General features: G+C 28.3%; 2 protein-coding genes across 2 annotated transcripts; one reads left to right on the top strand and one right to left on the bottom strand.

Annotated features, from left to right (window-relative positions):
- Window positions 1–4329: 4329 nt before the first annotated feature.
- Window positions 4330–19565, top strand: LOC129981694 (uncharacterized). The gene is made up of 8 exons (XM_056092635.1): window positions 4330–4416; window positions 7845–8001; window positions 9485–9648; window positions 11213–11266; window positions 12795–12903; window positions 15846–15961; window positions 17610–17807; window positions 19416–19565. Exons 1-8 carry the CDS (start codon window positions 4395–4397, stop codon window positions 19472–19474), a joined length of 879 nt encoding a protein of 292 aa, XP_055948610.1. The 5' UTR covers window positions 4330–4394; the 3' UTR covers window positions 19475–19565.
- A 1887-nt stretch (window positions 19566–21452) lies between these two features.
- Window positions 21453–44148, bottom strand: LOC129972694 (homeobox protein MSX-3-like). Its single transcript, XM_056086921.1, has 4 exons — window positions 43665–44148; window positions 31304–31407; window positions 29140–29234; window positions 21453–21687 (listed from the first exon to the last, which is right to left on the bottom strand). The coding sequence occupies exons 1-4, from the start codon at window positions 44146–44148 to the stop codon at window positions 21453–21455; spliced, it is 918 nt and encodes a 305-aa protein (XP_055942896.1).
- Window positions 44149–60948: the final 16800 nt, after the last annotated feature.

The raw sequence follows: 60948 nt of genomic DNA, 5'->3' as shown, positions 1-60948 counted from the left end.
CGACTAGATTGTTCGCCGAGATTATTGACTTTTTAGGATGATAATTATTAATGTGGAATGCATATATTTTTTTAAAAAATTCACCTTGTTATTTGACAAGATCGAACAACATGAATTTAATTGAATAAACCAACATAAATTATAAAGTGTGCAAATTAAAGAACCTATATTATTAAGAAATAAAAACAGAAAATAAAATCCTACCTCGGAATTATTGTTTAATGAAATCTTTTTAAAATTCTTAATTTTAACATTAGCAAGACCACGCGAATAACTGTTTTGAATTTCGTAACATTAAAAATTAATTGCAACAAACTGTGTAATATATATGAAAAATTATTTAAAACATTGTATAAAAATGAAATATAATATTAAAAAGATAATTTTTAGGTTTAAAAATTTTTCAAAAACTATTTGGTGAGATAAAAGTTTTGGAAAACATGGAGATCAATTTCCATAGATAAATCATAGCTATTACCAATCTGACAATGATAAACCTATATTTCCCTTCGATTAAATTTTGCTTGACGGCTGTTTCTTGATATCTTTTACATCTTCCTCTTTTGAGTGACTCTTTTTGGCGAGTCCTAGAGAGAGTATTTCTAATAAAAATTTTAAACTTCATTAATTAGCAAAGCGTTGCAGCCATTGAAACGTTCCATGAAACAGTTTGAATCGTTCATTTGTTATATTTGTTTCATTTGACTGTTGGCATTCTGCAATACGTAATAAGAACAAAATACATTAGCTTATTATGTATATAGTTTGATCAATATACAAGTTATAAGAACAATAATAATTTTTATATCCATTTATAATACAAGAAAGTGTAGTAATATCCAAAAATGAAGATCTTCATTGGAGCTAAACCTTAATCGTCCTTAACCCACGCATTAAAATGAAACTTATTCATAGTAGGAAAAAGCCGTATTTTCATATCTTTAGCACCAGCATTAGAAGAAAAATTCAGCATGAAATATTCGCAGCAACAATGAAAACAATTTGATTTTTTTTTTTACATTAAAAAGATATATGGTTATGAAATAGGACCCATTTTTTAAAAATCTAATTAAAAATGAAAAAAAAAAAATGTATGGCAACCAAATTGCTATAACCAAAAAGATAATTTTTCTTGAATTTTAAATTGGTATGAAACTTATTTTTGTCACATTCTATCACCGGCAGCTTTAAAAAAAAGTGGCAAAATTTTGTTTAATTTTTAATTAACTAAAATTCTAATTAAAAGTCCAAAAAATTGCTCCAATGTGGACTCTTTCACCCTCTGAGACACATCTCTCAGTTCTAAGTATTTCCACACATTTTCCAAATGTTCTAAGTATGTCGAATATTCTACACAAAGTCAACATTCATACGTACACATGTCTTTCTTTATTTTTCGTAGCGATGGAGAAATTTCTTTTTTAGCATAAAAATAAAGATTTTTGAAAAAAAATTCGATATTTGCAGGCTCTATTACAAAGTGCTGATTATACGAAAGTCGAATAAGTAATGTTTGCACATTATCGTTTCTGAGAATTACATTTTCATTGAATTGAGGTTGGTAATCATGTTCTTTGAAAGATATTAACTTGAAAGATATTAACTAACAAAACTAGATAGATATTTGTTCAGTTCAGCATGCACTAGAATTATTAAGTGCTATTCTGTATGGCAAACTGAAGAAGAGAATTTTTGAAACCTAAATATTGAAATATTCAAAACCAGTTAAAGTGTCCCCCGCGCCCTCCGAAACTTTCTCGCAAATCTGTAATGAAGGAGTTATCTTCTTCCTCTTCCCGTATAAAAATGTGGATCTTGGGCAAAGCAGTGAATGTCACGAGTACTCAGGATTTTATTTTCGCTTAGGAGAGCTGTGTGCTTCATAATAAAATAAAGAAAAATGTCATTTGAGTATTAACTCCATGACACTGGCGAACAGTAATTGCAAAATATCGACATTTAAAGCGAATTCAGCATTTTTACTCAATTTTACATACTGTATTGGCTATTAATCTCTCACACAAGCGCCAAAAAATCGAATATGTAAACACATAAAAATCGAATATGTAAACACATAAAAATCGAATATGTAAGCGCATAATGTACTTCAATTATAAAAAGTATAGAACTATCAAAAGTTTAACTTTCATCTGAATTGGATGCACACCATAGAAAAAAAAAGATTTATTTTTAATAAATGATTTTTGTAGAGCATCTGTTAAATTAAATGCATAATATGTAATTATACTTCTAATTATAATAATTATAAATATGATTATCAAGATATACATTGCCTATTTATAGGAATTTTTTATAATAATTAGAAATTTGAATTGCAAACTAATGGAGAATTCTAGGAGAATCAAGAATTATTAAAATTAAAAATTCTTGTTAGAAAAATTTAATATTTTGACTATAATTTATTTTTATCATTTTGAATAAATATATTTAATAATTGAGTATAAATTTGTGAATTACTTTATGGAAAATATTTTAAGCCAAATGTTTTTCTATTAAGGTTTAGCTATTTTTTCCCTTTAAAAATGAAAACTTTGTATGTATTCTTACTTTTTTTTCTCCTTATCGGTTTAAAAGGAAAGACGATTTATTGCCTTTTTAACATTACATTTAAAGTGAGACAAAATACATTGAAGTTTATAATATTAAGTTAAAATAGTATCAAAAAATTCTCTATATCTCTCTCTTTTTTTACATTTTTTGTATGCTTCATACACGAGAAAAAAAAAAGTTGTAACTGCAAAAAAAAAAAAAAATCGTACTTGAAATTTTGATAAATATGCTTATTTTTAGCTTCTTCAGAAAAAGAAAACACTTTAGTGAAAATTTGTGATGATAACTCAATGTTTCTATTGTTTTGAATGATAACTCAAAAAACGCCATCAGTCATATGATCGAAATTTGATTAGTGTTTTTACGCAAAAAGTTTAGATTAGATCTACAAATCTGTCTAAAGAAATCTATCTATCCTTCCATGAGCATGGGAAGAAAATAAATCAAAAATGAAATAATCCGAATGAATGAATAATTTGTAGATCTGCAAAAAAGTTGTGGACCAAAGTCTCTAAAAGTTTGCCAGCTGTCAGTCTCCTAATTTAGATAATATGTAAACACGAAAACCCAAGACCTCAACAAGCAGTAATTCAAATTCGTAGCCTGCAGACGATAGTTGTTGGTCTTGTATAATTTTTATCGCATTTGGCGAAAGAGAGAGGGCACAAAATATGCACTCGATTTTCTTCATCAGGCTTAACTATTGAAAAGTAGTATAAAATATCTCACATCGTGTGTATGCACGATGTAAGAAACTCGATATGTAAGAAACGATAAAAACGATGTAAAAACGATATGTAAGAAACTCGAGAAATTCAAGAGAAAAGTATTTTTACTAACTGTTACTTAATGTCAGTTGGTTAAAGAATTCAATGATTAAAAGTGAGGGAAAGTCATATTACTGACTCCCGACCCTCCTCAAAGGCACACGGATTAAAAAAGCAACCCTTAAATGACCGAACTGCCGCTACAGTAATATTGGCGGGAACTGTGGTTGAGTCCTAAGGCTATCACCGGTCATGATAAAACCCTTTCCTAAGGAATAACGCCCTGTCATCCATGGGAGTAGCTAAACCCCTACTTTTTCGTGTACCCTTCAGGGTGGCGAGAACCAACCACCATTCCGGAAGATTCTCATCATTATTTCGAGGTGCCCCTCTGGGGAAAAAGTAAGGGAAAATTTTCGGAATTAAAGTACATATTATACATTTTAAGGCAAAAACAAACTAATTTTTTGTAAATCAAATATAAGACTCAAAGTGGTTGCTCATTTCAATACTTTTAATTTAAAATATGAGTATTTAAACAAATGATATTAAACTAATTTTTGCTCCAAATAAATAAAATATATTTTTTAAGAATTTCACTTTTATTATATTTAACGGCTGTTTCGAAACAAATAGTGTAGATATTTCCTTATAATTAGATATTTCCTTTTAATTCCAATGAAAGCACTGAAAATTGGTATAAATGTATTAAAATACTTGACCTAGAAATTAGAATTACCTAGAATTACACAGAAAATATTAATCAAATTCTTCTTTTGCAAAGTAAATTTTATCACTTTTCCATACTGGTGTAGAATTTTTGATTTTTCATATTCCTTAATTCTAGGAAAGTGCAATTAAACGTAGCCTATCTACTAGATTGCAAAATAGCAGCCTTTCACGGAAAACATTAATATTTTGAAATTGGTTTAAAATATAATTTATCCCTTATCCATCCATTTGGTAGATTTTAAATTTCTCACGTTAGTTTGTGGAATTTAGAATTCAGCATAGGTCTACTCATTTCTTGTACAAAACAAGTCATAGATAGCTAAAATGGTGGGACTTCAATTTATATGTGAGTATTTTCATAACAATTTTATTTTTCCTTATTAAGTGATTTGTGTTCTTTTAAAAATTGTTGATTCGCATAATTTTGTTAGAATTAGAATAAATGGTGATCTGAAGTATAATGAGAAAATTCTACTGGCATTTTCAATCAAGAAAAAAGTATCTAGGCTTTTCATTGACTACATATCCAATGTTTGGCTTTCGAGATATTTTCTTTTTATGAATATTTTTCCTTTCCGGATAACAAATTTTTTGAGGCTTCATTAGGGAAAGTAAATCAAATACGGTAGCTACACAAGTTAGGAAACGTTATGTAATCATAAACAAAATCATTCGCCTTATAGAATTATAAATCGAATTATGATTATATGTTAGAAAATATCACGTTTTGTTTTGAAAAAATGAACATATGAGAGCATCAGAACTCAAAACCATAAAGAGCCATATGGATGAAATTTTGTATATGGTTTCCTTTACAAAATTGTTTTTCCGAATCAAAGTTTAACCTCATCTGTTCTATCTGTGAGATGTGTGAATGTCCCCCCTGTAAAAAGGGGTTGTGCAAGCGAATGTGATGCGTGAGTAGCTAAGACGTACTCTTGGCCCTAGTTGGCGCTACTAAAACAAGAGACACTCCCTTGGCTTAAAATTGCTGACTTCGTCAACGCTGACAGCAACAACATGAATTAATCTGAGACAATCAGATCTTATATATTGTTAATAAAAAAAAGGCAGTTTAGACGAGCTGATTTCTAATTTCAACGATTTTATAGAACCATTAGTTGCATTAAATGAAAAAATGACCCTAACATGAACGAAGAAGGAAAGAAAAAGAAAAAAAAAAAGATCTTATCGCAATTAAATTGCAAAATTTTTAGAACATATGAAGTTTATCTGTTAAAGAAATAAATGTCTGTTTTTTTAAAAATACAAATATATAGTTTCGTCGAATTTCGACAAATTTGATCCACGTGCTCTTCAGAGCAAGGAAAGGTCACTGTCAATTTTTAAAAAGTATAACAGTTGCCAAAGATTCAGTAAGAATTTGATGTTTTCCAGCTCTGGTGGACGCCGCATAATGTGATCGCGGTTAATGTTATCATTCGTTATATTATATCAAATTCCTCTTATCCCTAGCCGACTTATTTAAATGTCACAAAAACATTCATTTAATGAGATCACTTTATCGTTTCGAGTTATCAGTGTGGTAGCATAGAATAAACTGATCTTTCATTTTCAACCAGCTCTAACGATTGACTTTCGCGCAATTTCTTCGATTATAAGGAAGCATTTAGGAGTCATTTCCCCCATGGGATGGGCTTCATTTTGTTTTAGCCGGACTAGAACGGTCTGGATTAGATTGAAGGGACAGGTACGCTGTCAGATCTGGCATGAAATCTATTGAACAGTCCTAAATAAATTTTGGCTGAGATCGAGTTATGAAATCAAAAAGGTTAAAAAAAGAAGAAAAACTGATTTGAGAGTTAGTGATTAGATTGTGATTCTTAAAAAGTGCGAAAATTTATCTAAAATGAATCAGCGCAACGGAACGACACAAGTAAAAAAATGCCCCTCTGTATAATTTTGAAAATTTCTGAGTTTTTTATAAGCAAGATGTTGAAGATCTCATCTTGGACAAAAGTAGAGAAGAAAACCCACCAACAAAAACCGAAATTAATCAAGCACTTGATATTTTGAAACGCGGTTGCAGCATCGTTCAACAAATTTTAAAATACTGTTACTAACCAGTAATGTTGCCCCCCAGCACGGTTAGTTCTATCACCAGAACGGCTGATTTACAATCATCTGTATTGGATTTTGCTCAGGTGCCGAGCCAGTAATCCCACAGCTTAGTGACAAACTTGGTTACCATTTGGCGACTTTGGCGACAAAATGGATAATGCTGGAAACTTCGAGAATTTTAACGATCCATCCAATAGGAACTAAGATACACCTGATTGACCCAGAAGGTTCTAGACCCGCCTCCTGGGAACTATAAAAGGACGGTAGTCTCACGCTGCAATGAATCGTGATTGGAATCGCAGTAGAGTCGTAATCAAGTATCCAATCTTCGAGAGGATAGCGAAACAACGGCGGAGTGCCAGCGTTGTGTGGAGCCCACGCTATTGCTGAACTGAGCTGTGTGCCGAGTCCTGTTGCCCATTGTGGAAGCAGCGTCGGGTCGTGTGAGGAGTAGAAAGTCGCAGTAGAATCGGCAATTGGATACAGTGAGGTGACAGTGGAGAAGTTCAGCCGTTTGGAGAGACCGTACAGCGAAGCTCCTACGATCCCCTCTCCTGCTGAATTCTGTCTGGCCGCTTTGTGTGCTGTGCTCGATTACTGCTTGTGGGATACTGTGTATTGTGGTGTGCAGCTGTGTGTTCGTTTCGGCTGTGTATAGTACCGTCTGTGTACTCTGTTCTTCATGTAAATAAACGTCGTCGTTTTTTTCCACTGAGGCCTGCTGATTGTGTTTTCACACTATACAACCACTACAAGCGAACCCGGTGATCCGTAGAAACACTATGCAAGTAAGAAAAATATGTGAGAATAACTTAGGAATAATGATAAGCAACAATGAAATAATTCTTTTTAATTGATATTTTTCAAAAATAAATTATAGATAGCTCTGAATAAATAGATTTTACTTTCTCTTAATGATAAAAAGATATTTTATTTTACCTAATCTGGTTATTGTTATCAAATGGATAGTGATATTAAAATTTTGAAGCCTCGAGGTGATAACGCTAAGTGGCAGCTATTACATATCTTTCCGAAAATAGTATCTCACAAAAATAATTTTACGCTATCTTAAAACTAAAACTAAATAATAATAATAATAATAAACTAACTTTATTTGTGTGCATTTTTCTCTAATTTTAAAAATTTAATTTGATATAAAATCTAAAAAATCTTTTGTATTGTTATATTGAAATTCAAATTAATTTTATTATTCCACCAAACCAGTTAATCAATAACTTTTTGAAAGATTAAAATTAAAATTAAAAAATTTCTTCCTTCAGGTTTTAATTCTGAAACAGAATATCCATTTCTGCTTTTATTTCGTATGTTATCGCTAATCTATCAAATCCATTACTTCATAGAATATGATATTTCATGCAATAACTAGGAATTTTATGAAAGAGCTGAATTATGAATTTTAATGGTAACATATACTCTATTAACTTTACAAGTTCAGAGAATAGTTTTTTGTTGATAGATCCTATCAAACTTATATTTTTAGTCTCGTCGAACAACAAAGTGAAATTTTAAATAAATGCATTCCATATTTACAGTTTGACATCCAGGAAAGCAAATGATGTTCACCAAAAGCGACTATTATTTTATAATTTTTCGATTTAAAGTAATAAAAAGAATGTTTTTCAAAATTCAGATAAAAACTTTAATAACAAGATATTGTTATATTTCTTCCAGGTGTTCTTCTAACCATTATTAGCTTGCTTCCATGTGTTATGAATGCTACAGTTGAGAGATATCAAGCGGAACTTAAGAATGGAATTCAAGAAGGCGAAGCAAGGTTCCTGTCTTGCATGTGTGACAACAATACAGATGTTTCAGAGCCACTCGATGAGTAAATCATCTTCTTTTTTATATTGATCATTGTAATTAGATAATATCCTTTTTATTCGATAATATTTAGAAAAAAAAAATAATAAATTGCATCGTGACAGTTAATCGCTAGCTCGTATCAAGATAAAAGCTATAATATATATATATATAAAAATTGTAACTGCATTGAACTTTTTAAAATTAGCTCCAGTATCATTTAATCATTAAACGTATAGTCTAAAAAATGATACAACTAATACTAGGAAGATGATTGTTAATCGATTTTTACTGTTTTATATATGAAGTATGGAGAAAGTATTACAATCGTCAAAAAAAAAAAAAAAAAAAAATCAAACACGATATTTTGACGAGTTTATAAATTTCAGACCTGCTCAGTTCGAAAAACACATTTTTGAAATTGTGTCTATTTGTCTGTGAACACGGTAACTCGACAACATTTTGAAACAGACGGACGATAGGAAATGTTTGCCAAAATTTGAAGAAAATCCACCCAAAAGAAGTTTGTCCACTTGTCCTGGTACATAAGAGTACGATAACTACAAAATATACAGAGCTAGATGAATAATAATAGAAAAAAGTGAAGATGTACCATATTTTGAACTAAATCTATCTAGATACTGATATTCTGTCAAGTTTTAGTCTTTTTGCAACACTGATTTATTATTATTTTTACTGATTTTTACCAAAAAAGAAGTTTCCTTAGTTTTCTGAGGTGATGAATCCAGAGCTTTGTTTTTATTTAAAAGTTGTCTTTCTGTTGAATAATTTTCAAGCTTTATTTAACAATTTTGATTCTCCCATATTGAGATTCTTACTTTTTACCAAAACATTACTATTTCTGTAATGGTAACAACTGGTGCTTTTCATATGGTCACCTTCAATTCAACATGATGATATAAAAAAATCCAAGAACCATACGCAATGATGCACTTTTCCATCTTTTAATTCAGGAACTGTCTTACCTAAAAGACACACACCAATTTGAGATCTTGTTATTTTCGTAGTCACTTTAGTATCCATAATGAATCTGAAGCAAAAGTAAATTAACCACTAAAATTAAACCAAAAAGGAATAATGTCTTTTATATACAGCTCAGAATATCACATCTTATATATATATATAAAAAAAAAGACTAAACCAGAAACTGAGATCGGTTTTTAAGTATTTGCAGGTAATACCGTGCTGCCATCTAGTAATTTATATGTGAAGATAAAATAATTTTTACATGTTACAAACTTCACTGTTGTTGAGTTACCCCTAAGTAAGGTTTAAACCTTGTTTTTTCTTATAAAGAAATAAAGGGAGAGAATCAGAAGAGAATATTTTCATAATTGAAAAATAAGCACTACATTGCTCTATATCCAGTACTGGGCAAGAATTTTTGACACAATTCCAATTTTGTTTATGGTTTGATGTAGCAGTCTCTTTCTTTTTATTTAAGGTCAAAAACAAATTCTGTATAAAATAATTCATTTTTCTCTCAGAGAAATGGCGACGGCTATTGTAACAGGCGAACTCAAACTCACTCACTGCCGAACCTTCGACGCTCGAGACATATGCGGTTTGCTGCTTTTATGCTCTGAATGCGCAATTCGACATTTGAACTGCTATGCGTCGGAAGAGACGCAACAGCTGCAGTGTTTGAATGGTAAAAATTTCATTAATAATTTATTTAGTTGAAGTTTAAAATCCTGGCAATTCATACCAAATTGTTTCATCTCCAGTACCATTTCATTAACAAACATTCAATTTCTAACATTTAATTAAACTGTGCTAACACTAGAAAAATCAGTGGTAACCAGAAAAAAACTATACAAATCAGCTTAGCCAAGATCAAGCGATCTTTGAAATACTGGAAAAGGGAAGGTGCCTAATGTTTAAAATTTTCTTTCCTTTTTTTTATATTTTTATACCACTTACAATGATTAACTGGCTCCATGGAGACCATATGATCTTTCGAAAACCAATAAAATAATGGAAAAACAGAAATAAGGATAAGACTATTTACCGTTGACTTGGAGTGTAATATCTTTCAGCAATCGTGTATCCTTGATATTAGACTGTAGAATGGGCATGTGAATTTGATGGACCTATTGCACACTGCTGTATAACAGTGTGCGAAATTATGTTGTTCAATGAACGACGATATTATACAATATTGTGATAATTATCTGATATCATACAATCTCAGAAGATAGGAATGTTTTTTTTAATAAAAAAGTTGGGGTTTCAAAAGTAATTCATTGAATATAATTCCTTAACATAAAAGGATTATCTAAAATTTAGATTTCATAATTTTTCCAGGGCCATATTTAATGATTGAAACAAAAGGAATTATTATTTACATCATTTATATTTATATCTTTTTGAAAATGAAACTAAAAATTGGAATTTATGATGAATCAGAGAAATTTTATATCGAATAGTTCTTTGAGATACTGCATAAATTATATAAAAAGTATTCTGTTATGCATATAAGATTTCACTGCTGAAGGATCAGGCTTCTGTACCATATTTTTAAAAAAACCCATCTATTTGGTTTTATGAATTTTTTTTGTATTAATTGAAGTTCAATAACCTCCGTTTAGTTTAAAGTTCAAACTTTACTGGAGCTGACAGAAAATTAGAGAAATACACAGTGCAATGAACCAAACGGCGTATGACTTCTATATTAGTTGTATGAGTTATATGGCTACCAAAATTTGAGCTTAAAAATATAGAAGAAGCTATTAATAAACGAACTTATATAAAATATTTAATCGAAAGTTTTAGCGAATCTTAATCAAGGCAAAATAGCTGGTCGCCAAAGGCAGCTAATTGTAATTAAAAATATAGACTTACTGAAATCGATAATAAAAAAGATGGCTTCAGGTTTTTCTAATCATCCTTTTTGTCATCAGTTTTTTGTGTTATATTGCTATTAAATTATAATTCATAATTTATTGTGATGAATGCATATCTAAATTTATCCATCATCTAAAAGGCACATGTCGAACTATAACTTAACCTCAAATAAATTAATGCATTTATTTATTTTGCTTTTTGTGTTAAAACCTTCATCCTGTAAGATTCAAATTGAGAAAATGATGTGCTATATTTGAACTCTGCTTTTTTATAACTGAAGTGCATCTTTGGCTTAATTTTTAATTCTATATCAAGTATGACTTGTTTTATTTCTTAATCTTCATTGAATTATTTATATTACGTTGCAGAAATCCATTTGCTGAATGACAATTACTTTGGACTAAGAGAGAGGAAACTGAAAGGTTCGTTCATTTTTAAACTTAATATTAATTATTTGAAATTAATTTATTTGAAAAAATAAGAAAGGAAAAAAAATGATCTTGAATCCAAAATGGAAAAATGTTTTTAAACTTGAACAACGGGAAACTATTTGGAAATCTACATTTGTGTGTGTTAATTAATGTAATTTTCTAAGACACATTCAGTTGTTGTACTATGGTTACATTTAAGAGAAGATTATATCCAAGGAAACATTCATTAGGAATATAACAAGAAAATATTATTTTAATAAAATATTTTGAATATTTATTTTAATGAAAATTATTGTTTTATTTTGATATTTTATGCACATGGCAATACATCGCATAAATATCCAAGAGTTGTGCAAACTTTCTAATACCTTTCCCGTAAGATATTAAAAAGATCTTTGTTATAAAATATCCGTATGATATTACAAAGAAACATAAAATTACTTATTAAGGGTATTTCTAATGCTAAATTTAGACTGAAATGGTATTTTGAATTGGATTTCACAGACTTATTTATCGGTCTTCACTAGTATGTTAGGAATGTAAAAGACAGCATTCTTTTTCCCATATTTCTATCTAATTCTTCATTGGTGGTAACGGAAATAAAAGTTTGGATTTTTCTTTTTTTCGATATGAACTTACTCTTTGCCATTGCCACTGATATTATGTAACAGATACTCATATTGTTGTTGTTGTTGTTGTTTTCAAAGAATTACGTAGATGGCATTTAGAAATACGTATTTTGCAGTGTGTATATGCAATTATTGCAATCTTAGGCAAATCTCAGACATGTTTTGTGAAGATATCGTTATGTAAATTATGACTGTATTTATGTATACGGTGATTGAGGTTGTGATATTCTCCATACTATAGAAATGGAGGAGGGGAGAGGTCATGTCTAATTTTGTCTCCAATTTTCGAAATTTCTGCAGGGGTAAACCATTTGTCCCATACTTAAACTGCTACACTGTTAGTCATAAAATAACTATATATATTAGATGAGATGAGATTTCTTAATGTCTTTTCTAAAAGTTATCTGAGTCAGGAGTTTGCTTATTGATTACTGTTAATGTAAAGACCAAGAAGAATAAATTTATTACAGAAGCATCTGTTTCATGTAAATGTCAAGAAGAATAAATTTATTACGGAAACATCTGTTTGATTCAGAGATCACGAATAAATGTATTACGGAAACATCTGTTTGATTTAGATATCAAGAATAAATTTATTACAGAAACATCAGTTTGATGTAAAGATCAAGAAGAATAAATTTATTACAGAAAAATATATTTCTTGCATGAATGCTAAAAATAAAACATACATGAAGCTAATTTGGAGATCGTAAATCTTAAAGTAGCAGATATTTATGTAAAATTGAAAAGGAATAGCTAAAAATATCTATTTTAAAGTATCCTTGAAAATTGAAGTATTTCTTCAATCTCCTGGTATGTAAAAGATAGCCTGCATTATATTGAACTCAAATTAATAATTACATTAATTAATTTTTTTCCATTGTTTTTAGATGTGGTAACTATTGAGCGTACTCGTGTCAGGCGTCAAGCCCACGTCTGTACGTATCCTACAAATTTGAAAACAGCAGATGTTGCATGTCAAACTATTGGAAAAAAAGTGTGAGTAACTTCTGTTTTGATTGCATTTAACTAATTAAGTGCGTTCGACGTATATACATCTTAATACAAATCTTCATTCTGCCATGGTCAATGCGTAATTTTTTATCCAATAAAAATAAAATCTTATTCGGTTTATGATTATTTTTAGCAAAATCTATTATGCAACCATTTGTATTGCGTTCGACGTGTATATGCGTCATCACTTAACTTGAAAAAGGTATACTTGAGGGACTTTAAAAATGAATTCTGCTGTTAACTGATTAAAATTATATCGAAGTATCGATACATGCTTAGTTTAAGATGATATGTATATTTCGATGAATACATTTGACTGTTAAAATTAGTGTACTTCATTTAAAAAGGAAAATGTAATTTGAAAATAGTTTCTTTTTAAGAATACATTTTCCTGTTTTTGAGACATCTACAACTAAAGCAAAGGTATGGAAGGAAAATAAATTTAATGTATAAACTGTGAAAAGCACAAAGGCGTAAATTCTGTACAAAAAGAAAAAAAAGAAGTGGTTAGAAGAAGATCAGTTAGTGATTGGCGAGATTTGTCACTTATGGAAAGAAAATGGATTAATAATTACAATAGAAGTATGAAAAAGGATAATCTAGAATTATATTGGATTTTGAATAATAAAAAGTGCACACATTGTAATGAATTAGATACAAATGAAACTTCAGAAAATTATCTTTTACTAACCAGCGTAAGGAATTCAACCAAGTGCAACATTTCCATTTCTTTTCTGGTTTTCTTTGCATGCATTCTCTACATCGGTGACTTTTTATTTATATATAAAAAAATTTTAAAGTCACAATTTTTAATTTATTTATTTTGCGGAATTCATTTCTCCTTGCCTTTCACAGACAAAGTACGAAATTCGGTTTCATGCTGTTCATTAGTTTTAATTGAAGATGCCTCCAAACAGGAAGGGTTACGCAATGGAGATCCTGCATTTTCTTGTATACAAGATATATATTGTTACAGAAGACGTGTTGTGGGAATGCTGTCCAATGCCTTTGAAAATAGAAAAAAAAATCTTTCATTCCACATGGAAATGCGAAACACAGGTCGAGGCGTACACAAATAATTGTACTAATTTTGTGATTGTAATAATAACAAAAACACAGTCGAGGCGTGCACAAATAATTGCACTTGTGAGAACTTACAACAAGAGTAGAGAAAAACAGTAACAGCGCCAAGATTTCAGCTAGAGATCTCGTGTCGCAATCTACATTCCAAACAGAAAACTTCATTCTGGATGTTTCTTTAATTGTTGCAGATGAAGGTATAAAGACATTACATCTTTTTTCCATAATGAATAAGTTTTTCTTTAATGTTTGCTTCTAATAATTCTTTTTGAAATTTTGTAGCACTTACAACTGAGGTTTAACTTTATTCTTAAACATTGTTGCTCTCTCTGTAATATAATTGGATATTAATTAAATATCATGATTCTCATCCCTGGAAAATACTTTTTTTTGTTGCAGCGCACTGAATTTTTTTCATTGAAACAGAGAAATTTCTATTGAATAATCCTGTGAGATATTACACAAATTATATAAAAAAAATATATGCTTTAGTACAGATTAAGGCTGAAGGGTTTCACTTTTTTTGTTTTGTTTTTATTAAGAATGTTTAGATCCACCAAGAAAGTTTTTATATCAGTTGAAATTTAATCTCTTTTTTCTTTTAAATTGCAGTTTAGGAGAGAATCAGGGAAATGCATTATACAGTAAATATAATAGTTTGTGTAATGTTTTTCTCAAAATTTGAAATTAAGAAAGATAAAGAAATATTTAATTGAAAATTGTAACAACTGTCAATTCCGTTACTTTCAATGAACCAACTAGTCATTCAGGTAACTAATATTCAATAAAATTTCTGCAAATTGATAAAAAATTCTCGTTTGAAAAGCTTTGTTTTTCTGGCAGATTATATTATTGGTTAGCTATAAATAAGCTAAAATAAACGGAAGCGTTAAAAAAATACATCGAATTCGTTCTTCAGTTGTCTTGTATCTGTATGTATTCGTGACTACAGACATGTTGATGCATAGATAAATTTAACCTTTCACGAACACAGACTCACAAACTCACATCTCCACAGACTCACATCTCCATGCTATGAATGAAAAACAAAATCAACAAAAGAAAGCACGGCAATATGAAATTGTTTGGTATTATTAATTTTTTCCGTAATATTAAAAAAATGGAAAGGTAAATGCAGTTGCATATTTACGCAGCCAGCTAATATTTTATTTCATTATTTATTTATTTTGTATTCAATACAGCTTTTACATTTTTAAAACTCATAATTGTGTCAAGTAATGAAACATATAAAGAAAAAATTTTTCATCTTGTCTTATATACTATTTAAAAAAAATAGAAATTTCTAAAAATTCATTTTTTAAACGATAGAATAAAGTATGCCTAAAATAATGAAGAATTTTGTCAATAAAGCAATGGTAATTTTTTCTTTAGTTGAGAATAATTAAATTGTAAATAATAAAATTAAGGAATTAAATAAATAATAAACATTAAAAATTTAAATTTTACAAATGTTATTCAGTTGGTGATAGTTTTAAAAATCAAAATTATGATTGAAATTATATACATGAGTGAACTCAAAAGTCAATTTTCAAAAATAAATAAATAAAATAAATAAATCTATCCAATGTACAAATAAAATCAATTAAAGGACTTAATGGTATACCAATGATGTAAATAAGACTAATAATGGTAAAACTGCGGTCAGTGGCATGGCAGCAAGGGGGAGGTTGTCAAAGGGACGGTAGATGCCATGACATTATGAAGACAAAATGTCCACATTGATTCTCATATAAAGCCGAATAGGACGGAAGAGCAAAAAATGATATTTTATTTCAAGTGTCATTTATACATGCTAAGCCAGAATTGATTTCACATTTTCCTCTCAGCACATGCACACAGGCTTGCATATTTGGTCACACCTTGAAAGGAGTTGTCATGAAAACGATGACATGCCAGAAATCTGAAAATATTTGGCGACCTTCTGGATTCACAGAATGTGAACGTAAGTTAATTTTATGTCATACCTTCTATATTATTATTAAATTAGCTTCATAACTTTTAGTCTGAATTATTCGACCATGGTCAGATTTCGTAGTGGCCATCTTAAGTGTTTAAGGTTTCAGAATGGGGAGAAGAAATTCCAACCTTGTTCCTGCTCCCAACCTGCTAGTCCTGTTCACCTTCTGTTTTGTCTTGGCGCTTCCTTCTTATAAGCAGCTGCTGGATGAACGGGACTTTCTACAGATTTATGAGGAACTGAAGCTACGGGGCCTCCTGGATCTGGTCTAGGCTTTCCTTCTCCAGGGGGATGTGTAACAACAACAGTCTGAATTATCTTGACTTTTTTTTCGTTATTAGCAATTTAATATTTTAAAGTAAAGCTAGAGCTTGGAGGGAGTATTTAAATTATTTAAATTATATTAGTAGTATTTAAAGTAAAGTTAGAGCATGGAGGGAGGAGGTGGGTAACCCAATGCACCCTGGCTTCATGGCCATAAAGAACTAAACATTCACTTTTTCTCATATTTTATACCAAAAAAAAAGCATGGATTCATTTAACAGCGCTCGTAAGAGTTTTCTAGTGTACTTATAATACAGATTTCAGTAAGATAAATAATAGTAAAATATTATTATTATAATATGTGATAAAAGCAGAATAGTAAGGCCCGCGACGACCCAATATATTGTCAGTCTTGCTAATCCTGGTGACTTATTTCGGTAACAATTGGCAACTTTCTTCATATATTTGGAAATGACCATACTTACTTACTATTACCCACTCGTGGAAGCAGGGAAAATTATTAAAAAGCCCAAAGAATTTAGGAACTTCTCAAGAAAGCAATTAATAAAAAATCAACGAGCCACTTCAACCGTTCTTACTTTAGATTAGATAATAAAATGTTTTAATTATGGTCTCAAAAATTTACTAAAGATAACTGAATTAGAATCCCTTAAACAAGAATTTTGATTTTAATGTGTGAAATATTTTGGGAAACATGGCGAATTTTTATAAAGGTTCTTCATAATTCAGCAAATTAATTCTGAGACGCAAAGAAGTTTTTATTTGAGTATGAAAACTATTCATTCTCTTCGCTTGCGCCCTTATTTTTAAACATTCAATAAAGAAACAATGCTATGGACAAATATGTACAGAAGTCTATCTAAAATATCAAATAAAAAATTTCTTGCATTCAATTTCAAAATTCGGGTTTAAGGTGCATTGAGTCACTATTATGAATATTTACATGGAGAATTTCAGGGCTATAAGTACATTAGATTTTTCTGGACACACACACACACACACACACACACACACACACACACACACACACACACACACACACACACACACACACACACACACACACACACACACACTTCCCAAGTATAGATTGTTGAAGGGTGAGAAACAAGAAGGAAAAGTGAATCTGTCTTAAGCAGAGTTCACACGAGGCCAACTATGGCGCGCAGCAGGTCATGCTTACTTCAGAATGATCACATGACCACAATGGGAAATAATTGTCCTGATGAGACAACCATTTGCCATTATCCCATTTGGGTCACGTGATGTTCCTCAGACAGGCGTGACCTTCTATTGCGGGCAATAATTGGCCTCGTGTGTACGCTGCTTTAGATGTTCCTCTTTGCAGCTTTTGTGGACTGTTCCTTATCCCTGAAGATGCCTGGAACTGTGGATTGCTTTTCGGGAACGACTCGCACAGCTCCTCTCTGCTACGTAAGTTGTAACCAATACGAAGATCAGCCAGCCGTACCGAGAAGAGCGTACGAATGCACTCTCAGTGGAACGTGGAATCGGCCCCTACCATTCTGTGTTGCCACTGGATCAGGTAAGAAAGCAACTCTCTCTTCTTTTATCTTATGAGCCATTATCATTTTTGAGCTTTGGGAACTTAAGATTTCAATAGGAATTTGCCAAACCCTGGGATAAAATTAAATGTACTGGGATGTATGAGGCTTCTCATTAAGAAGAAGGAAGCATCGTACATTTTGAAATATGGTAGTGAGTGAATTCAAGGATAATTTATTAAGAAAAATCTCGTTCATGTTCGATTGATAAAAAATGCAGTTACAGAAATGAATGACACTTAATATGAAATTTATAGAAAATTTATAAATTAACAGTAGGATTCATTGGCCTAAATGTAACATTTTCGATGCGTTAATTTTCTTTACATACAAGATTTTGAATAGGCAACTTTTGGAACATTTCTCTCTCTCTCTCTCTCTCTCTCTCTTTTTTTGAATCATATTCCTTATATTTTCTAAAATATAGATTAAAAAAAATTCATTTCATAATCACCATTAGTTTTAGTTGCAAATATTTCTAAACCAGATTCGGATTAAGCTTTAAGGGCCGTTGGCAGAATTAATCCTGGGGCCTCCTCTCGAAAAGGCCTCTCTTTTTTCCTCTTTAACTTCCTACACCGCATATTTTTGATCAATTTTAATTCTCTGAATAAGCATTTTTTTTATGTCGGGAATTCTGAGAAATTGACAAAACATTGTTAACCTCGAATTGGTCGCAATACTTCGCATAAAAAATAAATTTTTAAAAATTAATAAATTTTGTACACAATTTGACCAAAATTTTTGAACACGATGTAAATATCACGTTAATCATCATCTTATAGAATGTGATATTTTTTTAAATGATAAAGCAGCATTTTAGAATCAAAAAATGTAAGTTAAAATGTAAATGTAACACCTGTAAAAAATAATTAATTAAAACATTAGAATAAAATTATAAAATTTAAACGATGATTTTAGTTTGAATCCTGCACACGATTTTTGTAAATTTAATGGACGCATAAAAAAATATACTCAGAAAACATCACAAAAAATGTATTAAACTTGGAGGTCCTTGATGTAGTGGGGCCCAAGGACAATTGATACTTACTTATTTGATAATTCGTTCTTAGCCTAAACAAGGAAAGTGATTTACTGCCTCGCTGTTTTATAATTGAAAAAGAATACCCTTAGTGTAATTTTAATTATACAAATAATATCAGGGAAAACGAAAAATAGTGCGAGTTGAAAAATAAATTAAATCGACAAAATTTAAAAAATAATAAAATGATAGCAAAAAAAATTAAAACTTTAATATGTTATTTATAATTATATTATCAAATTAAATTTAAAATAAAAAATGAAAACATATTTCAAAAGCTTTTATGCGAGACCCAACAACTACCAAATTTTGATTGGCCTGGTTCACTTAACGTTCGTCATATAGCTATAAGATGAATATTCATTAAATTGGTTTACAAAATATTATATAGTTTTCAACGTGCCATTCTTCATATAATCGTCCTGAAGGATAATTTTGATGGAAGTTTCTGCTTATGAGGTTGAATTACATTACAATGTTCAAGCCAAGATCAGAGTAAAGTCGTTATGGATGCTTTTATGTGATATCTTTTTTCTTTTCGTTTCAGGTTTGAGTCTGGTTCCAATGCCAAAGAATATAGTGGCGAACCCAGGTTATTCAAAATGAATACAACAAAAAATTATTTAATTTACTAATGAATGTGCATATGATTTAATTCGAAGTTTAAACTAAAAGTATATTGTAACATGTAGTAAAATCAAACCATAAAGACAAATAATATTATGCTAATTAATTATTAATTGAATCATATTTCATGTTTTATTTAAATAATAAATACTATCAGATTTTCACTGTAATTTTTTTACCATTTTATATTTACGTGCATTTTTTTAAATAACAGAAATCTGTTTGTTATAATAATATTTTGATTATACAAGCACTGGAAGATAACACTGGAGAATTTTAAATGCACATTTTTATGACACAAAATAAGTAAAAGCATCTGAGAATAAATATTCGGTATGATTAATATAATGATATAATGATTCGGTAATTAAAAGATTAAAATACTCGAAATATTTTGAAGTGTAAAATGAAATACAAAATTAACAGTAAAAATTTTTATTTGCATAAATATTTACAATCAAGTACAATTTTACATTTTTCATAAAACAATGAATTCTTTTAAGGTTTTATTTTTTATTCAACATAAATTATTCCTTTTCTAATTAATCTAGAAAATTAATACTTAAAATGTTAAGCTTTAAGCTGCTTTTTCTTTAAAAAATTTCACCTAAGAATGGATTTCAAATTTACTTCATAATTTAAAAATGCTTCTTGCTTTAAAAGAATAAATAAAGTTTTAAGAAATAATCAAATGCATTTCAAAAAATTACAATTATTTCTAAAGCTGCATCGTTTGGCAGAGGAACCCACTGAAGAACAAAAATTTATGCGAGGTATTTCTGTGAAGGAAAAAATTTTTGATTTTCATCAGCTTTATCAAAAATATTTCAAAGTATTCTCATGATAAATTTCAATTCTCTTAAACAGAGAGCATTATGAAACAATAATCGGTTTATGTGTATATAGATGGTAGACAGATATAACTCACACATGAATTTCAACATCTTGTTGGATTTGGTGATGATTCCATATTTATCGAAATGATAGAAAGTTGTACAGACTGGTAAAAAAATTTCGTAGGAATTGCAAGACTGATTATTTCTTGATGCATAGAAATAACAGCAACAAAAAATTCTATAGCCATCTTAAAATCTTTATTACACTTATCTCCAAATATTTTTAAAAATATTTTTAATTTGTTTACACATTGAATGAACCATTTTGCTTGAGCTATACAAGTTCAGAAATCAAATAAAAATAGTGAGACTTCTGCAGATTATTTTCTTCGTCGTTATACTGAAGACTCCAAAACGTCTTTTAAAAATATTGCCTGAACATATCGATCAGCTTTTAACTTAGAAAAAAGTTCTTCTTAAAAGGATGCATGAAACTTAATTAGTTTTAAAAAATGGCCGATTTTTTCAATTTAGTTTAGCAAAATTATAACATCAATTGGGGAATAGACTTCAGAATAATATAGAATGCTTTCTATATGATGTAATAAAAAAAAATTGGACATAGCAAATTTTTTTTAAATATTTTTTTATGTTATCATTGCCACTTTTAAAAAAGGCTGTTAATTTTTTGCATTTATATTTTCAAATTCAATCAAAATACTTTATAATTACATAAAAAAAATCCCAGGGAAACTTTACAAAGAAACGAAATTAGCTAGAATCTGATTATTATACACAAGTTCACTTTTCAGTGATTCTAAAAAAATCCTCTTCTAAATTTTTCGCAGAATTATTTAATTTATAATTTAATGAATTTGAATAAACAATTCATATCATTTTATTAAGCAATCATTAATTTTTTTCTTGTTGTGAATTTCATTTGAGGTGTTGAATATTCAGAACAGAAGGAAAGAAAATTCGTATTTCGGCAATATCACAATTCAGCTCAACGCTAATTCATTTTTCATGGATTTCTAAAGCATTTCATCATTTCTGTTGATGATGTGAGTTAAAACACGATTAACAGAATTACATATATACAGCAGCAACGACAACTTTTTTCACTTATCGTCCAGCGATTTGTTGTCGTCAAGGTCTGGCGGTGCAGTTCCGTTGTCACTGACTGGCGTCCTCGTGATGTCAATGTTGTCACCAAGTGCCGCAGACGATAGCTGGCAGTATGAGGTGCTGAGGAAGGGCGCGAAGGCATGGGCAGATGGAAGATAATGAGCTGGCCAGAGTCCTTGCCTGTGAGCGATTTTCATGCGAGCTGTCAGCTGTTTCTTCCACTTCGTTCTAGAGAAATAAGCAGAAAGGAGTTAAACATACCACTGGATTATAAGAAAATCACTGGTAATACAAAAAAAGGTACAAAGTTCAAGTTTCGTAAAAGTTACGCAACAATTTTTATAGCTTAACATTTTACTTTTTAGTGCAAGACATAGAGAAGAAATATCATAATCGTCAAAAATAATTAGAATTTCACGGGGTTCCCCTTTTTTTTCTCATATACATAGTACAGAGAAAATATAATAATCGTCAAAAAATCCAAACTCGATATTTTGCCGAATCTCCATGTTCTAGACCTTCCTGAGTTCGAAAATCACATTTTTGGAAAATGCCTGTCTGTCTGTAACAAAAAAAGTCTCAAAAACGGTTTTTTCTAGACAGAAGAAATTTGGTATAGTACTCTCTTTATACCAAATTTATAGATTTTTATCAAATTTTGAACAAAATTCGTTCAAAGGAAATTTGTCTGTCGTATTATTCGAATATAATTTTACACGATTAACTACAAACTTAAAAGAGATAAATTAGATGAATAAAATTCGGCACACAAGTTTAACATCTATAGTGTAGGCAACTTTTAAACTTTGAACCAAATCCAAAGAAAGATTGTCCGTCTGTCGATCTCTACTTTCAGAAACATTTAAATGCGATAATTCAAAATCGCACATACTTGAATATATCAGATTTGCTATGGTATTTTGTGACTTCAAGTGTAATTTTTTTATCAAGATTTTGTTTTAGTTGGTTGGGGAAAACATGTATAAAACACAAATATGATTTTCGATAAGATTAATCGCATGCGAGATTGATTGCCAAATAACTCATCAAGGATTACACAATAGATTCAGTAAAAATGTTATATTCGCTCCAATGGTAAATACTTCGTAACTATTGTACGATAATGCCATTAAAGGCGCTCTCTGGCATAACACTTTTATTAGAGAGTATGAGATTTATTTGAGTTTGAGAAATATATATTTGATATTATATCTGTCTCTGAACATGATAACTCAAATCCTCTTTGAGATATATGGATGAAATTCGGTATGTGAACTTTGGATCTAATTTGTAAATTTCTGTCAAATTTTGAACGAAATTCACATGGAGAAAGTCTGTCTGTCCAGCTGTCTATCAGGATATGAATGAACACGATAACTGCAAAATTCAGCGAGCTAGATAGATAAATATTGTAACACAGATTCAGCATTTAAAATGTACATTATAATAAAATTTTGAACCAAATCTATAGTGATCTTGTGACTACAGCTGTAACTCTACGCAATATTCTGGTTTTGATCAGTTGGGATAAAGGCGTCCCAAATATATATTCATTAAATATATATTTATATTTAATTCAATTCATATATATTCATTAAATATATATTCATGTTCAATTCAATTCATATATATTCATGTTCAATTCAATTCATATTATTCATTAAATATATATATATCCATGTTCAAATCGTTTCATATATATTTGTAGAGAATTGAGATGAGTGAGGATAGAACCTGGGACCTTGTGGTTCGCAGTCCAGTTAAATGACCCCAATACAAAAGCAATTGCTCTTTTAACGTAGCTGTTCACTGGCTTACTACAGACTCTCCCTCCAGTGAGTCGGAGGTGAGACGAATGATATGGCTGTTGAGTGGTGATGTAGTAGCTGTTGATTCTAATGCGCCTGTACCCACTCGACTAGCGCCAAGCGTTATGGCGAGCGTGTGTGGGTGAGTGGTTGCTGTTGCGTGTAGTGTGTCTGACGGCTTTGTGTTCCTGAGCCTTTTTGTATTGCTGCGTCAAGTGAGTCAGACGACTTTGGTTTGCTGTGGGTAGATGGCGCCACAACAGCTGTACGAAGGTTGAAGGATCATCGTCCGAGGCCACCAATGTGGCGGATTGTTATGAGTGAGTACAGAACCTGCAACCTTGAGGTTCGCAGTCCAGTAACATGACCACAATACAAAAGCAATTGCTCGTGCAGCGTAGTTGTTAACTGGATTATAAGCTTTCACTACATATTAATTAAATATATATTCATATTTAATCAATTCATTAAATATATATTTCTTTAATATTCATTAAATATATATTTCTTTAATATTCATTAAATATATATTTTTTAGATTAAGTAAAAATATTAGATGCACACTTATATTTCGCAACATTTCTCGTTATTTCGTTTATCTCTATTTCGTAACTATTGTTCGCCAATGGCATTTGCGGCCTTACTCAAAACACACAGTTTTAGGAAGGGGGGGATAAGACGAAATCTAATTATTGGAGAGTATGAGTGAAACTTCCGGAAAGGTTATTCTCGATTATTTTTTTCTTGTTAAATGCTAGGAAAATCATGTAAAGATAATCTCTGCACAATATACCATGCATGCAATAAAATACGTCTTTATACAGACAGTCATATCTCGATAAATTATCACTTGTAAAGACATGTAATGACTATATAATCAGAATAAATTAGCTAATCAAGGTTTGATAAATACTTTATTTAATGGATAAAAATTTTAAGAAATTAATAAGGATAGATAATAGGAAAAAAAATCTTGAATTTGGGAAAATTGCACCTGGAATTAGTTATATATTATGGTATAGCTTTAGTTGCATTTGATCAAACAAAAAGGATCAAAGAATCAATATAAGCACAATATTTTTGAATCAAGATGAAGAAAACAAGCACAATAACGAAAATATTTTCATTTATTTAAAAACAAAGAAGTAACTCTTCTTAATTTTTACATTATAAGTCAGAACTAAATATAATTCCAGCTCAAATTATTGTAATTTATAAACTTAAGAAATGACATTTTAGAAGTGTTAATTCTAATGTAAAGAGAAAAAAAAACATTCTTTTTGACTTTAAAACATAAATATGAGAAAAGATGCAATTAAGAGAAAGAATAAAAAGGGCAAAAGTATTTTACAAAATAATTTATTTTACCTGATTTTCGATAAAGAATAGATTTGGATGCAAAAATAATCACCATCATAGAGAATTTTAATTAACAAAAGGGATTCAAATATCATAAGAAAAAAGAATTGAAGATTTAACTGTTCTTTGTTTTTTCATTATAATATTTTTCATCGAAGACATGAAAAATAATTTTGTTTTTTCAGTAAGTAAAACTCACAAATTTATTATTTCCTTACAAGCTTTATTTTTCAAGAAATTATAATAAAAGCTTTTAATAGGTGATGGGAAAGCATTAAATCACTCATCCAGTTTTTATTCTAGCTTAATAAGGTCTCACTTGTGACTCAAAAGAAGCTCATTTGGAGAAGTATTAAGCACGTGATAGAAGTGGCGTTGCTCAGAATTTTTTGGGTACAATACACTTCGGAGTATCCGGCTCAGTTTTTTTTTTTTTTCAACGTAATTAAATGAGGAAGGCATAGGCTATTAAGCCATTGTATCAAAGACTTTTTCAAAACCTAAAAACTAAATTTGAACTCTTGGACAGATATGAAAAGGGTTACTTTTTCGTATCTGCGCAATTATTTATCAGCGAAAAATGAGTTGAGCCAATTGAGCCAATTTTCTTAAGAAATGGGCCTACGATTTGCGGTTAATGTTTTGTTTATGTTCCCTGCATTTAAATTGGGCATTGCATAATTTATGTTAAAATGTGAACAGTTTATATCCTTTAACTTACTTTTTCTCTAATAAATCCTTGAAACTATATAAATATATATAAACTACCAGTACAGAGCCTTCTATTTTAACTTGATACGTTATCTTTAGCTGCTTCTATGATTCACCTGGCCGCGGCTTTGTCCACATTGAGATAAATGGAGGGCTTAGTACTCAATAAGAAGTTAAAAAAATACGTATGATTACAATGGGTTTTGGATAAAAACTTTGTCTTCTTATCGGCGGGCAAAGAAATAAATTCATAGAATTCTGGCCTATCCGGGTTTTTTTGCTATCCGGGCAGTCCTTCTACCACATTAGGCCGGATACTCAGGAGTGCATTGTAATATTTTAAAAAAAAAAAAAAAAAACGCAGCCATAAAAAAAAAAAAAAATTTACACCACGAAAGTAATTTTACCGTTTAAAAAAATATTTTTTTAAAACTAAAACTGTAATATCAATTAAATTAGACGATTTTTAAAAACCACTATTAGCTAATTTTTTCGGTAAGTTATTAGTATGTATTACATTAGTAGTGCATATTACATTCTCAAACGCAGATTTTAATGAGCGTTTTGAAACAAATAATTTTCGAATCACTCGCTCTTGATATTATTACTTGCCTTCTCGTTACCTAAAATTGCTGTTGTCCAAATTTTACCATTCTTGCATTCATTAGTGATTGATTTATTTCTCACTTTTGGACATCATTAAATCTCTACTGTCTACAAGCCAATAAAGACCTTATAAATATTACATACCATTTAAAAGCATCATAAAAGTAAAAATAAAATCGAAGAAAATAGATTAAATGAAAATTTTGATGTATCCTTGTACTAAATAATACTTCCTTATTTCAAAATCCTTTGCATTAATGTTTTAAAAAAATTATAACAATTGAAGTAAAGATGACACAGAAATGAAATTAGGAGCGTTGAAATAGTGAAATTTTGAATTTTTAAATGATATAAAAATATTTTGTCTGAAGAATTTCCATCAAAGTTATTGTAGAAGAAAGCAAAATTTTGTTTAATTTCCAATTAATTGAATATTTAAATAATTTTTGTACTTTGAAAAGATTATAGTATACCTTCGACCCAGCTATTTAGGAGGAGATTTAAAACATGCACGTATACGCATACACTCAACCCCCCGGGGGGGACACCTCGAAATGACATGCTTCCGATATGGTGGTTGGATCTCGCCACCCTGGTGGGTACATAAATAGGTGGGGGATCTGGCTCCTCCCATCGATGACGGGACGTACTTCTTTCGGGAAGGGTTGTACTGTGGCCGGTTATGGCCCTTAAGACTCAACCACAGTCCCTCCAATGTTGCTGTTGCGGCAGTCCGGTCATTCAGTTTTCTTTATCCGTGTGCCTTCTGGCGGGTCGGAGAGTCAGTGACTATGACTACACATACATTCAACTACAATTATTTTTATTTATATCAATTAAAGCTCATAAACATTTAAGCTTAATATTTTCTGTCATTAACACTCCGAACATTCTATTTCAAATATAGGTGATCAAAGTATGCTAGGTTCCAAAAAAATATATTTACCCATTTTTCATAAGACACTCTGAATACACGATATATTTTTCGAGAACTGATATATCTAGCTATGTACGGAAAGAATTTATTTTTATTACAAATAAAAGATTAATTGTTTAGTTAATCACCACAAAACCTTCAATAAATCTTCCTAATACTTTAGCAAATATAATTAAAATCAGTATCACTTATAATATAATAAATATTTATACTAAAGATTATAACTATCGCATGTCAGAATTTTTAATTAAAAAAAATTCGTTTATACAAATTAGTAGAATAATAATACATAAATTAGAACAAATATTTGCAACTCTGTCTGCATCTATTTGTTCTATAAGTATGTAAGAAAAAAATGAAACACATATAATTCAAAGTCATAGAGTTTTAATATCAATCCTTATTAATTACTGCTTTTAAGCTTTTTAAAAGTGCTGTAAATAGATGTTAAGGATTTTGTGTATGGGATTTCGTTCAAATCCACCAAGGGATATGGAATTGTATAAATATATTGGAAAATCCGTTTGTTTGCTATTTTAAAATAAAACAGGAAAAATCTGTTGTATGCAAGAGCTTTAAAATTCTCCAAACGATTTTTAAAAACTGCAGAAAAATAATTATTTTCATATTTAAAATTTTTTAAGAATGATGCAAGATTTAACTAAACAATGTGAATGACAGCTTAAATATGTGTTTGTAGCATGGAATATGAAATCATTTATTTTGAGCAAAAATTTGTATCTCCAACAATTGTTAAATACAAGGAGCCAAGATTATTTAAGAATATATCTTACCAATACTCTAGAAATTTTATTTTCAGTTTTCTAAGCAAATCTTGGGTGCAAATTATGTTATTTACACGAACAATAATACTGCGCATGCGCAATGGGAAATTTTTTAATTATGTGTCATGAAATCTTCGCTAAATCAATGCGCCATGATATTCATAAGCAAAATTTGAAAAAAATAAGTTACTTAATAATTCACATTTCTATAAACCGCCCACACACACACGCACACATGCACACACGCATACACACAACACACATACAAAATTCAGTTTCAGGGGATAACATACTCTGTAGTTCCATTTAAAAAGATTTAAAAATTTAAGAAAGTAATACTGGTCTTACATTTAAAAATTTTCTTTATCAATAAAGAAAGAAGAATAAGAAGAAAGAAGGAATCAATGAAAAGCTAAATTAAAAAACCAACAGAAGTGGTTTTCCGAAGTTTTTTTAAATTCTCTGTAATAAAGGTGCTATCCCAGGTCAAAGTGTTTTTGAGTTACCATAGTCGCCGACAGACAGACAGATATTTTCGAAAGATATATTTTTCGGATTTAGGGATGTCTGAAACGTGGGGATTCATCAAAATATGGAGTTCGAATTTTTAATGATTACAATACTTTCACTTTACTTCGTAATGAGACAGCGAAAAGGTTAACGCCAAGAACACTGAAATTAAATAATAGGACTGCAGTTACAAAAATCTTATAAATAATATCTTCATTTGAAAACTTTTTAAAATAGGCAAATAAATAAATAAAAGCATTTGTTTTAACGTTCGTAATTTAATTAAACATTCTCATATAAATCTATAATACTATGCTCTTGATATAGAGTTGCTGATAGCTATCTTTTTTTATTCGCATTCAAATACATTGAAACAGGGCAGAATGGATATACGAAAGATATCGTACAGTAGATGAAGAAAAAAAAATTTATTTCTGTACCTGGAGACAATAAAAGCAATGATAAGAAAAAATACATATATAAAATTAATTAAAATGCGATTTCAGGAGTATTTATAATCATTAGCAACAGAATAAAAGAAAAACACATATCGTTCTTAAATCTTAACAATCTCTATCTTTTTTTGATTTCGTGTGAAAAATATATTATATAAAATCGTATTATAAAAATAGAAATAAACACCGCAATTATTAAATAGTTAAATGACAAAATGTATGTTATTTTAGAATTAATAAAAAATTTTTTAAATGAATGAAAATAAATTCATCACATATTAATAAAATTTACTTGAAATGATATTACATCTTTATTCTAAAGCAAATGATTTTAAAACAAAGATAATATCTATCATTATTGCTGCCATAGAAGTAATTCCATTATTTGAATATGCTATAAAATTTTTAAAAGATGAAATGTCGTTATATTAATATTTCCTAAATACGTCTACATAAAAATGAATTAAAAAAAACCTGTATAGTTACAAGCTGCAGGATAATTTATTTACCTTCTATTTTGGAACCACGTTTTGATTTGTACTTCTGTGAGATTTAGAGCAGCGGATAGTTCCATCCTTTTACTGACACTCAGGTACTTGTCAATCTGAAAATAAAAGTCGAAAGCAATGAATGTCAGTTGAAACCAAAGCAAATACAGTTACAGTTCATACAAAGTTTACAGTTTCAGCCTGAAAAGTTATATTAAATTTAAATTGATTTTTTTATGCAGTAAAAAAAAGAATAATGAATACTACTAAAGTTTCCGAAGTAATTTTTATTTAATATTATCACACAACTTAAATAAAACTGTTTACATCAAATAAAAGATTATAAAAAAACAAATCATAGAATAAATGTGGTATGCTAAACATATCCTCAGTTACAAAAAAATCGTTTGCATAATGGCTTTCGTTTTAAAATAAGAAAACAATCGGAATAATTCCACATAAAATAGATTCAATTCAATAAAACATAAATTAAAAAATTCAGAATTTTTCCACTTATTTTTTATTTTTTTATTTTTAAATAATTTTCTATAAGAGGAAATTCTTTTTCGAATAAATTGTATGAAGAAATTCGGGTTGCTGATCTTATATAATTTGCTTGATATTGAATAATTGAAAGTGGTAATCGTAAAGACAGATTATATATAAAATAATTTATGATTATTTTATTTTTTATTTATGAAATAATAAATTTATTGAGTAATTCTCTTTAAGTTAAAGAGAAAGTTAAAAGTCTCGTATTTTTAATCCAAAAATGTTTTCTTTTATCTTTTTTCTCAATATTCAATATGATTTTATTTAAATTATTTAGAAGTATAAAAAAATCCGTTATATTGCACTTTTTTTTTTCCTTGAAAAACAAACTTAAAAATATTTCAAGAATATTTTTCGAAATGGTTCAACTAAAATGATTTACAAAATTTAAATTATGAAAGTTTTTAAAATCAATTATGAAAGTTTTAAAATTAATTATGAATCATTTATGAAAACAAAAAAATAATAGAAAGTTCTATATCACTCAGCAATTTAGTTTAGCAAATAACTACAAACAATAATTCGAGAACAATTGACTTTTGCGCATTCAACAGCAAAACTCAATTTTTAACTTCGAAAAAAATATCTGGTGCATGACGGAAACAAGAACTTCTTGGCAACGACCTCTTCTGTTAAACATACTATAACTTAAGATTTTCTTAGCAAATAATTAGTCCGTATTTGGCTAGGATACTATGCACCACATGCTGTCTGCCGATACATAACTGTAAAATTCGAAAAAATAAATTCTTATAAATAAAGACATATTCTAATCAAAATTTCGAATCTACTGACGAATCAATTTAAAAAAAAATTACTGTCACTATGTAGTTGCGTCATACAGTATAATGATTGTATCAGTATATATAATCAAATCTTGCTTAAGGAACATCTTGCATAATGACAGCTTCGTAGAATGAGCAAAATAAAATGTAAAAAAAGTGACTCGCTTAGAGAGCAATGCTTTGCAAAACGAATGACGATGAGACTCCGTGACGTCACATGCTGTACTGGCCTGTACTCTCTGTGTCGAATTCTTGTTCGAAGAGAGCCCTTATAGCTGGTTACATGGAAGAAATTTTAGTCGGATTGAGTTGTCGAACGCGACTCTGAAGGTTTGAACAAGTGTCTTTCTTCTATCTTGTAGTTATATCTGAAGTATAACGGAAATAATAATTCTTTGTTTCTTAAATATTCTAGCAATGTATATGATACTTTATACAACAATTTTCGTTAGTTAATCAGTGACGATCAGATCTAAGATAATGTTGGCAGGATGTCATCTAGATGGACACATCTTCTAGTTAAATATATTTGTCATAACCAATGTTTTGGAAACCCATATTTATTTCTTTGAATATATTGATAAATATTTCTAGGCATTTATTTTTTCAGTAAATCAAAATGCAGAATATGCATGTACATTCCATTATTTAAGATAATCATGTTTGGTTTTATTTATAAAGTTTTGTTCCGTCAACCTTTCAGGTTCTACACTATTAAGAGCAGGGTACATATTCTTAGCACTTACAGAACAGAATTTTCTACACTATGTGATGATTTTCAGATGGAAATCATATACTATAATTGAAGTAGAACAAAAAAATAAATAAATAAACTCATTGAAATGTACCTTGAATTCTGCTTCTAATCTTTCCAGCTGTTTTGCACTGTAAGCTTGCCTGGGTTTCCTTTCTACACCTGGTTTCCTAGGTCTTCTACCTGAAGGTTTTGGTGCTAAAATTAAAAAAAAAAAAAAAAATTGTGTCTATCTTCAAAGTAGAAATTGAAAATGCATCACACATCTTGAATTTCAAAAATTTAAGATGTTTTCTACATTTCTTAGTGAATATATAGAACGAAATTTTTCTCATCGTTTATTCTAAGATATTTATTATTATTAAATGGCACAAGATATTTAAATCGCGCAATGGAGAAAAAGTATCTTTCAGATTTAAATAACAGGGCGAAAACTGAGACGTCACCTCTTCCTTAAAAAATGTTTTAATATCTAAGTTTATTTTATTTTAATTTATACAGAAACAATTTCAAATGCATGGAATAAAAAATCGTGTTTTATCACATTTGTAGTATTTTACACTCTACTGAATTAATTTGTCAACAAAATGCTGCTTAGAGATGTATATTTGCATCCGTGCAATTTTTGTTCCTTTTAAAATTACTTTTGAATGATTTGATGATTAATCAATAATATTTAATAAATATTTAATAACCAATAATATTTATTAAATTTTTAAGCAATTAAGTATTTATAATAGTGAAATCCTGACAATAACAATTAACATATTTAAATTAATTCATTTATATATTTAAAATAATTAGGAAAATCAAAACCAAATCTCCAGTCCTAACCATTATACCATGTTCGAGAATTTTTATTTCAAATCAAAGCTCATGATCTCAATAGCTAAGCTTCCATTCTATTTTTTAATTTCTACTATACGAAATATACAAAAGAAAATATCGCAACCATCAAAAAATTCCAACTCTCGAATTTGATAAATCTCCATGTTTCAAACCCAGCATTCCAGCGATTAATCGTTAAAGATTACACGTTAATGGGTTCTTTCGTAATAATTGTTTGTCAGTAACATGCAGTTAATAACTCACAAGTATCGATTTTCTTTAATTATATAATTGAAAGATAATTAAAGAGAAATATAATTGATAATTGAAATATTATAAGGAGATAATTGAAATATTATCTCCTTATATAATTAAAATATTATAAGGGGAATTGAAATATTATATCCTTAAAGATATAATTGAAATATTATAAGGGGCTTATTATATGGGTACCCAGATTCACAACTCAGTGCCATCAAATTGCGAAAATTTTGTCTGTTATTTATCAACCTAATTCTTTAACATGATAGAAATGTTTTAACTTTATTAAAGATCCATAATTTTTGAAAAACAAAGAAGCAAAATCTAAAATGTAATGGAATTTAATAATTAATTTTGGAAATTGAAAATTTTTTATTTAATGGTTTTTATGGATCAAATCTCACTCGTTTTAATACGTAATTGTTTAATTCTATATAAACTGATTTTATGATGTTTAATTTTTTTATCTCTATTTTATTTATTTATTTTATTATGAAAATGCTCATATAATCTATTCTTTTCTTTTATATTAAATTATCATCAATTTCTAATTTTCATTTAGAAGCTTAATATTTGAAACAGAGCAAAAGTAAAATATTTCTATCGGCTGTGTAATCAAAAAATAAGTTTTGTTTATGAAATCTTTCCCTGGAGAACTCAGTCCTTTCATAACTTTCTGAAGTTTGGTCCGGGATTTAGTGACGATAAAGTCAGTTTATTTGTTTTACCTTACCAGATATGTATTTAATTTTCACCGAGTTGAAACAGCAACGAATTCAACAAAAACATAACTCAAAGAATCTGACATCGTTTTATAGTAATAATATAATATGATTCAGAAATTATCAAAGAAATAATAAATCATAGCTAATGAAAGATTTGTGTTCTATATTGAAATAAGGGAAATTAGATAGATTTTTTTTATAGATTTTAAGGAAAACTTTATGGATTTTAAGAGACAAAAAGATGATTTACTGTCAACACTAATAATATAACCGTTTTACTTGAAAGCAATAAAAGCATTGATCCCTGAAATATGGACTTTCAGTCAGAATAGGAAAAATTTGTGTCACAATTACAATGTTAGCACATAAGCATTTATTCCTCTAGCAATAGATATCGATTGAAATAATACATGCTCTGTTAATAGACGAATTACAAATGTCTCGTTTACGAAAGTTTGTTTCTGTAATGTTATTTTTTGGAACAAATGAAAATCTCAAATTTTTCTGCTCAAATTTTAGCTAGTGGAATTAATCATATACTCTATAATTATAGTTTAAATTTGCTTTATTAAACTTACTTGTTCACAAAGAAAACTCATAAAGATCATCCATGTAAAGGTTATCTACACATGGATTTTCTGAAACCAATTTATATAACTATTTCTCGGACCAGTCACCAACTCGCAAGAATGCCTTATTGTTAATTTCAATAATTACATCTACTGACCTCTCAGGACAATAATTCTTAATTCTACTACACAACACTTTAAGCAGCAATTGGACGAATTTTCCAAGACATTACAGTACTACCCATTCTGTTGCGTGTCCAATTTTTCCCCTTCTTGGCAAGCCAAGTACTTCAAAACGAGTCACATAAAGTTTGTAGCATTTATGAAGTGGAAAGGACTGTATAAGCTATTTAGCGGAAACAGATATCGGTGTCGCTCGGCTGGCAACGAGGTTAATTACTTTACAAGCATCCCAGGAAGCTTTAAAGAGTCCTACCAGAAGGTAATTAAATGACCCCTGGTCAATTGCTCATGGAAGTAAAGCTATTAGTGGAGAATTCTTCCAAGTTTAAGACGGACAACGGGAAAAGGGTGCTCTCTGGAAGAGTACGTGACTTAATTGTTTATTTCTCTTCCTGTCCACTATCCACGATGCTTTAATTCTAAGATTCGAGAATATTCTTAATGGACCTCTAAGTTTGGAATAAGCTTTAGTAGTTTAGGAAAGTTTTAACCTCGGGTTTTGGTGATATTGCGCTTGATGTCCGAGCAATTAAGTTCTGCCATCCTTCATGGACACTGTCAATTATTTCCTGGAAACAACTTTAGATGTGTTATTGTAAATTCTTAAGTTTTCCAATTAAGTTTAGAAAGAATAATTGGATGCATTATTTCAATGCGGTCTTTTTCATTTTTTGTAATATTAAGTGCTAGCATGTATTTCAATCATTTTTTTTCACTTTAAAAAGGCATTTATTGAGAAAAATTGGTACAATATATTTACATATATCAATCAAAACATTTTCTACTACTTTTTTCTATTTTCGTCCAATAACAGACTTATACAAAAGTCCAATACAATTTTTTTTTTTTTTTTGTCCCCCATGCCGCTCTTTGTCATTGACATCGAAATCATCCCTCGTAAATTATTGAAACCAAAACCGAGAATTGGGATATCGGTTGGATATGATCACCATGAGTTTCTAAAAGAATCTAATGAATTTCGGCAGCAGACTTCTTCAAATCGAACAAAAAAAAGCAATGAATGTCGAAAATGTAATTTGGTGCGATCCATGATTTGGGTTTTTATACATTTAATTTATACATTTACATGTTTACCAATAGATGTCGCTGATTAAAATACATGCAAGGATCTAATAATTTTTACTCAGAGGACTTCTTTTAAATATTGAACGTGAACAATATTGAAATTTTATTCATAATGTTATTAATGTTCTGAGAATATTTCATATTCAGAATTAAATTAATCAAATTTCGTACTTTTTAATTATTCACATATTATACATTTATTTTGTAAACAGATGATTTCGTGTAAATTATTATTTTCGTAGTCAGTCTTTAATGACACTCTTTTTAAAGACAATCTTCAAAGCAGCTTAAGTTTACAACAATTTCGGCTCTAAATTGGCGAGTTAAAAAAAGAAAGGGAGAAAAAAAAAAAAAAAAAAAAAAGGTCTTGAAAACTTAAGTGGTATTTTATCACCTTCACTCTTAGTAAATTTTCCTAATTTCATGAAGAAATATAGGAATATTTAGATGCTTTGTATACCGGAGTTAGCATGAAACTAGTGAGTGAATTAAGCGATGAGCGAATGGATCTCCGAGTTTTAATTTCACGTTTGCTTTTCTCTATTATTTTATAGCTGGGATCACACCTCTTTATTAAATAAGATTCTGTTTGCTTATTTGTGTTAAATCCACATTTGTGGAACCTGCAAAGTTTATTTCATCTCTCTTTTTTGCGTGTGAATTTACATATTGTTTCTTTAATATGCCACCTGCTACCACTAAAGTAATTACAACAAATACCTTGCAAATATTAAATAATAAAATTTACAAAAAGAAATCTATGCAATGCTATTGATTATTTTTCACTAATAATTCCTGTTATATTACCATTGGAAGATTTTTGATATTGGAATTCATATATTTTGAAATAAGGCTTAGTTTTTTCGTTTAGTTTTATAGGCCTATTTTCCATTTTAAATCAGATTTTTCTCTTTTTGAGTGCTTCTCAGTTTCAGTTAGTTTCTATCAAACGATATAGATAGTTTCGAAAGTATGCATTATTACTTTAAATATTTCTTCAAATGTGGCAAACAATAGCTGAAACATCGCGAAAATATTTCAATGGAAGTTATACTTGTGTGACATCAATGGATAATGCGTTTAGAATGATTAAAAAATACTAAACACTTAGAACTAAATCTAAGAAAATTGTTTTAAAGAACAAAATTATATCGAAACATTAGCAAACAGTTATAAACAGGTAGATACAAAATTAAGCAATCGAATTAAGCTTTAGAAGGCGATTCAGTTAACTTCAACCCTCCTTACTAGAGAATACCAGTATACTCATTTCTTATTTGATTAATAACGGTACGTTTTACACAAACATACCATATAAATTATAGTTCCTTTCTTTAAAATGAAAATCATTTCAATGAATACTGTTACAGATCATTCATCTTGTGGGTGCTCGATGAGAAATCCAACCCCAGCAGCAAAAGATCGTTGGCCAACCATCGCCCCACGGAACGAGGGAGATTGGGGCGAGATCGGAGGCGATCTCGCCCCGACATTGGTCATGTCCCCCGGCGGTTCGCCGCGCGATGGTCGCCCCGACTTGTTTTCGACGAATTTGCCGATCCTTTGGCGACTTGTTATTATCACGGGCGACGTTATACCAAGCATTTCGCGACCTGTTTTATCAATGGGCGACCCAATACCAATCATTTCCCGATGTGTTTTAACAATCGGCGACCCAATACCAATCATTTCCCCATGTGTTTTAGCAATGGGCGACCCAATACCAATCATTTCCCCATGTGTTTTAACAATCGGCGACCCAATACCAATCATTTCCCCATGTGTTTTAGCAATGGGCGACCCAATACCAATCATTTCCCCATGTATTTTAGCAATGGGCAACCAAATGCCAATCAATAGGCAATTTATTTCTGAACACTTGCTGGTGTCAAATTGAAATATTAGTTTAATGGTTATTCAATTTTCTCAAACTCTAGAAACTAGTGTCATAATATTTAAAACTATCATACTTTCAAAATTTTGTCAAAAGCCTGAAAATACGAGATATTTTGAATAGTTTACTTTTCTTTTTTACCTATTAATAATAGTGTTTGTTATTTATTTTGATAAATTTAAAATTCCATAAAATACTTGTTTTCGATAAAAATTCATGGAAAATGTCATTCTAACAATTCTTCCAACTTTTTTTTAACTATTATTATAGCATAGATTTTACCACAATTTTACCCTATAAAATGTTTAAATGACATTTTTTTACTGTTCTTTAAAAAAAATAAATGTTAAAATTATCTGAAATAATTTTAAATTTGATCCCCTGAACATCTATCTACATATAAGATTTATTTCCTTCATTGATATTTCCTATTTATTTTCATTGTTTAATGCATGGGAAGAAATGTTAACATAATCATAGTTTCAATTATATAATTAATCAGTATGATTTTAACTGATATTAGAAATTTAAAAGTAGATGTATTATATATATTGCCTATATCATTTGTTTTTAAAAGCTATTTTATAAAAATTCGAAACAGAAAAATATATAATTCCTATTAAATATATATATATATATATATATATTTACTATACACACTTTTATATTGCTTAATGTGAGCAATAAACAAATAATTCCTAAAGAATAATGAATAAAACACAAATTCCTATTTTAACACCCTAAAATTTAATGCATTGGTTAAAAATAGTTTAAAACACTAAATTATATAATTCCTATTATATGTTTCTTCAATAGAAAACATTTTACAAGCACAAATTAATAAGTGACTTCAAATTTCTAATATTTTCATAATTTATGTTTAGTGAGGTTTAGATTTGTAACAAAATAACCAAATTTGATCTATGTTAAACTCCGTATATTTCACAAATATGTTTCATAAAAATTCCATGCACAAAAATGTAACGCTTCTTTCAATTTTACTGATTCTATTTACTATTAACTTTACAAAATTACTTCATGAAGAAATTTTATACCTCATTATAAATTTTAGTGTTAGCTAACGTCCAATAGATAACATTTTACAAGCACAAAATAATAATTTACTTCAAATTTCTAATATTTTTTTTATTATCTATGATTAGTTTGGTTTTATGGCACAAGAATTAAATTTGATCTTTGATTAACACTGAATATTTCTCAAAAATTCCATACACAAAAATGCAGCACTTCTTTCAATTCTACAAAATTCCTTATATTTACTATTAACATGCAAAGTTTCTTCAAGTTGTAGAAATTTTACACATTATAAATGTTAGTGTTGGTTGATGTCCAACATACAACATTTTACAAGCACAAATTAATAATTTACTTCAAATTTCTAATATTTTCTTGATCTATATTTAGTTGTTTGGTTTTGTAGCACAAGAACCAAATTTAATTAATGATTAACACTGAATATTTCACAAAAATTCCATACCCAAACATGGAACACTTCTTCCCCTTATAGGAAATTTTATTTACTATTAATTTACAGAGTTACTTCATATTGCATTAATTTTAAACCTCATTATAAATGTTAGTGTTAGCTAATATTCAATAAACAACAATTTACAAGCACAAACTTACTTCTTATTTAATAACTTACTTCAAATTTCTAATATTTTCATAATTTATGTTTAGTGAGGTTTAGATTTGTGGCAAAATAACCAAATTTGATCTATGATTAACTCTGAATATTTGAAAAATATGTTTCACAAAAATTCCATGCACAAAAATACAACACTTCTTTCACTTATACGAAATCTTATTATTAACTTACAAAATTACTTTATTATTATTAACTTACAAAGTTACTTTATGGTGTAGAAATTTTATACCTTATTACAAATGTTAGTGTTAGCTAATGTCCAATTGATAACATTTTACAAGCACAAATTAACAATTTACTTAAAATTTCTAATTTTTTTTAAAATCTATGATTAGTTTGGTTTTGTTTCATGGCACAAGAACCAAATTTGATCTATGATTAACTCTGAATATTTTACAAAAACTCCATACCTAAAAATGTAAACACTACTTACAATTATACAAAATTTCTTTAGACAAATATTTTTTTAATTATTATTTTCCCCTCTTTATTTTTAGGAGAAAAGAAAAACAACTATGCAAAACAATTTATTTACAAAGACCTTCATTAAATAATATTTTAGAAATACAAAGTAAAATAATAATTTACTTGAAATTTTTTACTGAATTTTCTGTAATGACTTATACACCCAAGCAAAATCCTGAAACTATGACTTATAATTTAGAAGAATAAATAATATTGACACAAAGTAATTTATAAAAAATTTATTTATTATGTAATACTTGAAGAGTTTGAAATTTCTAAAAATCCACACACATTTATATAAATATTCTATATATGTATAACTGAATCTTCAGCTACATATAAAAAATTATACATTTATTTATACATTTCATTTTTCCTTTTTGCTGAACCTAGAAAACAATTATAATAGTAATTGAGATTTCGTTTCATTTAAAAGTACAAATAAAACATTTGTTGACAAGTGGAGATGAGTAATTAACAAGCAAAAGTCTTATAGAACTTCATAAGCATAATATTTTTGTTCTGATACTGGACTGTGTAAGCAAACTTTATAATAATGTTTAGGATAATAAAGAAAAAAAAAACTCAAACTAATGGGAGTAAAATTTATGTTACTGTTATATGAAATGCGAAATACTTTGAAACTATTCATATAAGAGAACTCAAAAGTGCCAGCATAATCTCAAGTTTTAAAGTTTTTTTTTTTGAAGTTTAACTCAACTTAACATTCTGCTAAACTTTTTTTTAGCCTCATGTCAAAATAAAAATAATTACACAAATGTTATTTCAATACCAAAATATAAAAATGTTTTTTAATACTTTATTAAACTTCTTTCATAGAAAAATTGTAAATGAAAAGGAAAATTAACTAAGCTAAATAGAATTAAAATCACTTGAATTGTCAGTCTGAAAAAATAATGAGGTTGCCATTAAAAAAAATTATTCAAATTATATAGAAAAATAAAATTTGTACAAAACAAAATTTATGCCTTTCTAATTAAGGCAAATAAGTTTTCAGATAAAAAAATCAGAAATTAAAATTTACCTACTTGTCATTCAAGCCTATCACATTGCAACATTTTGAAGTTTTACTACATTTTTCACGAAAAGACATTACATATTTTGGCACTTAAACACATACATCTGATAAATCCTTGATTGCTTCCACTGCTCTGAGTAATTGCAACTGACCAGAGAGAAATTTTCTGATTTGGAATATCTTCAATTCTAAACAAGTTCTTAGGATATAAAGTGAATTGGGACATATAATTGTTTTAAATTTCCTTCTGATGTTCCAAGTAGGTAGAAACCATACTCCGTCACATTAATTATAACTTCCAATATTTTGCTCTTTCTTGAAGTCAGGAATAGAAACTTGCACAGTAGTTTCCAAAAAAATAGTGAGAAATTTTTTTTTTGTTTATATTTATAGATCAATTTTAAAATTTATTTTATCTTTAATTGCATTTTCAGTTTTGAAACAAAGGTTGCACAAAATTTTTATTTCATTGAATGAGAGATGTATTTCATACTTTGCCAGGTTATCATTTGGCATTCTATAGAATGCTTAGAAAATGTATGAAATACAAATTGTTTCATACATTACTGGCTTGTTTTACGCATTATATACAATGCTTGGCCATTCTATAGAATACTGGATTTCATATTTGCTGGTAATACATATAAAGAATTATACATATACTTTTCTTCAAGTTCACTCTTCTTTTTGCAGATTTGATGAACCTAAAAAACATATTCCTTAATTAGAATAATGATTGAGCTTTCACTTCTTTTAAAAGTACAAATAAAATATTTGTTGACAATTGGAGATATGTAATTAAGGAGTAAAATAGATATATAGAACTTCATAAGCTTGATAATGTTTTCAATCTGATAAAACTATATAGGCAAATATTATAATAATGTTTAGGACAATAGAGAAAAATAATATAAACTAATGGGTGTAAAATTTATGTTACTATTTTATGAAAGGTGAAATAATTATAAACTATTCACATAAGAGTATTCAAATATAACTACATAATTGCAAGTTTTAAAGATTTTTTTTTTTTTTTTTGAAATTTACAATAAATATATTCTGCTAATCTATTTTTTTAGCCTTATGTCGAAATAAAAATAATAACACAAATGTTATTGCAAAACCAAAACATAAGAACGCAATTTACTATTTTTTAAAAAACTTTTTTCATTAGAAATTGTTGTTAACAAAAGGAAAGGCATTGTAAATGAAATGGAAAAATATCTGCAATAATTTAAGAACAGACAAAAAAAAAAAAAAAAAAAAAAAGATAGGAAATAAAATTACTTGAAAAGAATACAAACAAGAAAAGAAATGATAATCGTAGCTTACGCCTAACGCTAATAATATCACGTGCAACTCCATGTTAAGCAACGAGTTCAAACGGCTTCAACAAAAATAATCTTTTTTATTCACTATTTAGAATAAATAATATATTATTTACAAATATATAATAATAAAAACTTTACACTTACCAAGTTTCTTGAAATGACAGTATGCGTTGCTGGTTGAATTTCAAAATCCAATACACGCCAGGTGATTCATGGGAAATTTCTAAAATATGTTCGCATAGCGCCACCTAGGAAAAGCAACTTTCCCGACATCGAGGCGACTATGGGCCGATTGCTTTGAGCCGGTCTTTTTCACTAAGTCGCCGTAGGAGTTCGCCCCGATGAAAAAGCGATCTTCAGAGGCGACAGAAAAAAATATGGTCAAAATCCGATGTCGCGCCAATGCAAAGGTGACATTGGCAAAATACGGGCGGCGTATATCAGATGGCTGCGATGCTTGGCCAATCGTTTAGCGACTTCTCTTGCTGCTTGGGAACAAACTCGTTACGAATAGCGGTGCATTATTCATTAATTAAGGTAGATACAAAATTATAAAAGAAAAAAAAACAAGAATCAGAGATAGCAAAACAGAGCTCGAGTAAGCACAAAGACATCACTTATAGAAATTAACGTCACACTATAGCAGCCAGCAAATCTATATACTTATAATAAAGCTCAATGTGTGTGTGTGTGTGTTGGCGCTCTACAGGCCAGGTCATTTGACATACAGCTACCAAATTTGGTACATGTATACCTTAGAGGTCGGGAATGTGCACCTGGGGTCCCTTTTTTTGAAATTTTAATTAGAATTTTAATTATTAATTAAAAACTAACTTTCCCGCCAAAACAATCTTCCATTTTCCCCACCGCCAACTTTTCCGCCAAAATAATCTTCCATTTTCCCCAACGCCAAATGATTTAGGCTTTAGTTCTTTTTTTCTCCCAACAGTAATGAGGCTAGGGTTGAGAGTTTTCGGCGGATTATTTCAAACGATTCTGTTTATTTTCTTAATGTTTAATGCATTTAAAATTAAACGTTGTTAATTAATCCATGTTTTAGATTCATTCTGAAGTACTTTTGAATTAAAATAACACAGAATAAAGGAAATTAAAAATGTATAATCTGCATAGCGTCACCCCAACTGGCGTAGAAAAATTCACGCATTTGCGTTATCGTAAAAGGCGAAGAAAATTCACGCATGCGCACTGTGTTCTGATTGTTGGCATGGCAACCATTATCAACGGATGATTTAAATTACTTTTAGGTTAGTTGTATGCTTTTGTAAGTAAATTGTATTTATGTTAGTTATATATTTTTTGTATATGCTTATAGTTTTAAGTACATCGTTTTTTAAGTAGTTTTTTTAAACCTGTTTTCGACCGATTATTTTAAACGATTCATTTTATTTTCTTAGTGTTTGATGCATTTAAAATGAAACATTGTTAATGAATCGATCTGTTCATGATGAATCTGAGAAAATTTTGTTGACAAATTCTTGAGATATTACATAAATTAAGAAAGATATTCTTTAGTGCCCATAAAGTTTAAACGCTCAGTGACTCTATTATCAGTAATCATATTATTAAAAAAAATGCTTTGTTTCAGTAAAAAAATATTATTATATTAATTGCAGATTCATCATTTACACTTTAATTTAAAGCATAAATTCTACGGGAGCTAACAGAAAATTTGAGAGATACATATCACGTTATGACTGAAGGCCTTTATAATATTATGAGTGAATTATATGACTATCAAAATGTGAAGTTTTAAAATATTTTGCTGAAGAATCTATTAAAGTTGGAATTGCATAAAATATTAAATTATTAAAATTTTAGCGAACATTAAGATCGGCGAACCGGCTGGTCGCCAAAGGCGGCTAGTATATAATAAATCTAGCTATCTAGCATAGCATAAAGTGCTAAGTATAAAGCAATAGAAGAACTCTCTTCGCAATCAAAATTCCAAAGATAGAGTTCTCTTTATTAACTTCATTCACGTTAGTCTACTTGTAATACAGATTTTCTGACACAGCATTGAAAAATTAAAAATCAGTATATCTTGTGTCCTAAAAGAGATTTCGCCTATAATAACAGGAAATTTTCGTCACTAAAATCACTAAATAATCCCTAAATTTGAGGTTTCTTTTCTTTTTCAGTGTACATTCAATATCCATTAAAACATTTGTAAAACTCCCTCTAAAACTAACTGTTCAAGAAACAAAATTTCAAATTCGTAACAATATCAAAATTTCTAATTCAATGTTTGATTTTTTTTTCCAAAGCTAAAGAATGAAAGATACTCTTATTTAAATTTATCTTTAAACATAATTTTAAGATATTAAAAGACTTTTTCAAATTTTTAAATAGAATGATTTAGACGAAAGAAAGAAACGGAAACACACCTGACAATGTGAAAAATGGAGGTCTTCCTAACCACGTGCCATAATTGCTGAGAGCAGATGCTGCAGTGGTGACGGCATAGTTTGGAAAAGAGGTCCCCGCCTGATGATGAGGAGCTACATCCCCTTGAGGGTGGTGTGGAATGTGAGCTCCAGATTCCAGACCCAGGGCTGGAGCCAGATACCCTAGAGTCAACGAAGTTGCATCTGACCTCGATGGATATAGTGGACTGGGGTGGAAGGCCACAGGCGTTGGCCTCACGCATACAGGTGGCCTTGGAAGAGGAAAATGTCCATCCTCTTTCATGCGGTTAGCTCTGGCTGCTGCTCGCAAGAGGATGGCAGAAGTTGGAAGATTGGCGAGATTACTGCTACGACCGTTGCTGGTGTTGCCAGTGCTGCCAGAAAGAATGTCATCGATTGAAAATTTGTGCTGAGGTTGTGGTGAATGGGAATTCATTGATTCCAATTGCTTCTCGGTCGTCATGTCTTCCTCTTGAAGCTTGAGGTCCATGGGGGAGAGCTTGCCCACTTGTTGGAAGTAAGCTCGCGCCGTCATTCGGGAAGCTAAAAATGAAACAGAAAAAATAGTAAGACATAAGAAAAAAAGGCATGAATTATTTTCCACGACCTTTTTAGGGTTCATTTTACTAAATTTAATTGCAGTATAAGTCTACTTTTATGTGCCCATCTTTAATATTTTCTCATTGTTTACAACACTTATATTACTGATTTCCTCATGTTTCCTATATTCATTATGAATTAAATACCTCAACTTTATGCTTATATCGGTCTCATAATGTCGGTCTGGTGGTAACTAACTGAAACGCTTCTAGTAATCATAACTCATCCATGGTGAATTGATTAAAATAATTTCGATAATCTTTATAAGCTTGAAAGACTTAAGAAATAAGAGCTTGCGTAAGAAACCCATTTTGCGTCACATATTTCGATGAGACATTATAACTATGTTTTCCATTTGGAATAAAATTTTATTAATACTGTAGATACAAGATGTAATGCTAAAATTTTTTACATTAATATGCAAAGAAGAAACTTATGTTACATCTTAGACAATTCTATGCCCATATTAAGAGAAACAACCAAATTAAAAGAATATTTTAACTGCTAACCAAAGGGTACTTATACAAGGGCTAGAAAATAGTTAAACAATTAATTTTCATTGAATATATTGAATATATTATACAAATAATGTGTATTTCCCCAGAGTATTTTTAGTGATTTTCCACTCTTTATAATTAGCCCAGATTTCTTCTGGTTCCTTTAAAAGTGAAAAAGTAGTGTTATTCAGTAAGTTATGGAAAAGGAAAAGTAATGGAAATTAGCTTTTATATAAAAAATATAAAAAAAACTAAGAATATAGGAAGAAGTTCTTGTTTTTCTTTCTTACAGTTTTCTTGTGAGGTTCAGACAGTATAATCGAATTAGATCGAACCATTAAAAAATTCAAAAGAAAATGGCTCATTCGTTGAAATTTAAACTTCATCCTTATATAAATGTTGGAATTTTTTTCAAAAATATTTTTGTTATATATCCATAATTTTTAAAATATGTTTTTTATTATAATTATTTCATTGGGATGAAAAATAAAAAGTAATAAATCGGCACAATGAAATATTTACGACTGAATGTTCTTCTTCGATGGAGTATATTTCAACGCGAAATTTAAAAAAGAAAAGGCTCATTTTGTGGGTGAATTAGATAAATTCTAACATGAAAAATATTTTATGATATGATACTGAGATGAAACATTAATCCTTAAAATATCTATATTCAAACTCTATTTAGATGATATCATGATTATTAGATATGTAGTTCTTTTTATATTTTAATAAATTATAAACAAATAATTTTTTGAATACGATATACATCCAGCCTCTGCTCAGCATTTATTATTCAATTACAAATATTTTTAATATTCTCATTTAATGAAAAATGAATTATTTAATTGATTGAACTTCATTTAGCTTTTTTGTTCTTAACTAAATGTGAGCAAAACTTGTAACGTGATCAATATCTGTAGTGAAGGTTAAAGTTATCATACCAAATGAGTTCCATAAATGATTCTATAATTAATTAGATAGATAATTGCAGTTCACTAAATTTTTCTATCTATTTCAAATTTATTAATTTAAAATGATAAAATCCTTTGAATCATGTCTATCAGAGTTTCTCGGAAAATTATAAATTGAACCAAACGATTTTTAAAAACTCAAAGAGCTAAGTTTTCAGAAATCAAATAATTTTGAAAGAATAATTCAAAATTTAGTTAAATAATGTGAATGGCAACATAAATATATGTTTATAATTTAGAATATGAAGGCAGTCAATGTTGAGTTTCAATCTATATTGAACATTAGAATGCAGCTGAGCAACACTTATCAATTTTTAAGAAGCAGAAAATTTCAAAACAATTTTCAAGTTAAAAGAAACTTTTTTTCATAAGATAAAATAAATCTAATTTAAATATTTCTCTTTCTTATATTTTGATTACTTTTAATTTAGCTTATTAGTTTGCACTTCTAGAAGGAACAAAAAAATAGCGTTTTAGCTCGATTTATGTAGAAAATTGATGTATGAAACATGATATGAAAAAAAGTGAAAGATTTGGGGCCTATTAAGAGATGTTACTGCCATGTTGAATTAGTTACTATTGAGATTCAATAACTTAATTGATAGAATCAATATAAATTACAATAAAAATAATTTCCACCACTATTTTTTAGCTAAATTCCAAGTTGTTTATTTTGTAAATTTCTGACTCCGATGTCTTACAGATTACCACAGCAATGTCAGAATCAATCCGCGCGCCAGCATGTTTTTCACAACAAATCAGGTTATATTTACAGTTAATAGCCAAAAATATTATTGCAATGAGTTAAAGGAAAACTTTTAAAAATTATAACAATGCTTTAAAAACTTATAATATATGATGTAAAAATTAATAATTATTATTTGCCGTTACAAGCCTTTAAATTAGTAGTTTCCAAAAAATATTTAGTAATACGGGAGTCTTAAAATTATTTTTGCTGTTTACTTATATTGATATATTAAAGATACATATAACATTTTTTTAGGTTATCTAAAAATTATCGCTTGGTTTTTGAAAAATTCTAGATGAGAAGAAAAGAACAATAATTCATGAATTTTATAAAATATTTGTCTCATATTTAAGTGATACTGCGTAAATATGTTATATGTCAAAAAGAAAGGAAAATTTCAAATATAAAATATATTTCTTATAAAATCTAATATTAGGCTGAATTAAATTAAAAACTTTAGATATTTTACACAATTATGTTCCTACAAAAGAGATATAGATAAATCACCAACATTGCATAAACATCCTATATTTATTAATATATTTTTTGCTGATAATATTTGTTACCAGCTACCATTTGTGACTAACTGGTTGTTGTAAATATTGGTTATACTCAATTTAAATCAATTTTCTTATATATAATTTAATGAACAAGATTCCTCTAACAAATTATATTTAAATATCAAATTATAATAAACATTAATTCTCTGTTGTTTTAATAATCATGTGGTTCTGTTTGATATACATAAGTCTTCTTAATAGAGTCTATTTCCAAGTAATCATAGTGCCATTAAAATCTTAAGTGCTTAATTAAGGTTATCTTCGAACATCTTTTTTTTTTCTTCCGCATATACACTGCAAAAATAATTATCAAAAATGTTGCTGCTTTAACGTTCTATAATAGAAGAAAATCAAAAGACTAAATATTTGATGAAATAATAAAAACGATTCGAATTTATAATGAATTATAAAAAACGAAAATTATTGTCGAAAATTATACGAAGAATACTTTTAAACAATTGTCAAAATTTAAGGAGAATTTGCATGACAGATAAATTGGTATCCGTAAAAAGGTATTAAAAACACTTTAAAATCGTAAAATAATAATAATAATAATAATTTTGTGAAGTTCTATTTTAGGAAATTTCAGAAGAAAAAAGTCCGAAGCATCGTTTTAATTTTAATTAGCTAACGCGTCCTCCGCTCTCCGTCATTGAAATCTTTTCACGTTCAATATATTGGAGGCAGGGATTCTTTCCGTATAAAATATTAAAGTATATAAACACTTTTAAAGACTATGCATTGAAATAGAAGAGAAACTTAAAAATAATAAGGGATAGAATAATTCTGTTTTAATGCTACCCAGCAAAGAAACATTTACTTACAATTTTTTTTATTTCAAAATAATTTTTATTAAATTTTCTAAAGAATCAATAAGAATTGAAAGTCCAGATTAAATTTGTCCAGTAATTTCTATTTGGTCGCCAAAATCGCCAAATCCGTCGCCATGTCGCCGAGCTCCGGGATGACAAGGAAATTCGCTTTCTATTTTGCCACTTATGTCATATGTATATACATATTTATATTAATTGTAATTATTTAATAAAAAGTAACTAAAATAAAAAAAAATGACCTAAGTGGGAATTGACTTAAAAATTTTTTTTTTATATATTACTTGTTTTGGATTAATTACTTTGAAAATTCTTTGGAAGAAAGGAAAAATAGTGTTAATTTCTCATAGCCTCAAGCGGTTCTATGAATGTCCATCTGTTTCATTTGCTCTCAAATGCTTTAAATTCTTTGCTTCCATTTCAGCGATTGACTTGTGCTTACATTTAGGCATTTTTAAATCAATACTTTGATATAAATGAAAACTGCAAACTATGCTTTATAATATTTAAAAAAGTAAGAGCAATTCAAGTTTAACATCCCTTTTAATATATTGAAATTATAAAACAATAGAATAATTGAAGAAATGAACAATAATTGAAAGAAATATTATGAAAAAATGAAACTGATATTGAAATAGTAAAGTTTGACTTTAAGAGATGATATTAAACCATTTCTTGTAAGAGGATTTGTTCCAAGTCTCTTTAGAAAATAGAAAAATTTCGGTTTATTTCGAATTCATTGAATGTTTAATTAAACTTTGCACTTTAAAAAGTGAGCTGTATTCTTTCTTTTGCCTTAAGAATAAATGTGCAAAATTTGATTGTATTCAACTTAGTCGTTTAGGAGTAGATATGGACCTTAAGTGCATACATACGAGCATAGATATGATGACTATTATTTATATTAAGTTTAGTTAAAATTCTGAATACATTTCTTTAAAACAATTCAATTTTTTTTTCTTTCTCGGAAGTATATAAACCCCAAATTTGGTTGCTGAAAGTAAAATTATCTGTCCTGAGGATAGTCAACATGTTCACATCTACCCATACACCCACATGCCCATATACACTTATTAATAGGTTTTACATTTTATGTAATAATATATCTACTAATGAAACAATAACTATCCACCCATTAGCATATTTTTAATATGTATGTAATTTCCGTAAAAAGGAGGCATCTTAAGAGCTTTAACTTATTTAATAAATTAGCTTATTTAATTAACTTTTAAGTTTAATTTTGAAGTTAAAATAATGTTGTTGAGTATGTGTCGAATAACATGCAATTGATATAACTTTTTAATTTATTTTTGAGCAAAATATTTCGAAATGCATTTATTCTGGGAATGGACATGAATATTTTATTTAAGTATATATAAATAAATAATTTGTTGTAAAAAATTGTATTTGACAAATATTTTAAATTGTTAAACATGAAGTAATCCGATCATTTCAAGCATTCATTTGATAAACCTCCTTTAGTATTGCGTATTCAGTATAGGAGATTTTATAAATACAGAATAAAATCTAATAATAATAATAATAATCCCTTAAACTTATATATATTTTTATTGTGAATAATTTAATCATGCGATCGCATTTGATCAAATTTTGAAATTTTGAATATCTGTATTTTAGGGAATCAACAATTACATAATTTTAAGCTGCATTGATTGGCATATCTTCTTTCAAGAAAGTTAATAGAATGAGTTAAAATCGCGAGTTTTTATAGAATAATAATATTCAAAAATTCTGAACTCACTCGGTTTTGATTATAATAAATGGATCTTTCTTTTTATTTAAATTGTTAGTGTCTCAAGAATATTTTACTAAGCATGACTCCGAGTACTTATATTCCTTATTTTAATTTACTAATAACTTAGTACGAGAATATTTTACTAAGTATGACTTAGGATGAGGGTCTGTATAAGAATATAAAATTCTTAATTTATCAGAACGTGTATTAACTCAAATTATATAAAATAGTGTTCTTTACTATATTTAGAACAATTTCCATATTACATGAATATCCCTAATACTGACTATTTATTGATAAAATAATGGACCTAATTATAATGGACGTGCTGTGCATAGAAACCATATTTACCTTAAATGCTACAGAAATATTGAATTAAGGATATATAATTATTAAAAGTTCACAGAAACCCATTTTTTACAGTTATCTTTCTGAAAAATATCATGTTTCATGTTTATTTACTTTCCTACAAGCCTGTGCTGAAAATTACAATTATCTAGGATTAATCTGCAGTAAGATTTTAATCTTTTAATGGGAACTTTCATCAAGGTGATAGCATTGCGCTTATAAAAGCTAACTTTTCCCATGTAAGCGTAACATGCTAGAGAGGATAAACTTTTGTTTTTATTTTTTGTGGGTAATAAATTGTAGAAAAATATAGTAAAATCTTTTTTAAATTTATTAAAAGTATAGAAATTTAATTTATATATTAAAAATTGATCACTGAAAAAAAAATAATATTTTGAATTTTAAGACGATGTGAAAATAATTTTTAAACGATAATATGTTCAGATATTATCCGGAAAAACGCCAAAATGTCTTTTCATTTTTAATCAATCGAAAATTTTAAAAATTTGCTCTTAAGTGCACATTTTTCCGCTTTAAAGTATTATATTTACCAAAGTAGGTAGATCTAGGACAAACCGGTTTAACCAGTAGATCGCCGATACACACATATAAACATACATTCATCTTTATTATAAGTAAGAATTAATACATTTTTTTTTAAATTTACATCTTTTTATGAAGGGGAGGGATAAAATGTTTAAAATCTTTTTTATCTTCAAAAATAATTCTTTTCACCCGCTAAAAGCTAGAAAAGGAAAAATCAGAAACGAAAGAATTGATTAATAGAAGTAAAAACCAAAACCAAAATAAAACCTTCTCATCTTGTTAGCACTAGGGATCAACATGCATAGCGTATTAAATCATGTAATACAGGGGAAAAAAAGAGTGGGAAAGTACGTATCGAACATTTGAAATTCTCTTATAAGAAAATGGAGCAATTTTTTTAAAAAAAATATGTAGTAAAATAATAAATATGACCGAAAACTCAATGATTTAAACTTAGATTCTTTTAAAGAAGACGGCGTTCGTGACGTCGTTAAACGATCATCAGTTGCCACACGAAGGACATCAAATGCTTTCGTGCGGAGACTCAATTTCAATCATTGCAAAAACTCTTTACATTTAAACGGAATGTCGGTTTATTTACTCTTTCTTGCTATTTCGGCCTGATCATGAAATAGTTTTGGATATGTTTCAAATTTTCTCTATTTTGATTTGTAAATTTTTTTTTTATTTCTGTTTTATAAAATTGCTTTGCATTTATTTTTTAATACTGTAAGAAAGTTAAGGTATTTTTTCAACAACATTATATGGGAAGATAATTTTACAGGTTTGGGCTTGTTGATATTTAGTAGTTAAAAAAACAGCTGAATTTGGCGACATTGGATGATTTGCACACAAATGTGGTTTCAAGATGATAGAAGGAAATTCTAGATGCAGAGTGCTTAGTTGGTAAATAGCAGAGTTTATTCTACCAAGCTTTAGAATCTTCGCCACTATAATTTAAAGAACCATTAACAAATCGTCCCTTGAAGTTTAGCTTTGAATTACAGTAAACCTGAACAGCTAGAAGTTGGAAGTTCTAGGTATGATATTCAATAACTTTTGAATGAATATTGCTGATGCTTCTATTATCGAATTACATTCTTATTTTGTAATCTTTATCTACTTGCATTTTTTTCTGTGCTGTGAGCATCTTCATGAAAAGTAACGTATTGTTAGTAACTACTCTTTGTGTTTAGAACAATGGAGTTTGTGTATGTTGGCGTCTTTTTAATCAACTTTTTACTTGTGTCAACGTTCATCTTATTTTATCTACAAATTTTATTTTAAAATTTCCTAACAAAATGAAATTGAACATTAATATGATTGTTATACAATCGACAATACATGAATTTATACTATTTTTACACACTGAAAAATGTTTCATACCATGCAATTTCGATTTTTAATTTCTCAGTTAAATTTCAAGCTTTTCACATAATTGAACATGGTTAGGAATGATCCCTAAATGGAGTTCTAAACTAGTTTCCAAAAGATTTTTTGAACTTATTTTAGACTTTACTAAATGAAATGGTAGTGAGTTATGTAATCCTCTAATTGTATATATAGGCTGTCAAACTTCTTTCCGAAATGGAATCCGAATTTTTTTTTTTTTAAATTTAAATATGATGTTTTTAATTCATTTCAGTTAGAAATGGAGGTTGTGGAAATGGTGGAGATAACTTATCTCGAATCATCCATGGTCAATTTCTCAAAAATATGTATATTTTGACCGTTTACGTTAAAGATACCAGAATAAAAACTCGTTATTCGCGAGTTCGAAAAACTAATGGAGCTGATAGCGGTCAATAACAGGTTTGAAGAACACTTGTTTAATTAAATCCATATTTTTATCGCTTGTTAATGACGTTTTGCAGCTTTTAGAAGTCAAATAAAAGTTATTTTACCAGATCCATTCGCTTAAATAGACTTTTTCAGATATAGTAAACGTCAGAGGAAAATAAGTTAAAGGAAGATTGAACAATTTATATGAAGTCAAAACTATACTTCCTATTATTAAATTGAATTACTATTCTTTATTCATTTAAAATGAGTTTCTGAATCTTAGATATTTCCAGGTTGTGTCTCATAGTATTAAGTAATTACGTTTTTTTTTAAAGTTTGTTTCCCGAATTTTTCCAGCTGAAGATAGAATTATTCCAAATTAAAGAAATTAGATAATTATAATAGTGTATATGCAATAGCCAATGATATACAATACATTTGATGGTACATATGCAATAGTCAATGACATACAATATATTTTTATTGAAATTTCAGTATTTTGTAGTCATTGAAAGTGGGCGGTAAAATAAATTCTAAGGCAGCAGTAGTTTTTTGTCATTTTAGATTCTTTTTAAATCAGCCCATTGCTGTAATCAGAAATTTAAATATGTGGAGTAATAATGTAGAAATTTAAATCCTTGGAGTTATTAAGAACCTACCAGGCTAATAACAACGTTTCTGTCACTAAAATTACTTAATTAGTTTGAAAAAAAAGCATTGTTTAATTAATGAGCCAGAATATGATTGTGCGCTCACATTAATTATGTATTTATTTTCCTTCTCATAAAAACGTTTTAAATAAAAAAAAATTACAATTTTGCAAAAAAAAAAAAAAAAAAAGGTAAAGAGTTAAAAAGGACCAACTTGTTTTACCTATCAGTCAATCGTTTCCTCAGATTGACAGATAGGATACATGACTTTTCTGAATAACCGAATATTTTCTATTAAAATTGTCGATATATCTGTAAGTAATAAATAAATAAATAAAAATAATTCGGCACGCAACCCAACGAAAAAAAAAACATCGTTTAAAGAAATATTAATATTCAATACTCTCTCAGCTGAAATTTTGTTAACTAAACCATTACGGAAGTTCTAAAATAATCTTTCACAAGATTGACGTAGACAACAAAGATATAAGCCTCGCTAAATATGTAAAAAACAATATGTGCTAAAGTTAGTTAGTTATCAAAGAAAAGAACAATTTCAGAAAATTCCATATTTTGCTTCTTAAGAGTTTTTATTAACAGTTAACACTTTTTGTTAACGTATTTAACACTGAATATTGACAGCAAAATAATTGAACTTTCTTTTGGAACAGAATTTCTTAGAAAGAAATTTTGACACGCTGTTACCATGAAAGTAAGAAATAAGGTTTCTTTTTGTTTTTTTCGTTAATTTAATGTGCACGATGAAAAGAAACCCCCCCCATCTTAATCAAAAATTTTATATCACGGATAATATTTAAAAACTTTCTGATAATAATTAACCACCAATATGAGAATGAAAGCTTATTTTTAAAGGGCTTTTATATTTTTATGGCTAATGTTTCATTAGCATTTAATTAAAAATTTTAAAAGATAATTGATGTTTTTTAATGATAAAAAATGAGAATTTTTCTTAAAATGATGAATACTGATTTTTTTTGTTTATTAATATATGCTTATAAATCAGATTAGCCTGTTTACCTTAAATAAGTTGTTCTGAAATAATTTTCAAATAAAAGCTTTCGCTTTAAAATTAATCCCGTTTTTGATAAAGATTTTTTTTTGTAATGAATCTGGTATTTGTTCATGAATCATTTCATATTTATAAGCAAATACTTGATCAATTAAAAATCTGTAAAAGTACTATTGTATTTTAAAGTCTTATTTTTATGGAATTAGTTTATAGTAATGAGATGATAGGAATATTTTTTTCTAATTTCATCAGACAACTTTTATTCGTATTCAGATTTGACAGAAATTTTATTTTTCGTATTCTATTTTATGATGAAATGGATTTATTCCATGCCGCCATATGATACAGGTCAAATGTTCACCAATTTTAATATTCAAATTTATTGTATATTAAAATATTATTATTTTAATATTATTTTATTATATAGGTAAAAAAGGGGGATCGACGCCACTACATTGAGTAATAAAGTTGCGATTAAATATTAGACATTACGTCATTAAGACGGTCTTGTTGCCCTAAATATAGAGAAAAAATATTCAAATATATAAAATATCAACATATTAGATTAGATAAGAAAAGATTACACTTTCAAGTAAAACGAGGTCTTCGGAACTCTAACTTGTGCAGAATTTTCATCTTATATTAATTTCAATGTTATGATTTGTTTTAAAAGTAGTGAAAAAAATTCTGAATTATTGGCTAATTTAAGCTTAGTCTTCTGCGAACTATTCCAACGAATTAATTTGAAATTGATTTTGAAAATTAATTTATATTAATTTCAAATTTCTATAGTTGCAACTTTTGAATAAAGGACTTGTAAGCTCTTTTTAACCATTTGTGAAGATAGGGATTTTAAATTCAACTTAAAACTGAAATAATTCTAAAGAATGTATTCACTTTGCCATTCATTATATTTTGTAAAGTAATTATGCTGCTTCGTTAATGATATATATTTTTTAGGTTCGCACCACTTTATGCTTTGTACTTCTAGTCTCTTTCTTCAACCAAATACCACATTGTACTTTCTCTAATTTTATAGTTGTAGTCGTAAATTTATTAAAAAGAAGAGTACTAAAATTTCATCCAAAGGAATTTTAGAAACGTTTATGAGGAGAAATTTTGATTTGGAGAAAGAGTAAATTGCAATTTAAATTTTCAGGCAAATTTATAATTAGAAACTTCAGAAAACTAGGAAACAATCAAGAATAGAATACACGATTCTTCAAAGATTTTCATCCTGAAAATTAATTGTTCTGGGTTTAAAAGTAACAAACAATGAGAAATTTGCAGGCGATTTCTGTGAAATTTTACTGTCTTATGGTAGTTGTTCAAATAAATAAATATTTACATGGAAAAGAACTAGATGGGAAAACATCATGAAGTAATTTTGAAATATTTAATGAGAAAGTTAACTGCAATCTGTTCAATATATCTTTTATACTTTGTTTCGAATTTTAAAAGTTTAACACTTAAAATAAATTAAAATTTATATATGGAATTTCGATAATTAATTAATTTAGTGGGTATCTAGAAAATTTCAAAAAATGAAACATTTTATATTTTTAAATAGTTTTAGATAGCTGCATATTAATGCAAATTTTCTGGTCAAAATGTCAAAAAATATAGTTCTACATTAGGAAATTAAGATATTTGTCGGCATAACCTATTGAGGTGAATTACTTTCCATATGCCATTTTTATATCTGTCATTAATTAAACATTGATTGAGATTGAACTAAAAAAAATATGATTTTGATTTTATGTTTTTAAATAACTGCAAATATATTAATATTTGAATATATTTGGCAAAACTAGTTAAAAATATTCAATAAAATTCTGAATTTAATTCAAAAATTTCTCACTTTTGAAAATACAGCTTTTTTATTGCGTTTGTGTTTGACAAATGCAATATTATTTTAAAATTTTTTATTAACACTGATTTTTTTTCAAAAAAAATTTTTTAATCGTGATTTAATTTTCTTTATGTCTTGTAATGAACAAAAATTCAGTTCTCTTAGTAACTGTAGCATTTCAAAATCATCTGACATTTTACATTATTTTAACATAACAGAATAGAAAAAGCTCTTGGCATTACATTAAAATTTGTAAAATAACTGTCTTCCAAAATACCCATATCCTTTCTATAATATTAACTGAAATGATTAAATTGTATTTCTATAATTGAAATTATCACACTTTTTAGTAAAGCAATTATGTGCAAAGGATATAGGAAATCCATCCCTTAAAAAAAGAATTGGTTTTAAAAATAATATTCGACATAAAAACAGATAAAATTAAACCGTTCTTTCTTTAGACGTTGCAATTCCACTCTTAAAAAGTTTCAGGTATGTGTGCATAGATTAATCCTCTCATTGCTATTCCGGCCAAATCCAGCCAAGTAAATACGGCCAGGTATCCTTAGTGGTAATTTGATTTATATTTTGCACCCCTCGTTTGAAAAACAGAAACCGGTTTAAAATCGTCACAAGCATAGAAATTTCATGGCAGGGTTGAAAACTGGGTTACTAGTGAAAGGAATTAATCATTGGTAAAAGTAAATCAATGATTATTAAAAACTGGCAAATAATCTCAAAAGGATTTATAAAGTTTTGGATGCAAAATAAGATAATTAAAATCATCAGGATTCTCTTAGTTTATTTCCATACCTAATTAATTCTACCTACTGAATATAGATTGATTTTATACGAATTCTAGACATTCATTTTGCAGATTTTAGAAAGGCAATTTTTGGTTGAATCCTCACTTTTTTTTCATCATCGTCAATATGAAGAAAGGTATCTGAGTGGAAAGTCTACATGCTTTCCCATCCAGCAAGAGAAAGAAGTTTTAGGTTCTAAGGATTTAACTGAGACCAGAACCACATATATTGGCCTCAAAATCCACACTCTACTCCCCGGTATTCAAGTCTAATATTTATGAGTATAAAGAAACTTTAGAATAGTTCTGAGAAAGAAGAAATTGTCGAACTTGACTCAATCATTCATAATTACAAAATCTATTCATATTGCTTTTAAAAATAAAATAAAGCCCTTGAGTTTTATGTTAAACCAGAATATCGAATTAAATTATCAAATTTTAGGCAAAAGTGCATAATTACTAATTAACGCGTGACTCCAATTAAAGGGATTTGGGTGATTTATCAGCTACACATATGTAAAAATAAATTCTGTCTTACATAATTTTTACAGCCAATAAAATTTTTTAATAAATTATGTTTAATATTAGATTTATAATCAAGTTTGTAAGCACGTTTTAAAATCTGTTATATTCCAACATTATAAGACAAATTTTTCATCATTTTATTTTGATAATAGCATCAAATGATTTCAAAACTATTGTTTAATGATCAAACAATTCATAAAGAGAATGCATAACAATCTTGTAAAGCATCGTATTTCCGTCTTCATTAAAATAAGGCAAAGTTTATTTTTTATTGTATATGATTATTGCAGTTTCTTAGCAAATTAATAGTTTTTATCCAATTAAAACTAATCAAAAGACACCTAAATATAAAATTGAGAAATGAATTTCGAAAAAAAATTTCCTTTTCTAATTTTTGATTTGATTTTTTTTTTTTTTTTTTTTTTTTGAAAAAAGAAACAATTTTTATAATAATTATCGTAGCTATTAAACTGGAAAAAAAATAATAAATTCTTGAATTGGAAAAAATAATTCTATAGTAATTAGAGTATTAAGAAGCATATGAGCACTGTATTATTATAATATACTCATTTTTTAAGGAATAAATATTAAATATCGTCATTGGCAGAATTTTTCAGTAGATTAAAATAACATTTATCTGTTAAAAAAGTTTATTAAGAAGTGTTCTAGTATCAATGTAAACTTTAATACCTTTAGAGTAACGAAAAACTTTTTATTTCAAAGAATAATATCTTTATATCAATAACGAAAACGATACTTAACAATATTAACAAACTACTGGCGTATAGTTATATTTATTTCTAAAAAGTTTCTTTTGTTACTTAATAAATTTATAAGGGCTTAAGAGAATATCTTTCTTCCATTAATGGAATGAACTATGTAAGAATATACTAGTCCGTTTAAATGAGCATTCCATAGAGCATTTGAAAGATCACTTCTAATCCGTTTTAAAGAACATTAAGTGCTCTAATAATCTTCTGTTATTAGAGAATCTAATAATAGAAGTTTATTAGGTATTAATTGTTTTCTTTCTGATTCTTAGATATTAATTGTTTCTTTCTGAAAATTTCTAATTCTCCCCCTCCATTCTAATCCAGCAGGAATCACTTTGAAATTCACGATTTCGCATTTAAAGAAGTAATCATGCTTCTACAACTGTTGATTGTTAAATTTTGATCTTCCTTGGTTTTATATTTGTGAATTACGGATGTTTAGAGAATGTTCTTTCTTCCAGATGATATTCTCACAATCAGAGAATCCAAAATTCTTTCATAATGATAAGTGTGCAAGTTTTATCTAAACAGTATTTTTTTAAAATTATAGCAGGTGAAATATTTTGAATCTTATTGCCTATTCACTTGCTGAATAATATAATCTCTTCGATGATTTCGGAAGAATGGTGAAAATTTAAATGGTAAAGGATAAGCAGTTTAATTGAGAAGAAAAATATAACGTGAACGTGTAAATATTTGTTTAAAAAAAAAAGTTGCTTAACATGTTAAAATAAAATTGATATTTAAAGGAATGACATTATACATATCGCAAAATGTTTTCTCATGTTTTTATTTATTATATAAAAGAGTAGATATTTATTATAATCAGAAGTATTCTATAAAGCTACAGGAAAAAAATTTGCAAAACGATAGAATTCTATCGTTTTTGATAATTTATGACAACTGAATGCTTAATTATTTAATGTTTTCGACTCAATATCAAAACGATTGTCAATATTGAAACACTAAAGTTTTAGAAAGCCAGATCAATGGAAAAGTCTAAAATATAATAGCTTAATTAAGAAAACATACAAAAAAATTGCAACTCAAGGTTACTAGCCTTTTATTGCACTACATTTAAATGAAAATAATGTAAAGTAGCTAAAAAGGTTTTTACTACATTTCATTTTAATTATTATCGAGAGTATTAAAATGTAAAAGAAAAATTACCAAATTTTAAATCATTTTTTTTTATTTTTGTTCTTGAATTATAAAATTCATTTTTGATCTCAAAAAATTAGTTTTAAATAAGATGATACCATGACATATGCTAAATATTAAATTTATTAAGTTGCGCTTTGACTGATGTGTCCAAGTAAAAAATTATTTATTCTTAATAATTTCTCTAATTTCTTGTGTACTCCCATTAAGTACAGGGAAAAATACGAAATAGGTTTTAGCTGCGTGAAATGCTAGCGTAATTTCAATAAAAATTTTAAAATATTCTAAATATTACAGCAATAAAATTCAAATCAGTGAAAAGTTGCTTTTTTTCTCTTTAAAAGGGTAAAAATTAGATTTTTACCCCAATATTTTCCAAGGTTATCACCAAAACGAATTATGGAATCTATAAACAACAAAACCAACTGTAAATAGGAAAAATAATTTTAGAAATTTTAGAGGACGGTTATTGATGCCAGACGATATATTTGGTTTGTAATCAAATGTTAAGTCCGATCGTTTTTTCAATCATTATATGTAAAAAGGAGACATTCTTAATTAGAAGTATATAAACAAATTCAAGGTTTTTAACTTAATATTTCCTATCCCAACATTTTAATGCTATGATTAAAATATGTTAATCCAAACAACAGAGTAAGACACTGCAGAATATTTAAATCTCATTTTTTCAGTAGAGAAATGCTCATTTCATCTTGAAAACATAATAAGAAAACGTGTACCCCAGAATTGAAAACTAAAAGCACAAGAAATAAACGGTCCGAAGACAAATAGAAAGACAAAAATCTTTTTTTTTTAGTTATGGATTTATTATGATTTCTATCATGTTCTCTCGCATGTTCTGTTTTCAAGTTGATTGTTGCTCAGACATTTTGAAAAAAAAATTAAGATAATTTTTATAAGGTTTGTGTTTGGAGCACTTTGTCACTACTCAACTGTTATTTCAATATTTACTCTGCTCAATGTTTGTAATTTATAGCTTCCAGAAAGTTAAGTGTTTTGATGTGATCAAATCACGTCATCGATGGCTTCCAAGGAAATTATTGAGTATTTAAGCATTTCAAAATCTTTCCAAAGGTAAAAATTGGAAATTGTATTAAAAATCTGAGAGAAGTCTTTATAACACGCTTCAACCAAAGGTGAGAAATCGAAAGTAGTGACAATATTTTAAGTCACCATTTTTTTTTTTTTTTTTCAATTTTTGCTTTTGAATTATAAAATTGGTTTTTGACCTAAAAGAATTAGTATTAAATAAAATATGATTCTATTTCTACAATGACAGAAAATAAGTCATTTTCAAAACGTGGGGAGAAATTTTCTTTAGGATTGTTTTTTGCAAACAATAATGGCAAAACAACAAATCAAAAGAAACACTTCTTTTTGAAACCAAAGGAATTTACAAACTAGGTTTTTATCTAAGTAAAAATAAATATAAAAAAAAATCCGGGTAGATAATATGAAGAAACAGTTTCAGGAAATTTAATTTCCCTATAGAAAATATGAAAATGATTTTTTTAAATTAGAAATATTTCCATCTCCAGAACTAAAATTCAATATAAATCTTGAGTTAAATTTAACGTAAATTGAACTCTAAGGAATTCTTTAAACCATGCAAAATATAGTTTACCTAATTGGATTATAGTTCATTCTCCAGTTTTAAAAGACATATTAATCTTCAAAAACCAAACAAATAGATAATTTAGTTGTCAAGCATAAGAATAAAAATTCTCCTCTGAATAGCTTTGCACAAATTTTGAATTTTTGAAAACTTTTCTGTAATTTCTAGACATAAATTTATGTATTTTTCA

This window comes from Argiope bruennichi, chromosome 1 (genome assembly GCF_947563725.1).
Source record: "Argiope bruennichi chromosome 1, qqArgBrue1.1, whole genome shotgun sequence".
In the NCBI taxonomy this organism is placed as follows: Eukaryota; Metazoa; Arthropoda; class Arachnida; order Araneae; family Araneidae; genus Argiope; species Argiope bruennichi.
The sequence above is the reverse complement of the archived record's forward strand: the minus strand, read 5'-3'. Positions and strand labels throughout refer to the sequence as shown.

Excerpts from the sequence above, each read along its gene's own strand:
- LOC129981694 (XM_056092635.1), top strand. The coding sequence starts at position 4,395 with ATGGTGGGACTTCAATTTATAT. Across the intron at positions 12,904-15,845 it reads CAAACTATTGGAAAAAAAGT|CACATGCACACAGGCTTGCA; the intron begins GTGAGTAACTTC and ends TTTTCCTCTCAG. Across the intron at positions 17,808-19,415 it reads CTGTGTTGCCACTGGATCAG|GTTTGAGTCTGGTTCCAATG; the intron begins GTAAGAAAGCAA and ends TTTTCGTTTCAG.
- LOC129972694 (XM_056086921.1), bottom strand. The coding sequence starts at position 44,148 with ATGACGACCGAGAAGCAATTGGAATCAATGAATTCCCATTCACCACAA. Across the intron at positions 31,408-43,664 it reads TCCATTTTTCACATTGTCAG|CACCAAAACCTTCAGGTAGA; the intron begins GTGTGTTTCCGT and ends TTTTAATTTTAG. Across the intron at positions 29,235-31,303 it reads GATTAGAAGCAGAATTCAAG|ATTGACAAGTACCTGAGTGT; the intron begins GTACATTTCAAT and ends TTTTATTTTCAG.